This window comes from Pyrus communis, chromosome 15 (genome assembly GCF_041283825.1).
Source record: "Pyrus communis isolate YQ-2024b chromosome 15, ASM4128382v1, whole genome shotgun sequence".
NCBI lineage: Eukaryota > Viridiplantae > Streptophyta > Magnoliopsida > Rosales > Rosaceae > Pyrus > Pyrus communis.
In genome coordinates, this window is record NC_142579.1 from 10,872,990 (window position 1) to 10,945,078 (window position 72,089).

General features: G+C 37.2%; 4 protein-coding genes and 2 pseudogenes across 6 annotated transcripts; 5 read left to right on the forward strand and 1 right to left on the reverse strand.

Annotated features, from left to right (window-relative positions):
• Positions 1-17,268: 17,268 nt before the first annotated feature.
• On the forward strand, positions 17,269-17,805 carry LOC137725838 (uncharacterized). Its single transcript, XM_068464645.2, has one exon. It carries the CDS (start codon positions 17,269-17,271, stop codon positions 17,803-17,805), a length of 537 nt encoding a protein of 178 aa, XP_068320746.2.
• Positions 17,806-45,363: 27,558 nt separating this feature from the next.
• LOC137743715 (putative receptor-like protein kinase At1g11050) lies at positions 45,364-47,582 on the forward strand. The gene has a single exon (XM_068483664.2). The coding sequence runs from the start codon at positions 45,435-45,437 to the stop codon at positions 47,298-47,300; it is 1,866 nt and encodes a 621-aa protein (XP_068339765.2). The 5' UTR covers positions 45,364-45,434; the 3' UTR covers positions 47,301-47,582.
• Positions 47,583-47,853: 271 nt separating this feature from the next.
• LOC137725823 (amino acid permease 2-like) lies at positions 47,854-49,337 on the forward strand (annotated as a pseudogene). Its single transcript, XR_015956123.1, has 4 exons — positions 47,854-47,898; positions 48,453-48,694; positions 48,802-48,895; positions 48,989-49,337. The product of XR_015956123.1 is annotated as an amino acid permease 2-like (transcript).
• Positions 49,338-49,631: 294 nt separating this feature from the next.
• LOC148690517 (amino acid permease 3 pseudogene) lies at positions 49,632-50,512 on the forward strand (annotated as a pseudogene).
• An 845-nt stretch (positions 50,513-51,357) lies between these two features.
• On the reverse strand, positions 51,358-53,835 carry LOC137743726 (keratinocyte-associated-like protein). Its single transcript, XM_068483674.2, has 5 exons — positions 53,720-53,835; positions 53,203-53,368; positions 53,048-53,099; positions 51,895-51,961; positions 51,358-51,645 (listed from the first exon to the last, which is right to left on the reverse strand). The coding sequence occupies exons 2-5, from the start codon at positions 53,356-53,358 to the stop codon at positions 51,555-51,557; spliced, it is 366 nt and encodes a 121-aa protein (XP_068339775.1). The 5' UTR covers positions 53,359-53,368; positions 53,720-53,835; the 3' UTR covers positions 51,358-51,554.
• Positions 53,836-53,950: 115 nt separating this feature from the next.
• On the forward strand, positions 53,951-58,632 carry LOC148690518 (zinc ion binding protein). 2 transcript variants are annotated; one of them, XR_015957023.1, is made up of 7 exons: positions 53,951-55,643; positions 56,244-56,299; positions 56,752-57,011; positions 57,115-57,351; positions 57,694-57,813; positions 57,935-58,063; positions 58,205-58,632. XR_015957023.1 is itself a non-coding variant. In XM_068483642.2 (7 exons), exons 1-7 carry the CDS (start codon positions 53,951-53,953, stop codon positions 58,223-58,225), a joined length of 2,526 nt encoding a protein of 841 aa, XP_068339743.2. In that variant the 3' UTR covers positions 58,226-58,632. The 2 variants fall into 2 exon arrangements, 1 of the variants encoding a protein (XP_068339743.2); XM_068483642.2 differs by having other exon boundaries at positions 56,752-57,021.
• The last annotated feature ends 13,457 nt before the right edge of the window (positions 58,633-72,089 follow it).

Here is a 72,089-nt window from a genome sequence, read left to right on the forward strand (position 1 = left end):
AGAATTTCTTAAATTTTAACAAAGTGAATTTATGAAAATGCCCTAGAGGCAAGGGTATTGACTTTCGTTGACCAACGTATAGTGAGACGCTAGAAATATTCTTTTTAGCGTATTCTTGAAGTACTTAATGATACGAACGCGTAGGCGTAAGCGGAATCGAATTCGGAGCTACAGTTAAAATTTTACGGAACTACAAATTCGGAAAGTACTTTTGTAAAAATTACTATTTATTATTTTATATATCTCTCATAGTTTTTATTATTATTATTATTTTATTTTTTTGGTTAAGGGAAATGAAGGAAAGGGGAGTGGTGGACGGAGGAAAGAAGAAAAGAGAGGGCTGCTGCCCAATCAGAGAAGAGAAAGGAGAGAGGTGCTGCCAATTGGGGGAAAGGCATAGGAGAGACCAATCAATCGAAAAAGAAGAGAAAGAAGAGTGACCAACCAAAGAGGGAAGAAAGGAGATAAATGAGGAAGGTGAGAAACACCAAACCCAGATCGTTTCCCCTATGACTTGTACACCCTAACTCGACCCGTGCCAATGCCACCAATTTTGACGGGTTTTCCATCCATTTTCCAGTGAACCACATCATCTAACCCCCCGGAAAACATTCCCCAATGTTCCCTATTCCCTTTACACCTTATATTTGATGAAAATTAGCTTCGATTTCATGAAATCGCCTCGGTGGGTGCGAGGGAAGTTCCACCAACTCTGAAACAATTTCCCTTGATATTCACCACCTATAGCATCCTCATAAGCCCAGGAACAAAGCCCAAAATAGTTTAGGGGTGGCTGGAGTCGAATCAAGAACACCCAAATCTGGGTTTTTCGGCGGGTTCAAGACAAATTGGAGCTTTTCCAGCCAAATTGGACTTGGCCACAGGTATAAAACTTGCTCTACTCATTGAGATCTTCATTCTAGAAAACTTTGAGGATTTTTTGTAATAGTTGAATTTTCCGGTGAGTTAGGGCGGCCGGCCGCCGCGTGCGGCAGCACATGGCCTGAGACCCCACCTGAAATTCCTAGGCTAATTTGGATGCCTCGATTTCATATTAGACATCCGATTGACAAAATTCCGTTGTTTGGTTATATTTTCGTTAAGGGCTGCCACTTGGTTATTATATGGTTTGACGATTCGACCATTGGATCGTTACCAAATTTTAATACGTAATAGTACATAATATTTAAGGATATTAGGAACTGATGAATCAGGAATCTGACATACTGATCTTCCTGGATGGGTTTTCTAAGTTTGTAAATCTCAATGTCGACCGCTACTTAATTTTAGCGATTGGGGGAGATCCGACCGTTGGATCATTTCGAAACTTTAGGATCTTGTTCTATAAGTTTATTGAAACTCTTGGGAAGTTTCAGATTCAAAATCCAGGGTGTGGATCTTCCAAATCAAGTTACGTAGGGTTATGGACCCTACCATCGACCTTCGACCGACGGTTGACTTTGGTCAATGGGTTTCAAATCATTCTAGAATGTCGTTAGAGATATGTTTTATGTAAGTTACGTGTTCTATCAATAAGAATTCTGAGATGTGATTTGATATTTTTTCTAGGCGATGATCGTTCGTGACGCCTCGATATTCGTGCTAGGGAGTTGAAGCGCGGACTTCAGTGAGTGGGTTTTTTCCTTTTTATAGTTTATTTATACTTATGATAGTTTCCATTTATGCATTTGAAAAAGAATTTCTTACGTATGCCTGGTTTAGACTAAAGTTTATAAGAATTAGCGAAATGACGAAATTTATGAAGTATGCTACATCCTATAGGATGCACAGATATGCTATTAATCTTTGATGCCATAATTATAGCTATGGCTATGAATGTTAGTATGTTGATTAGAACTATCAAATCACTATGGCATGCTTATATTTATGTAGTATGCTCATCATTGCTGCACCCCAGTGTTAGTGCTTAGATAGGGCCATGGCCAGTCTTTTACGCGTATGTTCACCTCCGCACCGCATGCTCGCCTTGGATCTAAGTAGGTGTCAATCTTGTTGTACAGGTTGCATTAGGCAACTCCAACTCGTAGCTGACCGCGAATAGCGTCAGTCTTCACGTGATCGTAGCACTAGAGCGTATATTATGATTACACCCAGTCTTGTTTTATAGGTCGCATTAGGCAACTCCGACTCGTGTGTTAGCATAGATTGACGAGCATCAGTTCAGTCATACAGGTCGCATTAGGCGACTTCAATTTGTGTACTAGCATAGATTGATTAGCACCTGATTTTACTTATATTACTGTTGAGATTTTGTGATTTTGGATGTCCTACCCCTAGTTACGAGATATTGTGCCGTAATGAATTCTTGAGATTTTGCAGGTTACGGTAAGTATATTTTGGAAACTATACTTGTTTTACGGCGATGGGTTACAATGTTTTAGAAAGGTTTTTATAAAACTTTATTTTCAGGCCCACTCACCCTTATTTTTCGCCCCTCCATGTTTTAATAGCTGAGCTTTCTTATCGACGAGGATTCGCGACAAATCTTGGTATTGGAGATTACCTTCGATGGTATGATTCTCAATCCACTTTACCGTACTTTACTTATGCTTTGACATCACGTGTGAAATAGGTTCATTCCCGCTCATAGCGCACTCTTATATTTAGGCAGTTTTAGGTTTAAATTTATTCACATTTTCCACTACACTACACTTTATGGCTTCGTCACATTCTAGGTGTCAGCACAACTCGATTTGGAGTCTAAGTGGGCATTTCAGGTCGGGATGTGTGAATTAGTGTACATATTTTAAATTGAAGATCGACTTTGTTCATTGTGTTCTTATAGGATCAAGGGGTGTAGCCGTAAAAAAACATCAAAATCAGAGCTAAATTTATCGTTAAATAGTGATTTTTATTTTTTATAACTGTCGAAATTTTGGGTCCTATTACCAAATCTCCGAATGTTTTTATTTTTGCGATTTTTACGGATGCTATCTTGGAGTATATACAAACTTGTTTGACGGTTAGATCGTTGAAAATAGTTTCGTAGAATGCATATCCCATCAAATTGATAGATTTAACAAACACTTGAGAGTTTATTTTATACTTCCAGTAAGTACAACATAAGATATTGTGGTATCCACTAGTGCAATATTTTCAATTGAAGATCAAATTCATTCATTCTATTGTTACAGGGTCGAGGAGTATAGCTGTTAAAAATCATCAAAATTGGAGCTAAAATAACTGTTAAATTGTGATTTTTCGCTTATAACTGTCGAAATTTTTTGTTCCATTACCTAATCTCTGAATGTTTGTTTTTAGCGATTTTTTTACTTATGCAATCTCGGAGTGTGTACAAACATGTTTGATGGTTAAATCGTTGAACAAAGTTTCATAAAATGTGCATTGCGTCAAAACGGTAGATTAAACAAACACTTAGAAAATCATCAAAATTTGTTCATTGAAGATCGAATTTGTCCATTAAGTATCAAATAAGATTAGTGTAAATATTTTAAATTGAAGATCGAATTTTTTCATTGCATTTTTATGTGGTCGAGGAGTGTAGTTTTAAAAAATCATGAAAATCGGAGTTAAATTTTGTGATATCCACTAGTGTAAATATTTTAAATTGTAGATTGAATTTTTTCATTGCGTGTAGCTATATTTTCTATTTTATTTTTGGACAAAACTATGAATGAAATCTAAATCTTACAAATTATGATTTTCTAAGGATGGGTTTATGAGACTCCTTTTTTATTGTACAATTATCTTTTTGTTTCTTTATTGCATATATTTTATATAAGTTAAGTCTATTTATTAAAATACTAAAATGTTACGTAGGCTAAACAAAAAATAAATAAATAATAACTGATGATATTTTGTCCTTGGGTTTTTTTAAGCTTGTAAACTGTCGGTTTTAGCCGACGGAATAGCCGTTCGCGTCGGATAGGGTTTTAAATATTTTCCTAGGAATTTTTCCGCTTGTTTTGCATGGAATTAGTGGTGTCCTTTTCTTCTCATGTTCTTCTTCTTCCAGCAACCTTCACCGTGGATGAACAATTCGAAGAGCAATAATTCAAAGAGCAAGAGTCTGAAACTAGTGCGTTTTTAAATTATTTGTATTATCTTCCTTTTGTTTTTCATATTTTGATTATGTTGTGAAATAGAGTTTGTGTTTTGTATTTTGACTAATATTATGCATAAAATTTGATCTTTGTTTCTCGGATTCACGTATCCTTTGGTTTTAAATATGCATCACATATGTTTGTTCTTTATTAATAAGGAACATCTCAACAAAGAACTCGCGAACCAGCAATCCCAAAATGGGCAAGATAATAGCCTTGTTCATCTAAATACGTCCGGCAAATGCATTAGTTCAAATTTTGGTTATTTTTCAAAGTATATAGCGTCTGAGGTTAGAGATCCTAGAAATCTTCCTATGACGAGGGATAGGTGCTTGGTTAAGGAAAAAGACAAGCATGTATTGTGGGATAAAATAAAGGTGTGTATATATATATATATATATATATATATATTTTTATTTAAAAATGGTTGAGCTAGTAAATGACTTCAAACATAATTAATTAGCTTGTATTTTTTTTATGAATTTAGGGAGGTATTCTTTTTCGAGAAGAAGATTTAGAGAAAATGCCTCTTATCTGCAATATGACGCTTGCTATTTCAAAGCATTCGCACAAAGAATACATAAATAATATTATTCTAGTTATTAATTAATTATTATTAGTTAATTATTAGGGCAATGGATATTGATATATAATATTATTTTTAGTTATAAATTCATTATTGTTAAATTATATGTATATGGTGTATATTTTTTTTTTATAATGATTAATAGTGTTATGTCATCAGGGGCGACACGATGTTGATTTATCTGACATAATTTATTATTTTATTCAATCAAGAAACTGAAATATATTTTTTTATTATTCATGGTTAATGGCGTCGGTTATGGGCGACATAATATTTGTTTATTTTATTTATTCAAAATCTGAAATATTTTTCATTATTAATGGTTAGTGGTGTTGCTTAGGGGCGACACAAACCTTCTCTATCCGACAGGCTTTCTCAGTATTTAATGTCATCTGTATCCAAAACTACTATCCTTTTTTTTGTTTTAAAACTATCTTGGCGGTTTAAGGGAACTAACCGACATCAACAGTCTTTTCATGACACAAGCAATGCTGTCGGTTCTTTTATCCGTCATTACATGAATTTCTGTCAGATTTTTGCTAATATCAGACATAAATGGTTTTTCTTGTCCTTTTTTTAAATGACACTACTGGGTGCTTTTGTAGTAGTGTTTTTTTCTTTATCCCAATATCTCACCATCTCTGCTCACTGTGTATAATCCACATTAGGAGGAGGGTTGTAGTGCTCCTCCATTGCTCTTTCAGTATAATAATTTTTTTTTAAATTTATTTTTGTATTCTTTGAGTGAATGCTCTGCAATAGCAAGCTTCATGTTGTGGATAAGAGGCATTTTCAGTAAATCTTCTTCTCGAAAAAGAATACCTCCCTCAATTAAAATAAAAATAAAAAAAAATTTACAAGCTAGGTAATTATTATTGTAGTCATTTACTAATTCTACTATTTCCAAGTAAAAAAAAATTATAAACCTTTCTTCTATTCCACAACACATCCTTATCTTTTTCCTTAACCAAGTGCCAATCCCTCATCAAAGGAAGATTTCTAGGATCTCTAACCTCTGACGCTATATATTTCGAAAAATCACAGAATTAATGCATTTGCCGGACGAATTAAATGAACAAGGTTGTTTTCCTATCCATTTTGGGATTGCAAGTCCGCGAGTTCTCCATTGAGATGTTCCTTATTAATACATAACAAACATTTGTGATGCATATTTAAAAATCAAAGGATACGTAACTCCAAGAAACAAAAACCAATTTTTAATTTAAGCATAATATTCTTACAAAACACAAACTGAAGATAATAAAAATAATTTAAAAAGAACCAGTTTTGGACTCTTCCTTTTTGAATTGTTGCTCCTTAGATTGTTGTTCTTTGAATTGTTCATCCATGGTGAATGCTGCTAGAAGCAGAAGAAAATGGAGAAGGAGAAAGAAAGAACTGAAGAAAAATAAGCAGGGGAAGAAGAAAACGGGGAGGAAAAGGGGCGCACGGAGGAAATGGGGGGAAGAAAGGTGTTTTTATTAAGCGTGAAAACCTAGCGTCGGTTAAAACTGCTAGTAAAAGTAATTATGTCGGCAAAATCCAACACCAACTCTTAAAACTGACAAACCTGCATTAATGTATATCTGACACAAACTGCTATAGTGTCGGTTACAACCAACACCACCCTGACCCACTGACATCACTCTACCTAATTCATTATTCCGTCGGCTACAATTGACATCCCCCTGAGCAGACTGACATCACTCTGCCCAATTAATGATTCCGTCGATTAAAACCAACACCACCAATTCCGAGTGCAAAACAAACAGGAAAATTCCCGCCAAAATATTTCAAATTATCTGACACAAATGACCAATGTCTTCGGCAAAAAGCGACAGGAAACTAGCTTGAAAAAAAAATGTTTAACCCAAGGAAAAAAATCACCAATCGTTACTTTTTTTGTTTAGCCCATGTAACGTTTTAATATTTTAATAAATAAAATTTAACTTACATAAAATATGCAACAAAGAAACAAAATGATAATTGTACAATAAAAATGTCATCGCACAAATTAAAAATAGTCTAATTAATACTTAAAATTCATAAAATAAATTATAAAATTATTATGTGTCATCATCTGTTAGCTCATCGTCGGCATTGACATAATTGACGAACTTGGTAGGCAATGGTAATGATTCATGAAAATGAGTCTCTTCCACGCCAACCCTTCTATAGAAATTTTCATTGTCAAGTACCCGATCATCCAAATTAGGTATGGCATAATCATCAATTGCATCATTATCCTATAATACGTCAAACAAATCCCTCGGTAGCATTCGAACAACTACGTACCAATCTGTTTCAATTGTGTCCTCCATATAAAATACTTGTAGTGCTTGTGATGCTAACATGAAAGGATCCTCTTTAAATCCCAATCAATTGAAGTTCACCATAGTAAATCCATATTGATCGGTCTTCATTCCTCGTGGACTTTCACTATTAACCCATTCACACTTAAACAACATCACAACTCGACCTGTATTTTCTACCTCGGTAGGACCACAATATCTAACCTCGAAGATATCTACAACGCTGCCTTAACAATTCACTTGCCTAATTGCACTAGGGACACCAAAATTTTGATTCTTATGCTTATCATCCACAAATTTTATACGAAATATGAATGTCACATCCCGGCCCGGGCCCCCACCACATCCTGGACTCGACTCCACCATAGCACGATATTGTCTGCTTTGGGCCTCGACCACGCCCTCACAGTTTTGTTTTTGAGAACTCACATGAGAACTTCCCAGTGGGTCACCCATCCTGGGATTGCTCTCGTGCGAACTCGCTTAACTTCGGAGTTCCTACGGAACCCGAAGCCAGTGAGCTATCAAAAGGCCTCGTGCTAGGTAGAGATGGGAATATACATATAAGGCTTACAGGATCCACTCCCCTGGGCGATGTGGGATGTTACAATGAATCCATGAACAATGTGAATTTTATATCTACTCATAGCCCTACTAGGATAATTAGCTAGCCAATGCAAGTCTTTAGATATGAACATGTCATTAGCATGACATCTTGAATTAATATGTAATAAGTATGAAGATAAAAATTGACAGGACAACTATAAACATATCATAATTAAAATGTAAAAAAATAAAAAATAAATAATGTGATTGTTATATCAGCTCACATGTTGCTTGAACCATTCTAGAAATTCTTTTTTGCATAGCTCCTTAATTTGTCACATAGTCAACCTTTCTCGACGATGTTTAGTTTTCAAGAATTCCTCATGTTGCCTAGGCAATTAAGTCCAAATTTATTTAATTAATTTTTCAATGTTAAGAAAACCAATAAAACATTAAGACGTATGACTAAACGTTCTTACCTTCTAAATGGGTTGACTTCATCACAATTGTTTAAAATGTATCTATGGCACTGATCAAGAACATTTAAATCGAGCTGCACATTTTCTCCTGAACCCATATAACATCCTTTAGAGTTAAAAATTGATAACTCACCACATACTCCATGTCCAATACCATCTTCATTTCGACCTCTACGGGTGCGACGAGACTCGATATCTCTAAGATACATGTAGTAGAAGGATAAGCACTCATCCATCAAATATGCTTCAACAATAGAACCTTCAGGACGACCCTTATTTCGAACATAGAGCTTTAGTGTTTGCAAATGCCTACAATTATAGCACGGAACACAAATTATTATAATTATTAATTAAGTTATGACTATAACTATAAAAAAATTATAAAAAAAAATTGTTAATTACCATTCAATTGGATACATCCATCTACATTGAACATGCCCTGCAAGAGCTACTTCATCTGCCAAGTGAATTGGGAGGTGCACCATTATATCAAAAAATGCAGGAGGGACTATTTTCTCAAGTTGACATAATATCAAGGAAATTCTTGAATTAAATTTCTTGAATCCTTCCTCAGACTCTTTCTTGCTACCTAACTGTTTGAAAATTGCACTCAACTCTAATAATACCATAGTAACAAATTTAGGCAAAACCAGAAGTATTGCATGTGGGAGTAACTACTACATTAAAACATGACAATCGTGGCTTTTTAACCCAAGTATTTTTCATTCATTCAATTGGATACATCCATCTACATTGAACAAGCCCTGCAATAGCTACTTCATCTGCCAAGTGAATTGGGAGGTGCACCATTATATCAAAAAATGCAGGAGGGAATATTTTCTCAAGTTGACATAATGTCAAGGAAATTCTTGAATTCAATTGCTTGAATCCTTCCTCAGACTCTTTCTTGCTACCTAACTGTTTGAAAATTGCACTCAACTCTAATAATACCATAGTAACAAATTTAGGCAAAACCAGAAGTATTGCACGTGGGAGTAACTGCTACATTAAAACATGATAATCGTGGCTTTTTAACCCAAGTATTTTTCATTCATTTACGTGCACACATCACGGAAAATTTGATGAATATCCATTAGGGACCCAAATAGTAGACAACATTTGTAAAATGCAACTTTTTCTTCTCTTTTCAATGTGAACAATGTTAGAGGTCAAAAGGTTCTATTTCCTTCTCTACGTGGGTGTCGACTACGTCTTATGTTTAAGACTTCAAAATCTGCACATGCAGCCAATCCATCTTTAGACTTTTCTATATCTAGCAATGTTCCCACCACATTGTCATATATATTCTTCTCGATATGCATAATATCAAGATTGTGTCTAATCAACAGATGCCTCTGATATGGTTGTTCATAAAAAATAGATTTCCTTTTCCACTGACTGTTACTACTTCTACTGCTCGAAGTTCTTTTTCTGCGTTGCCTAACTGAAGCATCTTTGTTGGTTTTCCAAAAGTAAATCTCAAAGTATAAAGTTCTTGAAGACATTGTAAACCAGTCAATTGCCTTGGTGCACTATGATGCTCTCGCCAACCATTAAAAGTTGTGGTTTGCCTACGCAACCTATGATTATCTGCAAGAAAGTGTCGATGCCCCAAATAACAAATCTTACGACTCGCGAGTAAGTAAATAGATTTTGTATCATGCATGCAATGTGGACAAGCTTTATATCCATATGTACTCCATCCTGACAACTTTTCCATAAGCTGGAACATCACTTATGGTCCATAAGATGACATCCTTCGTCATAAAATTTTGGTTAGAATATGCATCATAAGTAGGAGTGCCCACCTCCCACAACTCCTTTAACTCGTTGATCAATGGACGCATGTACACATCAATCTCTTTACCAGGACAACGCGATCCTGGTATTAACAGAGATAGCAACAAATTCGATTGCTTCATACACATCCAGGGCGGCAAATTGTAAACTGAGAGCACCACAAACCATGTGCTATAGCCATGCCTCATTTTCCCAAAAGGATTAAATCCATCACTGGCTAACCCTAATCGAACATTTCGAATTTCTAACGAAAACTCTGGATATAAATTATCCAAATGCTTCCATGCTAGAGAATATGAAGGATGTCTCATAAACTCATCCTTAGGACATTCAGTTGCGTGCCACCTTATATGTTCAGCCGTATGCTTTGACATAAAAAACCACTGCAATCGTGATTTTAAAGGAAAATACCACATAACCTTAGCTGCAATTTTTTTCCTTGAGCTATCATCTTTGTTGGTTATTTTATATCTTGATTTACCACAAACTGAGCACGTAGTCAACTCCAAAGTGTCTTTCCAATAAATTATGCAATTATTGGGACACACATCAATCTTCACATATGTCGAACCCAAGTCATTTATAAGTTCTTTTACCTTATAACAAGATTCAGGCAAATAATCGCCCTTAGTCAACATTCTTTTAATTAACTCAACTAACGTGATGAAGATCCCGTTTGGCATTCCCACTAAACACTTGATCTGATAGAGTTTTACAACCACTTCCAATTTCTTAAACTCCTTACAATCGGGGCACAAATTTTGATTTGCCTCTTCAAGCAACCTAAAAAAAGTCTCCACCTCTTTTGGATGCCCTTCCCCAATAGGGGGTTCAGTAGACGGCCCAACACCTTCTTCCGTTAATGGTTGGACAAATACATCATTAAGAAAATCATGCATCTTGTTTCCTCTTCTCCAATTGCCACATTTTGCTTTCCAATGTTGGACTCACCATGATGTCGCCACTAAGCATTTTTATAATCTTTATCCATATCATACAATACAAAATGTTCAACAATAGTTTTCCTAATAAAAGTATATCAATTACAACATTTTTTGCAAGGACATCTAAACTTATCGAGGCCAACACCATTCGCAACTTCTTGATCCAAAAATAAATTAATTCCTACCTTCCGAATTTCGTGGTATCATCAACGAACTCTTGTCCATGTTTTACCACTTTACAAGGGAAACATATTACGTTGACACTAAGATCCCTACAATCTTTCAATCCCTATTATGTAGGCATAACTATTAGACTTTTCAATTCCTATCTTTCAACCCTCGAACTCTATCATGATTGCAATCTTTTAATTTCCAACACTTATTATAGTAAAAACAAATTAAAAAAAAAACAACAAAAGGTTATCAAAATTATGCTTATCTAATCTTGATTATTTGTTAAATTCAAGTTTTGTATATCCCCGTAACAATTAGAGTGCAAAAATAAATTAATTTAACATAATATATACCTACATTACAAAATGTTGATAGTTTATGTTATATTTAATATTGTTAATTTAACATAAATGCTTATAAATAGTACAAATTTATCTAATTAATTAAATTAAAATTTTTAAATAAATAAATTTGTGTATTATACAATTTAAAAATTAAGGAATTTAGTGATAGAAATGTGAATTATTGAAGAATTCCATCGTCGATCAATTCTGTATGTACTCAGCCAGCTCAAATAAAGTCCCTACAAAATTATATTGGAAACAAAAAACAAACATAAGAGGAGAAGATGAAAATAATAGAAGCAAGAAAAACTTATTGTGAAGAAGAAGGAATAAATGAAGATGAAGAAGAACAAATAAGAAAGGCACGAGAGAGGAAGAAGAAGATGCGGGGTAGGCTATATAAAGAGCACCAACCTGTCGGATACAACCGCCAGGTAGTTTGAAAATATTTAAAAATAAAAATATATTGTCGGGTAAAAGCGCTAGAAATGGTTCTTTAGCCGACAATAATTTTTGTCCGTTAAAAGCGACCCTATTCTCCGTTTCTTCGACACTCTTAAAAAAAATAGAAAACTATCCGACGGAAACATGCTAAAGGGCGGGAATTTTCCACTTCACTATTTCTGTCGGAAAACAAAGCCTTTGTGTCGGTTTTATCCGACATTTATATCTTATGTCCGTTATAAGCGACAGTAATGCTTTTTCATCCGACATAATATAAAAAGGTTGTTAGAAATGTCTTATCTAACAATATATTGTATAATACCCTCATAATAGATCATGTTAGTGCTTTTGAGTTTTGGCATTTATTTATAAAACAAAAATTCATGTATTTCTAGTTATATCTATTTTCTTATTGAATGAAACTATGATTTTCTTAATTTTTTCATGCATTATTGATGGTCCAAAAAATATCACTTGTTACAGGTTTTGGATAAAGACAACATGATGCCATTGGTGTATAATGTATACGATCATTCAACTAACTTTAAGTAAAAGTACAGTGTTGCTTTCATAGTTTTGTTGGTACTTATATATGATAATATAATGTATATTTACATAATATGTAGTTCATTATTAAAACAATTCACATCTAGTTTATTACATAATTTATAGATTATTCATTTTTAATAATAATATGTTTTTGGTTTATACAATTAAATAGAGTAATTGCATCTGGCGTCAAATATGACACCATAATTTTTTTACACCTAGCATTTATTATTAACGACGCTTTAGGTAGCATCGCAATGTTGTTGCAAATAGTACTTGCGATGGCCATACGGCGTCCTATATAGTTGCCAAAATATTTGTGACATAGGTTTGTTGTGGCGCGTGCATTACCATCGTAAGGCCGTAGTCAAAAAACTTTTTATGACGTTCTTAGCACATTTTGCGACCCATTTGTTCTGTCGCAAAAGACCCTTTTATTTTGTAGATCCGAGAAGGGACAAAAACCCATAGTTTAAGGAAAAGTACATGAGAAAGTGCAAAGCCAAATTAAACATCTACAGAATGTACATCAGGGATATGACCAGCCTAGGATGGGTGTCTTAATAAAACCTCGTTAAGTAGCAGAATGTACATCAGGGAAAAATGCTCTTAATCGTTGGGAAAAAGAGTATATTAAGATCAAGTAAGTATACTTCAGGATACTCCCCCTGAGTTTGATATAATTCCAAAGAGAACTAACACTGTTACAACTCATAAAGTTTACGCAAACCAATTCCTTGAACAAGCTTCTGAAATGTCTTATTCGGAAAATCAATTATGATCTCATTTCTATTCCAAACATCATCCAAGCCAGCATAATGGACTGAAATCTCTCTATTCTCAGGATGTGGATTCATCTCTTCCAGGACGCTTCCATATTCTAGAATTTTCTCATATGTAGAATAAAATTGAGTAAGCGATGGTCGGGTTTATGGTAGGCTCATTGGCCTGTTTCGTGGTTTTCCTTTTCTGGGGTTGTGAATCATTTAAACCAATATGTCTGCCATGCTTCTAGGTTGGAGCTGATGATTGGCTAACCACTAATGTATGAGAGTCTGCCATAGTGGCATTCTGACCTTCCGGGATGAAGGTCCGTCATACATTTAGTACATCCATCTTTGCAAGCACATTTGCATCTGGTATATGTGATCTCGTCACTCTCGCTAGATAGGTGAAAGCATCTCGCTTGCTCTAAGCAACATTCTGAGGATCTAGGATGCATTGCACTTCAATCTCAGACTAAGCAGTGCAGGGATCTAAGTGAGAGTGTCCACAATCGCATCATTCGTCTAGAACATTGACGTTCTTATCTCCCCTTAATGACAAGAAGACCGTCTTATAGAAGCAACAATCCGTAAAATGAGCGGTAAAGAGATTGCTTGTCAAAGGTTCTAAGTAACAAAGGATATAAGGAGAATCATAACCAACATAGATTCCATCCTTCTTTAAGGACCCATTTTAGTACGTAAGGATGGAGAAATCAGCACATAGATGACACAACCAAAGACGCGCATATTAGACCTAACAATTTCTTACATGACCTGTTAACATGACATGTAAATGACATGAAAATAACGGATTTTGGGTCAACACGTTAACTTATTGGGTCACACGAAGAGTACCTATTAAGAATGGGTCCTTAACAAGTTTATATGAGGGTGATACGTGGGGTAACCCATTTTAACACGTTAAGAAAAAAGTTTATTTTGATGATTTTAATTTTTTAAACTACTAAAAAAACTTACTATGAAATACAATAACCGTAATTTAATGTAAATATTGTAATATTAAATATGTAGAACTTCAGGTCTAATTAAATTAAATTAATTAACTATTTATTGTTTTATTGGACTTTAGACCAAATTAGGAAAATTGACAGAATAATATAAAAGGAAAACTAATGAAAAGTGCTTGAAAAATTTTACTTTTAACCAAAAACATGTTATAAGTTTGTTTAATGGTTAGTACAAGGGTCATATTAAAGCAGTCCAACTAAAAATGGCCCAGCTATAATAAATTATGATTTGTCAATTTTATCCATAACTTTTTAGGTTGAATTGTTTTAAATTTGTTCAGTTCGGTTTTCTTCAAGATTCAGCTTTTTTTTGCGAGAGCTGGTTGAAGGCTTTGAGAACCAGACTTCTGAATTCTTATCCATTTGAACATGATCGTCGTTTCAACTTTTGAAGTGCTAATCAAATTGAATGTGATCGTTGATTTTTAGATCATCTGTCATCATTCGTACTATATCTGAGACATTTTTTCTAGATTTTCGTCATTAATGGAGTTCATCGCTGTTTTGCAGTTCTTCTTTTTCTTTGAAAAAAAAAAGAAAAGATCCTCATGCTATTTAATTTATGTTTTGTATTATTTCGTTGAAACGTGATCGTCGTCATTATTCATAGTGTATTCGAGGTACTGTTTTTCAATTTTTCATCTTGAGTGGAAGTCATCATTTGTTTCTCCATAAAAAATAAAAAAAATAAAAAATAAAGAAAAAGAAAAAATAAAATAAAAATAAAAATAAAAAAAGATAAATTTGAAATTTGCATGGTGTTCAATTTGCGTTTCTTATTAAATTTTGAGATCTGCATGTTATTCAATTTCGTATTATTTCGTTGATAATTGTATATGAGTTGTAGAAGGTTTTTTCTCGTTTTGCAAATATAGTGTTAGCTTTTGGTTCACTTTTATAATGAAATAATGTTAGCTTTTGGTTCAGTTTTTCCAGATACAATGTTGTTTTTGTTCATTTTTTTATAGACAGTTTTAATTTTTGTTCAATTTTCGAGAAACACTGTTATCTTTTGGTTTACTTTTATAATGAAACAATGTTAGCTTTTGGTTTTAGTTTTTCAAAAACAGTTTGGTTTTTGTTCAATTTATCCATAAACAGTGCTAGTTTGTTGTTCAGTTTTTTAGAGATAGTGTTAGGTTTTTGTTCATTTTTCAGATATAGTGTTAGCTATTGGTTAAACAGTTTGGTTTTTGTTAAGTTTTCCAGAAATAGTTTGGTTTTAGTTTAGTTTTTCATAAACAATGTTAGTTTGTTGTTCATTTTTCAAAGACAGTATTAGCTTTTTGTTTATTTTTCAAAAAACAGTGTTAGCTGTTGGTTCAGTTTTCAAGAAATGGTGATATTTTTTTGTTCATTTTCAAAGACAGTGTTTGTTTTTTGTAGTCTTTACATTTTGTTGTAGGTTATTGTTATATATGTTCATTTAATATTTGTGTATTGGTTTTGTTTTTGTTTTGTTTTGTGTTCTATAGTTATGGAGAATGGTAAAATAGCTCAGTTTACTTGTGGTGGTTTATCCGTCATTAGTTCTATTTCATCAGCATATACATTCGATCAGATTTGTGTTGATCTTTGCTCTAGGTTTAAAGGTTTAAGACTAGGTGTTTTGAGTTAAAATATTCTTTGAGTGAAGGTTTTACGTGTCTATTGGATTGTGATGCCAATGTTAACAACATGTTGTTAGTTTGTGGTGTTGTTGGAAAACCTCTAGTAGAAATATTGGTTTTTGATAAATTTGCAGGTGCTCTAGTTGAGTTACCTACAGATAGTGTATCTTCTTCGTGCTATACATCAGATTTAGTGAAAATTATCATTTAGGGAAGTATGGTTCTCATGGTAATCATAGCTACATGTCTTTTGAATAGGAAAGCTATATTGAATCTGTGGGTCAAGTTTTTTGAGGAGGTTGTGCCGATTTTCGTGATATGTTGAAGAATTTCTCTGTTGAGTGTGGGTTTGAGTTGAAATATTTGAAGAATGATAAGAGTCGGATTAGCGCAGAGTGTTCTAGGAAAGAATCTAATGGTTGTCCTTGGCGAGTATGTGCATCCAGGTGTTCGATTAATGATTTATTTGTTATTCAAAAATTGAACAATGTGCATACATGTAAGGGAATGATTCGAACGAATAAAAACAATGTTGTTGGTTGGAAGTTTGTTTCTTCTCTCATTAAGGACAAGGTTCAGTCAAATCCACTTATCAAACCGAAGGAAATCATTTCAAACCTAAAACAGTTTTATGGACAAGATATTGATTATTCTACTGCATACTTTAGTAAAGAGAAGGCAATTTCTGAGCTAAACGATGACGATGTTGATTCTTACAAGTTGTTGCCTTGGTATATAGAATCTACCCTTGCAAGCAATCCTGGATATGTATTTAATAAGCTTTAAGTTGTACCAGAGTCCAATAGGTTTCTTTGATTGTTCATCGCTTACAATGCATGGATTAAAGGATTCATGTTTTGTCGCCCAATGTTATTCATTGATGGTACTTTTATCAAGAGCAAATACAAGGGCACACTTCTATCCTGGTGTGCAAAAAATGATAATGATGGTGGGTTAATAGTTTGACTTTATATTTGATGTTATATGTTTTATGTAAACAGAAGTACATAAAAGTTTCATAAACAGTTGTATCATATTTTAGGTTACAGAAACAGTTTACACCTGACAGTATTTTATTCCTTTTCGAGGTTGCTTATGCTATTGTTGATTTAGAAATAATAGCAAATTGGAGAGAATTTTTGTCAATATTATCTTTGTATATTAAGGTCTCAAGAAAGGATGATCACATTTATGTCGAATATACATGATGGTATTTTGAGGCGTATTCCTGAATTTTTCCTTGAATCTCCACATTCATATGTATTGTTTATTTAAAACAGAATGTTAGTAGTTTATTTTCAAAGGGTGCTGGTAAGGGACTAAAGAAGAAGATGAATTTTTTAGCAAACTGTGCTTATGCATGCACTACATCTAATTTTGATGATTGCATTATTGAATTTATGGATAACGGGAAAGGGCATGTGAAGAATTTTTAGTTGATTTGCCTAAAGAGAACTATGCTATTACTCACTTTCCTGGTAAGAGATGGGGATCAATGAGTAATGCACTTTCAGAGTCTTTTAATACCATAGTGTTGAATAGCCGTTGTATGCTACTTATGGATCTTCTTAAAGACATTAGAGTTTGGCTGATGGTTAGTATGACTAAGAAGAAATTATTTGATCAGAATATTCATACGATTTTGTGTCCAAAGAAAGAAAATGAGCTGAAGCTGCTATTGAAAGAGGGCATGCATTGGAGGATTAGTCGTTTTGACATGGATGTTTTTGAAGTTAGGACGGAGTGGAATCGTTTTGTTGTTTGTCTGGGTGATAGGACATGCTCTTGTGTTCAATGGCAGCACAATCCTTTTCCATGTTCTCATGCATTGTACGTGTTGCAGCATGATAATTGTGATGCATTTAAGTATGTTGAAGAGTACTGGAAGGCTACTTTTTATCCGGAAACATATCAGTTTGTCATGAATCCAATTTCAGATTTGGATAAACCTAATGTGAATAATTTTAAGAATGGTGTGAGGCCACCTAATACTGAGATTTCATCTAGAAGGCCAAAGAAGATTAGGATTAAATTTGCTGGTGAAATTAGTGGGACTAAGAAGATTGTGACTTGTAGCAGATGTCAAGGTTCAGGACATAATAAGGTTTCATGTAAAGTTGTTATCCAAGACGGTTGAAATTTTTTTTTTTTTTTTTTATTTTTTTATTTTTTTTGTAGATGGGAGCTATTCGTGTATGTAACAGATTTTAATCTTTGGAGATTGCTTTTTATATTTTCAATTGATGTTTCAGATTATATAATTTTTGGTTTATACAAATGTACTTCTTTCAGTGTTAGTTTGTGGTTTAGTTTTCTAGACACAATGTTAGTTGTTTTGTTAATTGTTTAAGAAACAGTGTTCAGTTTTGGTTCAATTGTTCAGATACAGTGTTCAATTTTGGTTTCTTTCTTTTTTCAGAAACGGTGTTGGTTTTTAGACAAATCAAACTGTTTGTGGATCCAAATTGTAATATATCACAGAATTTGTTGGATCTAGTGTTGGTTTTTTACTCTGTTTTTAGACACAGTGTTATGTTTTGGTTTTTTTTTTAGATACAGTGTAATGTCTTGGTTCTATTTTTCCAGCGACACTGTTGGTCTTTACACAATGTAAGTTCACAAATAAAAGTATTATCCTATTAGTTTGAGGCTTATTTGGAACTCGATTTTAATCTCACTTTATTTTTTGTAGCTCAAAAGTCGCCACTTTACTCCCTAAAACTCAATGTTCGGTCCACTTTGCCCCTGAAACTAGGGATGGGCAAAATACTCATGGTTATGGGTAACCACGGTTACCCGCCCATTTAAAATTTACGGTTACGATTATGGGTATAAACGTTTACCCTTGAAACTTAAATGGGTGGCTATGGATATTAACCACGGTTATAAACGGATAACCATTTACCCGTTTATTTTAATATATGTAAGATTAACATAAAATATGTTCCCTATCGGACAAAACTTAGATGAATGTTATTGACTATAGTGCATGGTTTATGTACCTAACTACATCAATGTTATTGACTATAGTGCATAATTTATGTAGCTAATTATAATATAGTTTTCCTTAACCACTGGTCCATTATATATATAAATATATATTATGTTAATGCTTTATATCCTGGGTAAAATAACCCAAGAATACTGTCTTGTTGCATGATGTTTTCATCATATTCTGTAATTCTAAACAGTTTTCCTTTTTTAGATAATTTCTTTGCTCTAAGTTATGGTAATTGAGTGTTGTTTTATATCTGGTTTGCATATGTTCCATCTGAGTTATGGTAACCAAGACACTTGGAAAATATACTATATTACTTTCATTGATAATAGTTAAAAATATCTTATGTAAACTATTATTTTAATCATTGGAATTGTATGAGGACTTAAAAGATTAAAATACAAAATGCATAATAAATATACCTATAACAAGATTAAAATACGAAATGCATAATAAATATACCTATAACGGTGTTTAATTGTCAGAAAAAGAAAATTATGACAAATTTTTCTTTTTGAATTTTCAAGTTGTTAAAAAAACATGTAGAGTGGTGAAAAAAGGGTAAATGGTGAAAAAATGGGATAAACTAGTAAATGATTACAATTAAATGGATACACGGTTATGGATATGGTTAACTATTTATAAGGGGTTATGGGTATGAGTAGGTAAATGATTATGCGGGTATGAGCATAAATGGTTATGGGTAAATAATCGCGGTTGCCCGCCCGCCATAATTGTTGCCCATCCATTCATGAACTCGATTTTGATCATATTTTTCCCTTGAAACTCGAACTCGTCTCTATAAAATTCAATATTTGCTCCACATTGGCTTAGATATGTTAATTTCCTATGTGGATTTGATTTGAGTGCGCCAAGCTAATCAATTTCTGTCTTATTTTTTTTATCTCTTCAATTTCTTTTAGACTTCTCTAAGTGTTGAATGTTAACCAATAATAGAGATTTATAACCAAAATTTATTGCACATATGACATAGTCTTATTGGGTGTTGGGTCCCAAGTATGTTTCAAGTTTATGTCAATGTTGTATTGTATCATATTTTGTGTGTGTCATGTAAACCTTTATATGTGGCTATGAGTTCAATCCACAAAATAATTGGACTACTGTAATATCCCTCGTTTAATCAAGAGTGAAGTATGTTATAATTGTTTTTATCTTGTTATAAACTTTCTAGTTTAAGTGTGATTGTGTAAATTCTAGATTAGATTTGATTATAGTTATTCTTTCCTATATGGACTTGTATTCCTTTGGGATGAAGGATTTCTTCTCTCCCTTATTACTATAAATAAAGGCACTACATAGGGGCGGAATAACACATTCTCTACACATTCTTCTACACAACCCTACTGATGTGATAAATAATAGCACTCAAATTAAACCCTCTTTTTGACAATTGTAGTATAGATATAAGTAGGGATCGTTCTAGGCCGGGGATTAGGAGGGATTGCTAATCTAATGAAAATCGACTCAAAGATGTAAAAATATGCTTTAAAACTCTTAAACACACTCAAAAGACTCTAACTAAACTTGTATGACTCAAAACAATCTTTAAAGACTCAAAACAACTCAAAACAATAAAAAAGACTCAATTTAGACTCTAAGACTCAATTTGGACGAAAATACAATTAGTTTTGACTCAAAAGACTTAAAAAGACACTTTTGGACAGATTTAGAACAAGTAAGAAAAGGGGGTTTGATTTTGGACGAATTGAAAAGAAAAACAAGTAACTTAAAACTTTAAAACAGATTTTGGACGAATTTAAGAAAAACCAATGGATGATGAACTAGCCAAGGGATACTTCTCCACACATGATACATTCAAACACAAGTTGATTTCCAGTTGCTTTTCCGATAAACCAGAACCTCAACACCCCAGATTAACTGTGACATCACTAATTAACCCTCAGATTTTCCCTTAAGTTATTGGATTGGATGACATCATACGACAACCCAAAGCAATCTTCAAAAGTCCCCTACATGACATCATAATAGAGATACAATCAAAGATCATTACGTTCAATGGAAATCATAAGTATTGACAAAGCACTTGTAACTATGACATCATGATACTCATGCTAGGAATTTACTTAACATGATTGTGAAAACAACCGTAACTACTTGTGAATATAAGTTTGTAACGATTATGTGAAACACCCTTATATTCTAGCACCAAATTCAAGCATGCAAATTAAGTAGGCCTCCCTAATCAACATACAAGAATAAGTTATCCATCAAACGGTTAAGTAAATTGCATTCACAATTTATGAAATCACAACTGGAATTTATCAACTCATATTATAAACGTAATCATGGTTTCAAAGCATCCCTAGGCTAAAACGAGTTTAGCCTCTCATATTCATAACAAAACAAAGGAGAATAGAATTAAACATTGAAAATGAAAGATAGATTACACCTAAAAACGTTCCAACACTCCAACTCGAATGCATAAACGTCCAAGGCTTCGTCTTCCTTCTCCTCCTCCTTGCTAAGTCACGGCACAAGAGTCTAGGGTAGTTTTGTGGATGATTTTCTGGGTTTTGAATGAATTTAGGAAGGTAGGGTGGTGCGGCAAGGGTTATGGGTGGTGTATGGAGGCTTGGATGAAGGTTTGGAAGTATGGGAATGGTGGAAAGTTGGATGGAAGGCTGCGGCAAAGGATAGGTTTCTGAGTGAATGAAGGCAGGTTGTATGGAAGGGTGATTAGGGTCTCTAAGGGTGCGGCATAGGGTATTTATATGGAAGAAAGAATCCTAAGGCTTTATTACTTAGTTTAGGGAAAGAAATAACTCCAAATTCTTCAAGAATAGGAAACACAAAGTCAGAAAATCCAAAGGAAAGGAAAAACTCACGGCAAAGGAGTGCAAGAAAGGGAATGCTCTTTATTTCTGAAATTAGGCAAGGATTTTGGAATAGAAAAGGGTATGTGAATTATGGCTGAGTTTGATATGAAAAAGGAATGTGTTTGAATGCTTTAAAACAGGAAAGAAGGCCCTCCCTTGCACGGCAAGGAAAGGAAATACTAAGGGGATACACGGCAAGGATTTTGGTTTGCAAGGGAACATTGTCTTGTGTCCTAGAATAGGTAGAAGTCCTTGATATTGCTGAAACATGGAGTCTTTAAGGATTAGGAAAGATTAAACCAAAATAGGAAACCTTGGCTTAACTTTCCTACTTCAAGTAGGAAACCTTCTTTGACTAGGATTCCTCATTTGATTAGGAATCCTCTTGTGATTAGGAATCCTCTTGTCATTAGGAATCCTAACTCTTTTAGGTCTTCAATTTCGTCCATTCCTTTTGCTCCAAACATAAGCTATCCATTCCAAGCCCAATTTTGCTCCAAAATGCACCTTTTTGCTTCCTTAGCCATATGAACCTAAAAACACATGAAAATGGCTTAAACTACTAAAACAACTATGAATTGACAACATAAATGCACGAAACAAGCTAAGTAAGTCGCCTAAATATGCTCCTATCACCTACAAACACATCTCTCTCTCCAATCTCTCTCTCGGCCGCCAGCCCCCTTCCCCTATCAGATAAAATAGGCTAAAACATGTTATCAGCACGATCCTACCATTATGCTTAGGAATCTGACGTGGAAGCTTTATGGATCAAACTAGTTCATCCAATATAATCACACAATCAGGTTCTTCCAAAACAACGGTTTTCATCTCGATATTTTTGCAGGCCTGATAGCATGAACATTCACTATAATGCATAACCCAACTTTACGTTTTTCGAATTGTAGATTCTACATAAATTTTGTATGCATTATATTCATAATTGTTGAATTATGTGAATTTGATATTGCCATGAATTGCATTAAATATATGTCCATCCATTAAATTATTGAATTGAATATGCATGCAATTGAATTTTATAATTTGGAAAAAAAATAAAAACAAAATCGCAAACTGCAACCCACGATCTGAGCCGCAAACCTGAGCCACTAGCCTAGGCCTGCAGCTTGTATGGCTGAGCCACGCCGAGTAACGAGACCACAAGCCGGAAACCCTGACATCTTGCATAGCGTCTTCACCATCATAGGTGGGCCTGCAACCCAACCTTGACCTTGGGTCACCGTCCTGATGGCCTGAAGCTCGTCTACCGACGTAGATTAACTGAGATTCCTTTGAATCTTGTCAAATTTTCTTTGAAATTCCTAATCGAATTTCTAGGGTTTTGGTTGAAACGTTGAGATTCCTCTATCTCCGTTTATATTCATGATTCCCGTTGCCTCACGAACTCGCCCTGAGAGTTTTTGTCCCAAAACACGGCCGCCAAATGTGGTAGCGCTTGTCTTCTTCCTTGACGAGCACACCCAACTACGACTGGGGTGTTTTTGGTCCCAACCCGAACCCAATTGGGCCTTGGTTTTCTCAGCCTAAAAGAATTTTTTTTTCTTGGGTTTGCCTGAAGTTGCCCAAACCTTTAGCTCGGCCCAAATTCGACACCAGCCCGTAAGGGTATGGTGTCCCCGTGCATGTCACCACACCCAGCTCGTAGCTGGCGAATCGGCGCACATGTACCGTGATGCATAGGATTACGTACCCTAAGAACACAGACACTGCGAAGTGGAGCACTCCTCCGCATAGGACTTGCAGTCTTAGCTTGCTCCTCGTTGCACCAGATCAGAGCCCATTTGGGCCTCTATCTTTGGGCTTGCACCTGCAGCTCGTTTTTTGTGATGCTGAGCCAACTTGCATACTAGGCATAAGCTCATTCAAGCCCAAATTTGGGCCTGGACCTCACGGTGCAAATTTACTTAGCCCACCTATGGGCTTTGGTCCAAGTTTTTGGGCCCTGAGTTTAATTGCCTAATTATTTTAGGCCCAATGGGTTTTATAATTTTTTTCACCCACACTTTAAATTTGGCACGAAGTCCAAATAATTAATTCGATTATAATTCTAGACCTGAAGTCCTATTTGCATATTTTATTGGTGCATATTTTTGTATATATATTTGCGTTTGTTTGCAGGAACATATGAACCTGAAGTTCATAATTATTTCGAAACTTGAAATTTCTAGAAACATGCCTTGTTTGACAACATGAAGTTTTCCTTAAAAACATCACCTATGAAAACTTGAAGCTTTATCATGCAAATTTAAACCAATATCTGTTTATTAGAACCTAAATGTTCTACTTCTATGTGAATGAATTGATATTTTTCTCCATTACACTAATCACATCTTGTCCTTTGTTTTATGATAGGAACATGTCGAATTTGAACAAACTTGACTTTACCGATTTAGAGGTCTCAGGAAGTAACTACCTCAAGTGGGTCGAAGATATGAAGCTCCACCTCACTGCAAAGAATTTACATTCCGCCATTGAAGATGAGACAGACAACCCGATTGGCAAAGCTGAGAAAGCTATTGCCATGATCTTCATCCGAAGACATATTCATGACGCATTGGAAACCGAGTACCTTGCTAAGAAGGATTCACAAGCACTATGGATCACTTTGGCTGATCGTTTTGATCAGCAAAATAACACCTTCTTGCCTGAAGCAAGACATAACTGGCTGCATTTGCGCTTCCAAGACTTTAAGTCTGTGAATGAATATAATTATGAAGTTTGTCAAATATGATCACTTCTCAAGTTTTGTAATGAAACTTTGACTAAAAAGGATCTTCTGAAGAATACCTATTCGACCTTCTCTGCTACTAATATTGTCATGCAACAACAATATAGAGCTCAGAAGTTCACTAGGCTCTCAAATTTGATCTATGTTTTACTTCTCGCTGAAAAACAGAATTAGTTGTTGATGAAAAATCATCAAGCTCGACCTACTAGGGTGACTGTTGTGCTTGAAGCATACTATAGCACAAACCAATGCTCAAAATGCCAAAAAAGGTGTGGTAGGGGTGGCCAGAAGCGACCCCGATAAGGTTAATAGAGCCAAGGCCCATCTAAGGGAGGAAACAAAGCCCAGAAACACCCTAACCTCACTCCCAAGGCCCTAAACTTCAAGAATAAAGGAAAAACACCTTAAACCATGGATGCGGACATGTGCAATCGTTGTGGTTCAAAGAACCATTAGTCTCGTGTTTGCCAAGCTCCCCAAAAGGTTGTAGCGGAACACCATTCTCATCGTAAGAAGTTTAAATCAAACTTTGTGCAAGTGGATGAACCGGAGAGTACCAAGATAGAGGTTTCTGACTTTCAAGAGGATACCACCCCTATGGAAGATTAGAATCTTAGACATAAACTATTTTTCTAGTTGAACTTTAGACATTGGGGCCGAATTCCACCAATTGGGCAAACCCCCCTTGTGTTTTTGGTTAATTTTGAACAATTTTCCTTTATGTTTGGATTATTTGTTGGTGATTTGCTTTTTGGATATTACGGCTTTAATTAATTTGCGTCCTTGAATACTTAAAATTATTTTGAATGGATATTTTTTGTTAGAACTTTTACGCATGTGACCAATTCAAATTAATTTTCTTTCTAGGTATGACTAGTGGGGAAGTTAGTTGTCTGGCAGATAGTGCAACCACGCACATAGTTTTGCATGAACCCATCCATTTCACTAACTTCATACCTAAAAATGTACCTCTGACAACCCTCTCAGGCTTATCCAACCTGATCGAAGGATACGGTAAAACACGTATAATGTTGTCCAATGGTACCATTGATGAGGCACTTTATTCTCCGCATTTGAGAAGAATGTTGCCGAGTTTTAAGGACACTACAGATAATAATTACCATGCTGAAACCTATATAGAAAATGAAGTTGAATTTATGTGCATAACTTCCTACTAATATGGCCAGAAACGTATTCTAGAGAAGATGGAGCGTATCCCGAGTAGTCTGTATACTACGATCATACGCCCCATAGAAAGCCACTATGTGGTCCGCTACCTTTGGGACCGTGCATGAAATTACACTTTGGCATGATCATTTGGACACCCTGGACGAACAGCGTTGTGCCGTATCCTTAAATCATCACACAAGCATCCACTAACCCGAAGTTTAGGTTCAATTCAAGGAATCCCATGTCAAACCTGCTCTATAGGAAAGCTTATCATTAAGCTTTCTTATGACAAGATTCGTTCGAGTCCTCCTATTTTTCTACAAAGGATTCAGGGGGACATTGTGGACCGATTTACCCTCCATGCGGACCATTTAGATATTCTATGGTCTTGGTTGACGCCTCCACACGTTGGTTACACATATGCTTGTTGTCCACAAGGAACACTGCATTCTCCAAACTATTGGCTCAGGTAATCAAGCTCAAGGTTCACCACCCTAATTATTCGATCAAATATATTCGATTGGATAATAGTGAAGAATTCACATCTAAAACTTTCAATGACTATTGCATGTCGGTTGAGGTTGAAGTTGAACATCCAGTACCCCATGTTCACACCCAGAGTGGCCTGGCAAAGGCATAATTTAAGCGCTTACAAATGATTGCTTGATTGTTGATCATACGTACCAAGCTCTCGATCGCTGCTTGGGGCCATGCAGTATTGCACGCAGCCATGTTGGTCCGCCTTAGGCTTGTTGTGACCTAACCATATAGCGTCATTTAGTTTGTTACCGGATACGAACCTGACATATCCCATCTACGCATTTTTGGTTGTGCGGTCTATGTGCCGATTTCGCCGCACTTACGTACAAAAACAGGGCCTCAGCGAAGGATGGGAATCTGTGTCGGAAATGATTCTCCTTCGATTATTTGTTACTTAGAACCTTTGACAGGTGATATGTTCACCGCTTATTTCGCAGATTGTCACTTTTATGAAATTGTCTTCTCGTCGTTAGGGGAAGATAAGAACGTCAACGTTCCTGAAGAACGACGCAAATTATCGTAGACAACTCCCACTTTATCTCATTTAGATCCTCGCACCGCTCAATCAGAAACTGAAGTGTAGCGCATATTAGATCTTCAGAGCATAGCTCAGAGCATGCCAAATGCTTTCACCGATCTAGTGCGAGTGAAAAGATCACATATTCCATCTATGAATGTGCCTGCAAAGATGGATGTACCTAGGGGTGGAAAAAATTCCCAAAAATCCTGAACCAATCCGATAAAATACCGTTCCCAAACTAAAAATGTCCCAAACCGATTTTCCCAAAATTTTCGGTATGCTATCCCGAGCCAATACAAAAATTTCGGTATGAGAATCGGGATTGTCTTCACAATATTTTGGTATTCCCATACCGAACCGAAAATATATATTTTTAATTATTATATATATATATTTACACAGATAATAATATTTATTATTTTTTTAAGAGAAGTGTTATTGGCACTCCAAAAATCTCATTCTACACTTCTCACAAGTGTATTTTTCTTTCCTAATATAGGAAGTTTGGAGTGTAGAATGAGATTTTTGGAGTGCTAATAATAATTCCCTTTTTTAATTATAGTTAGAGTTAATTTGAACCGTTGGATTGTTTCAAATTAATCTATGTCGTCCATTCCTTGTTAGGCTTTCTCCTGTCGTTTCGATTTCATTTATTTCTCATTCAGTCTCTCAGCTCAGCCATCGAGGGAACCCTCTCCGCCTCTCTGTCTCAACTCTCAAAATCCAACTCCGGCCAGTCACCGACCCACCACCACACAGATCCATCATCCACCGCTGTCTCTTTCCGACGGCGGAGCCTTCCTTCACGACACAGAGCCACAACCACTGGTCTTTCTCTCGCGAGACAATCTCTCACGATTCTCTCTCAGATTTAGATATAGGAAAATAAATATGGGAATTAATTTAGGGTTTGTGAAATTTAATTTACGAATTCTAGATTAGGGTTTGTAAATTTAGGGTTTGTTTGGTTTCACAAATTCTATTTAATTGATCTAATGGCTTTTGGGTTTTTGCAGATTGGTGAAGGAACTGGGCTCTTTTGCTTTGCTTCTGCAGCTTCTGTGCTGGAGTTTTATTTACCAACAGGTAAATTTCTCAGATGGGTTTTTACTTGATCTCATGGCTCTGGAGTTTTATCCCACTATGTTATGAATGTGACATTACATATTAGAACATCATGCAATATATGTTGAAGAATATAAAAATTACAAGATAGGCTGGAGTAACAAATGAGCTCTAGTGTTATGTTGATCAATGATCATTGTATCATGATTCATGCCTTTTCGAATGAAGAATGATCAACATTTTAAGTCTGTTGCCATAATCTAATTGACTGTAACTTATTAGGTCCTGTTAATTATATGATATTGAATGTCTTTGGTCCTCTTTACTTTAATTTTTGATGTTCCTACATGACTTTTACAGGTTGTCCAGCGCTTTCAAGAACTTTTTGCCCAAATGAAGTACAAAGAAGCTACTGAGCTTGCTGCGGATATTGTTGCTAAATTTTAGGTTTCCATTTTGCTTCTGTATTTGTACATGTTTCTTTCTTTAAGCAGTATTTCTCTCTTCAAATGCTTTTGTCCTGGATATGTTTCACATGTATGATGTATCTAATATTTTTTTTTTCAGTGCTATTTGTATCAAGCTTCTGGTATGCAATTTGATGTGTTGTGGTAGTTCTTGTTCTTTGGGTGTTGATACGTTTAACAGTTTAAGTGTTCTCTAATTGGCTAGATCTGATACATAGTACGTATAGCATTTTTCTAGTAGTAGAACATTTATGAGTAATGTTATTGATGCTTTGTAGAGGTTAGGAGAATTAAATGAATTCAAATGGCTGCATCTATGCCAAAATCGATAAGAAATGAATATATACCAAATGGTAATCTAGTGGACTAAACTAAGATACAACATACTTGGTCAAAAGACATATTGTACTTGATAGGTTTAGATTGTATGTTCATTTGTTTGAGAAGGTGAGAGTTACAATGCTTGTGCTCTGCTAATGATTTTTGTTTTCCTTGCGTTACAATTCTTGTTTGTTAGCATCAACGTTCAGAAAGAAAGTTTGGCAATACTTTTTGTGCTTACTTGCACATATTGAAGTCTAATAGCCCTAAAGCCCAAAACTATTTTAGGATTCCCGATTGTCCCGAAATCCTGAAACTATTTCGGGATTCCCGAAAATTTGGTTTAGGATCGGTATTGAATTTGGGATTCCCGAAAACTTCGGTTTGGGAATCAAGACTTGCATTTCGGTTCGGTATGGAATACCGAACCAGCCCTATATGTACCAAATGTATGACGAAGTTCCCTCCTGGAGGCCTGGGACGCCAATTTTTGTGATCCACGTACATTAGCAGCTAGCCAATCATTTTCCCCTACACATAAGCGTGGCAGACCACTTGGTTCAAAGGATTCACACTCTCGGAAGAGGAAACCCACGACACAGGTAGCAGAAGAGCCTACCGTGAATCCGAATGTCGCTTAATCATTCTATCCAACTCATGAGGAAACTCTAGATTACAGAAGCGTCATTGAAGAGACGAATCCACCTCACGAGAATCGTGAGATTTCGGTCTATTATGCTAGCTTAGATGATGTGTGGTGTAGAAATGAGATGATTGTTGACGATGCATTAGGATATATAGTAGCTACTGAGATTATGTTAAGCGATGATATTGAACCCCATTCCGTTTATGAATGTCGACTTATAACCGATTGGTCAAACTGAAAACAAGCAATCCAAGTCGAACTCGATTTGCTTGCAAAACGTAAAGTGTTTGGACTTGCAGCTCATACTCCTCCACATGTGAAGCCCGTTGGCTACAAGTGGGTTTTCGTTTGGAAGCGTAATGAGAAGAACGAAATGGTGTGTTACAAAGTTCGTCTTGTTGTGCAAGGCTTCTCACAACGCCCTAGGATTGACTATGATGAAACTTATTCACCTATTATGGATGTGATTACTTTTTGCTACCTTATCAGTTTGGTAGTTTCCAAAAAATTGGGTATGCAGCTGATGGACGTAGTAACTACGTATCTCTATAGGGATCTTGATACGGAAATTTATATGAAAGTTCCCAAAGGACTTACATTGAAAGGATCAAATATTTCCAAACCCCGGAACACACTCTCAATTCGGTTGAGGCGTTCACTCTACGGTTTGAAGCAATCTCGAAGAATGTGGTATAACCGTCAAAGTGAGTATTTGACTAGTTAGGGATATGTAAACAACGAACTATGCCATTGTGTGTTCATTAAGAAGTCACATTCCGATTTTGCGATTGTTGTAGTATATGTCGATGACATGAACCTTATCAGAACTCCTGAAGAGCTCACGAGAATTGCTGCACACCTGAAGTCAGAATTTGAGATGAAAGATCTAGGAAATACTCGATATTGTCTCGGTCTCGAGATAGAGCATCGTTCGAATGGAATCTTAATACATCAAACGAACTACACCCATAAGGTGTTTCGCTACTTTAATGAGGATAAAGCGTAGCCTTCGAGTACTCATATGGTCGTTCGATCGCTAGATACAAAATGAGATCCCTTCCGTCTGAAGGAGGATGATGAAGAGATTTTGGAGCCTGAAGTTCCTTATCTAAGTGTTATTGGCGCTTTATTGTACTTAGCTCAATGCACTAGATCCGACATCTCCTTCATTGTTAATCTTTTGGCAAGATACAGTAATGCACCAACACACAGACACTGGACTGGTGTTAAACACATCTTCCATTACCTTAAGGGTACTACGAATTTGGGCTTGTTCTATCCTTATGGATCCTCGAGTGATGTCGCACCCCCTTATCTCAAGTTGATTCTCACCTTGTTGGATATATCGATGTAGGATACTTTTCTGATCCGCATAAGGAGTGCTCTCACACAGGTTATGTCTTTACCATTGGAGGCACCATAATCTCTTGGAGGTCAACTAAACAGACCTTAGTTGCCACTTCGTCTAACCATGCTGAAATTCTTTCCTTACATAAAGCAACTCAAGAATGCTTTTGGTTGAGAGCAGTTGTGGGCCATATTCGAAGCTCCTGCGATCTTTACCCCGTTGTTGATGTCTCGACGGCGATCTCTGAAGACAACGCAGCATGCATCGAACAGCTCAATAAGGGTTATATCAAAGGAGACAACACCAAGCACATTGCGCCAAAGTTCTTCTTCTCACATCAACAACAAGAGCATCAGAAGATTGAAGTCATGCAAATCTGTTCACAAGACAATCTGGCCGACCTCTTCACCAAATCACTATCAAAGGCGACGTTTTGCAAGCTTGTTCATGAAATTGGTATGCGTAAACTTTCTGAATTGTAACATTGCTAGTTCTCTTTGTGTCAAACTTAGGAGGAGTATCCTGAAGTATACTTGCTTGATCTTAATGTACTATTTTCCCCTACGATTAGGAGCATTTTTTTTCCACTGGGTTTTTGCTACCTAACTAGGTTTTAACGAGGCACCCACCTTGGGTTGATCATATTCCTGATGACGTCCCATAGATGTTTCATTTTACTTTGCGTTACTCACGCATTTCCTTAGACTATGGGTTTTGTCCCTACTTAGGTTTTTATCATAGCCCTAGGGTTTTTTTTAGTGAGACTTACTTCATTATGCAAGTTCCTACCTTATTGAGAATAACGTCTTCCCATAATCAGTGCCGACCAGTCGACTTCCTCAACCTCTACATGATGCCGAATCTACTTGAGTATTTACACACTTAAGGGGGAGTGTTGTATACTTTCTAGTTTAAGTGTGATTGTGTAAATCCTAGATTAGATTTGATTCTAGTTTTTATTTCCTATATGGGCATGTATTCCTTGGGGATGAAGGATTTATATCTCCCTTATTACTATAAATAAAGGCACTACGTAGGGGGGATAACACATCATCTACACATTCATCTACATAACCCTACAAACACATATCTCTCTCTAATCTCTCTCTGTCGCCGGCTCCCTTCCCCTATCAGATAAAATAGGCTACAACATATTCAAAATTTTAGTCTGCCTAGTTTTTATTTGTTTAGTAGCTTTTAATACTATACTTTTTATTTATTAGATTTCTTAATATTGTTATAATTATTATTGTTTTGGGGTACAAATAAGGATTTTTTTTTTCTTTTTGGGTATAACAATGAAGTAGTATTTTTTTTTTAAAAAAAAAAACATATATATATCTTACAAAAGAAAGGAACATTCTTTCACGTTCTTCCTTTCTCTGCGATGGAAACAGAGAAACTAGTAGGAGGTGGCTGTTCCATAGCTAGGAAGAAAATTCCTCTTTCTTTAGACTCAAATCGGAGAGAGGTGAGGAAATATTGTGATAGGTCAAGCTGTGGTTGATCAAAGGAGTGTGTTATAGAGAATTATTCATCTCCTATTGCACCAAGGAGTGTGTTTGGCAAAGGATGTACTAAGAAGAGCAACTTAGGTCTATAAGCAGGAGTTGGATGGTCTAGGAAGCCAGGTTTTCATCATGGCTTTGATAGGATTGAGTAGGATTAGAGTAACTATAAAAAGGGGTTGAAGGGGCAAAGAAGTGAGAAAACATCAGAAATAGAAAATGGGGCAGCAAAATTGAGAGTTAGAAAACGTGATTGTGAGGGAAGGATTCAGAGATTTGGAGGGTAAATTCCTTGTTCCTTGATTATTTTGATTTTCGAATTTAATTTCCTTAAGTTGAATCCCATGATATTTGGAGTTCTTAGTTTTATTTAGGGTTTTCTATCATTCAATGAACCAGTTTGATTATGAATTAGAGTTGGGTAATTCGGATTGGGTGTGTAGATCAAATTTCTTGATCAAGGGTTTGGTTTAAAAGGTCAATTTCTTGTTAATTTTGAGTCATGTTAGATTTGGATGTTGTATACATACATGACTTCTGGACTACCTGGAAGTATTTTGGGATTTGTTAAACAAATTGGAAGTGGGCTATTATGTAAGTTGCAGAAAATCGATTTCTTTGTAGAGAAAACTCAAGTTTCAAGTAGCCTTGTTTTGCTCTAAAGTTCTAGGTCTTTATGTGCTCCTTTGGAGAAAATTTTTAGTGTGTTGAAAGTACATATGTTCATGATCGTAACCCAATTGTTTTCACTCAGTTCTGTTGAGTTTTGGTTGATCAAAACCTTATTTAAACTTGGGTCGCGAGCTGCCAAACAGCAGCAGAAAACTGGGTTTCCAGTTTCGAGACTCCATTTTTCTTTTTGGCATAACTTCCAATTTAGAGCTCTGTTTTCTACAAACTTTATATGCTTTTAAAGTAAAGAACATAAGCTTCAAAACCCATATAATATTACACAATTTGGTTTAGTTTTGAATGTTCAAAAAGGAGCCTAAACTTGGTTCAGTAGTGCTGTTTTTCTGCAGATTTTGTCAAGATGCAAAGTACTGTTTTTACTACACCTAATTTCTTTTCCAGATTTCTTTCTAATCTTCTTTACTACTATTTGAGTGACATTATTTTAGTTATAAGATTCCAGAATTAGTGTACTTTCTTTAGATAATACTAATTTTGTGATTAAACACTTAGTTTGGTTACTAATGTGTGTTACTTGTATTTATACTTCTGGTTTCCGATTAGGTTCTTCGGAGGAACAAAATTAATCAAATTCAAGGGGGGTTCTGGGAATATATATATATATATATATATATATATATATATATATATATATCTAATTACTGCTTACTTAAGTACACATACAAGTTTCATATATATTGAATGCAATTTTGAAGCAATTTTGAATACGAAAATTGTTTTTGAAGGTTACTTGAGTATAAATGTTCGAAATGTAATTTAGCCAGAGCATGGATTTATGATTATCTTGGTTGTATGGGAAAAAGAAATGAAACTTAGATAATTATCCATGATGTGGGGAGTAAAGTTGGATTGTCGGAAAGAAATTGGGGAATCTACGGTAGTGACTATTAACTTTTGTGTAGTTGAGCCAAACTCTTAGTAGGTACCAGGTCTCAAGCTAGCCCACAGTGCATAGTTCTTTTAGGGTAATTCGGGACTAGAGAAAAAGAGTTTAGGCAAGATGACTAACAAAAGGGGAGTTCTGGGATGTTTAGGGATGGGGGTTAGTTCATATACTTAAAACACTCGGGATCAAGTTGTATAAGTACGGAATGGGACGTACAAGGTCTAGGTGTTTAGTTATGTGGATTAACGGGTATAGTTAAGGAGTTTGCATTGCATCCTTACACATCATTCTTATTATGGTTTTAATTTTGCTATGTTAATTATACTCTATTATTTTAGTAATGAAGGTATAGGTCCCTATTGAGCTTTTTAAGCTCACCCTAACTAAATTTTGCAAGTACAATACCATAAACCTAGAAGTCTACTTGACTTGTTGTCTGTTGTGTAACTATGTATAAAGAAATAAAAAGATGAGCTTGTTGGCTTTTGCTCTCTTGTTTGAATAAAGAACTACTCTTGTGTGAACTCTAAGTAGTTCATAAGTTGTAATTTTGGTTGAAACTTTCAATATATGTTGTTCAGTTGAATTTTATTCCTATCAAGTTCTACATGCTTTTATTTTCTATTTCATGTCAAATTCTTAATTATATTAGCTAAGCTTTATAATTAAGATGTTATTCACATTCGAAACCAAGGTTTACATTAATCCTTGGGTTGGGGCGTGACAACTACAAACCACTGATATAAAAATGCATGATTATATAGATATAAGCCATTAAGAAACATGATACTTGCTAAGTTTGCAATAGTGAGCCAGAAGCAAGCAATCAAAAAGTTATCAATACAAGGGTTCGCAGTAATGAGTTTACTGCAGAAAAATGGTAAGGATGAAGCGTTGTGTTCTTCTCTTCCCTAGGACTCGTGAGGTCCTACAATTGATGGGGATTGTATATAATGAACTAGTATGAGAAGAGAGACCATGCAGTAGTTTTGATTGCATAACATAACTGCTCCACCCATCGTGGTCGCAATTATGTCACGATGAGGAGAGTTTGTAACCAACTCATCCTCTTGATTTTGTGCAGTAGTGACTTCCCTTTTAGTAGAATGCATCCGGCGAGTTGTGTGACCGTTTGTGCCACTGAAGTTCAAGGAAAAAATTTATGGGATGGCAATAAGGCCAACAATGCTTTATGGCATGAAATATTGGCTGGTGAAGCATCAATACATACATAAAACGGGTGTAGCGAAGATGAGAATGCTTCGTTAGATGTGTGGTCACACGAGAAAGGATAAGATTAGGAATAAGGATATCCGAGGTAAAGTAGGAGTAGCCACAATTGAATGAAAGATCAGAGAAAATCCGTTACAGTTGTTTGGACATGTGAAACAAGGGCCTATTAATGCTCAGGTTAGAAGATGCGATTACGGGATAGAGGTTTAGGGCTGAAGGGGTAGTGGAAGACCTAGGAATACTTTGGAAGAGACTCTAAGAAAAGACTTAGAGTACTTGGATCTAATAGAAGACGTGGCACAAAACCGAGCACAATGGTGTTCTAGGATACATATAGCCGACCCTACTTAGTAGAAAAGGCTTTGTTGTTGTTGTTGTAGTGACTTCCCTTTTAGTGTTTTGTCATGACTAAAACACATTTTCTAAACCCATTAATAATACAAGTCCATTAAGTTTTCATAACATATACTATAATATGGTTTTTGTTACAACTAACATTATTGGAAAAACCTTACATTCTCCCACATGAGTGTAACTAAAACCATATGCACATTATGGTAAGAAAAACAAGGTGATCACTAACTTGTATATACAAATTTCATAATGATGTTTACATCCAATTACCAACTTATCAGTTGAACTCAAGAAAATAATATATAAACATTGTATAAGTACTCTAGAATTGCAAACTAATTGAAGTTAGCACTGATGTTGTGAGTCAGGGAACTTTAGTAGGGAGCTTCAATGGTACCAGCTATCTTCCCACATATGGTTGGTCTCCTTCTCCTTTAATACATTTCTTTATCCTTTAGTGTTTTTGCATTACCAAATATCTCATAAGTATTATGAAATAACAAAATATGCATACTATAAGAAATGTTTGCAACTATACCAAGCACCATTACTTTATCATTATGAATCATCATGAGTAAAAATACCATACCTTACACCTACATTATACATAATCTAAGCATGTTTGTAAACCTATGCTAATTACATGTCTTTGAAAAGCTGTAACATGTAGAGCCTTGGTTAGAGGATATGGAATCATGTTGTAAGTACCAAGATGTTCTATTTCAATAATTTTCTCCCTTACTTTATCTTGGACCTTCAAATATTTGAAATCCATTAACCTTGAAGCTTCTGATCTTCTGTTGTTCTTGGCAAAGAAGACTATTGATGCATTGTTAGAATATATTTTCAAGGGTTTTTCAAAGCTTTTAACCACTTGCATTTCATGGATTAAGTTTCTCAACCAATTGCTTTGTTTCATTGCTTCAAAACAGTCAATATATTCTAATTCCATTGTTAAGACAGCTCGTGTAGTTTGCTTTTTTACTTCTACATGATTTGCCCATCCGCATATGATGAAAACTGATAGGAGCATATTTAGGCGACTTACTTAGCTTGTTTTCGTGCATTTATATTGTTAATTCATAGTTGTTTTAGTAGTTTAAGCCATTTTCGTGTGTTTTTAGGTTCATATGGCTAAGGAAGCAAAAAGGTGCATTTTGGAGCAAAATTGGACTTGGAATGGATAGCTTATGTTTGGAGCAAAAGGAATGGACGAAATTGAAGACCTAATTGAGTTAGGATTCCTAATCACAAGAGGATTCCTAATCCAATGAGGAATCCTAGTCAAAGAAGGTTTCCTACTTGAAGTAGGAAAGTTAAGCCAAGGTTTCCTATTTTGGTTTAATCTTTCCTAATCCTTAAGGACTCCATATTTCAGCAATATCAAAGGCTCCTACCTATTCTAGGTCACAAAACAATGTCCCTTGCAACCTAAAGTCATTGCCGTGTGTCCCCTTTGTGTTTCCCTTCCTTGCCGTGCAAGGAAGGGCCTTGTTTCCTGTTTTAAACCATTTAAACACATTCCTTTTTCATACCAAGCTCAGCCATAACTCACATACCCTTTTCTATTCCAAAATTCTTGCCTAATTTCAGAAATAAAGAGCATTCCTTTTCTTACAAACCCTTGCCGCAAATCACTTCCCATTTCCTTCAATTTCTGAGTTTGTGTTCCCTATTCTTGAAGGATTTAGAGTTAATTTCTTTCCTAAACTAAGTAATAAAGACTTAGGATTTTTTTCTCCCTTATATAAGCCCCTATGCCGCACCTTTAGAGAGGCTAATCCTTCTTCCATACAACCTGCCTTCATTCACAAACACATCCATCCTTTGCCGCAGCTTCCCATCCAAATTTCCACCATTCCCCTACTTCCAAACCTTCATTCCAACCTCCATACACCCCCATTAACCCTTGCCGCACCACCATACCTTCCTAAATCTATCCAAAACCCAGAAAATCATCCATAAAACCACCCTAGACCTTGTGTCATGACTTAGCAAGGAGAAGGAGAAGGAAAACGAAGCCTTGGACGTTTATGCATTCAAGTTGGAGTGTTGGAACGTTTTAGGTGTAATCTATCTTTTGTTTTCAATGTTTAATTCTAATTTCCTTTGTTTTGTTATGAACATGAGAGGCTAAACTTGTTTTAGCCTAGGGATGCTTTAAAGCCATGATTACGTTTATAATATGAGTTGATAAATTCCAGTTGTGATTTCATAAATTGTGAATGCAATTTACTTAACCGTTTGATGGATAACTTATTCTTGTATGTTGATTAGGGAGGCCTACTTAATTTGTATGCTTGAATTTGGTGCTAGAATATAAGGGTGTTTCACATAATCGTTACAAACTTATATTCACAAGTAGTTACGGTTGTTTTCACAATCATGTTAAGTAAATTCCTAGCATGAGTATCATGATGTCATAGTTACAAGTGCTTTGTCAATACTTATGATTTCCATTGAACGTAATGATCTTTGATTGTATCTCTATTATGATGTCATGTAGGGGACTTTTGAAGAATGCTTTGGGTTGTCGTATGATGTCATCCAATCCAATAACTTAAGGGAAATCTGAGGGTTAATTAGTGATGTCACGGTTAATCTGGGGTATTGAGGTTCATGGTTTATCGGAAAAGCAACTAGAAATCAACTTATGTTTGAATGTATCATGTGTGGAGAAGTATCCCTTGGCTAGTTCATCATCCATTGGTTTTTCTTAAATTCGTCCAAAATCTGTTTTCAAGTTTTAAGTTACTTGTTTTCTTTTAAATTCGTCCAAACTCAAACCCCCCTTTCTTACTTGTTCTAAATCTGTCCAAAAGTGTCTTTTTAAGTCTTTTGAGTCAAAACTAAGTGTATTTTCGTCCAAATTGAGTCTTAGAGTCTAAATTGAGTCTTTTTGATTGTTTTGAGTTGTTTTGAGTCTTTAAAGATTGTTTTGAGTCATACAAGTTTAGTTAGAGTCTTTTGAGTGTGTTTAAGTGTTCTAAAGCATATTTTTACATCTTTGAGTCGATTTTCATTAGATTAGCAATCCCTCCTAATCCCCGGCCTAGAACGATCCCTACTTATATCTATACTACAATTGTCTAAAAAGAGGGTTTAATTTGAGTGCTATCTTTTATCACATCAAAAACATACCCACTGGTTGACATTTTGTCATCTACACAACCTCCCAAATCAGCATTAGTGTAACTCTTCACATGATGAACCCTAGCACATATGCTTGAGTTTTCTTCAAGCATCTCAACACTTTTTTTCCTACATTCCAATGTGCTACACCAAGATTCGATTGAAACCTTCAAAGTACATAATGCAAAAACCAAGTCTGGCCTATTGCATACATGTGCATATATTATACTACTTACAAGTGAAGCATAAGGTTTGTTCTTCATGGCTTCCACTTCGAAGTCCGTCACTGGACACTGAGCTAAAGAAAGTTTGTCTCGCTTAGCTATAGGGACATCTCCACTACCACAATTGGGCATGTTAAACCTTTTGAGTATCTTGTCAATGTAGTCCTTTGAAGGAACAATAGTGCCTCTGGATCGATCTCTCATGATTTCAGTCCCTAAAACGAAGTCTACCTCACCTAAATCCTTCATGTCAAAACTATTTGAAAGCATGCTCTTGGTTTCAGCAAAAAGTTGAACACTGTAACTTGCTAAGAGTATGTCATCAACGTACAATACCATAAAAATAAACCCTGATCTTGCTGACTTCAGATAAATACAATTGTCAATTTTGTTTTCACTAAAACCAAATGAAGTTACCACTTGATCAAACTTATTGTACCATTGCTAAAAGCTTGTTTAAGCCCATATATAGACTTGTTAATCTTGCATACAAAACCTTCATTCCCTCTTTCAATGAATCCTTGTGGTTGTTTCATGTAAATTGTTTCATCAAGACTACAATTCAAGAAGGCAGCCTTAACATCCATCTGATGCAGCTCAAGGTTAAAATAAGCTGTAAGGGCAATGATTATCTTAAAAGAATCCTTGGTTGAGACTAGTGAAAAGGTTTTTCTGTGTAATCTAAGTCTTCCTTCTGTGTAAATCCCTTGGCTACTAATCGAGCTTTGTGCCTTTCATTATTGCCCTTGGAATCTTTTTTGGTCTTAAAAACCCATTTATTCCCAATTGGTTTCATGTCACTGGCTCCTTCAATCAAACTCCAAACTGCATTTTGTGCCATTGAATTCAATTCTTCTTCCATTACAACATACCATAATGAGGCATGTGAACTATTCATAGCTTTAGTAAAGGTTGTGTGGTCATCATCATCACCAAAATCTTACTCCACTTCATTAAGATAAGTCACATAATCACTTGATAGTGCAGGTTTTCTTGTTTTCTATGATTTTCCTTAATTCGATGGTGGAAGGTACATGGATGAGCCTACAACTTTTTGGTTTGGAGTATGCTGTTGTGATGTAGAAGCTTCAATAATTAGGATAAGTGTAGTGTTCTGTGATGGCATTGGTTGATCAATGTTCTAAGCACTTCTTGAGATTGCTAAATAAATGAAATTTTAGAGAGAATGGTTGTTGACAAGGACAAATTTGTTGTGCCATTGTTACCAGATCGCTTCATTTCTTCAAATGCATAGCTTTTCTTTGAGTGAGAATGAAATAAACTATAATCCTCCACAAATTTTGCATTATTGGTCTTAGGAGTGGACACTAAAATCTAAAACCCTTGGATTTTTCAAGATAGCCTACAAATAACAACTTGTAGTTCTAAGATCCAACTTTCTATCCATTGAATTATATAACCATGCTTCACATATGCATCCCCAGCTGTGTAAATGTGCAAGACTTGGCCTTCTTCCTATCCATATTTCAAAGGGTATGGAAGTGACTGCTTTGCTTGGCATCTTATTGAGAATATATTTTGCAGTTTGCTTCACCCCACAAGAATTCTGGAGTTGTGATTGTGAAAGCATGCTTCTAACCATGTCTTTAAAGGTGCGGTTTCTTTTTTTAACAACACCATTTTGAGATGGTGTTCCTGGTGTTGTAAATTGTGCTATGTTCCCTTCTTGCTACAACAAAGCAAAGGGTCCCCTTTTGCTGTCCCATTTTTGGATACCTTCCAAAATATTCACCTCCCTTATCTGATCTTACTACTTTAATTTGTTTCCCAAGTTGTTTTTCCACTTCTAATTTATAAATTTTAAAATAATTTAGCACTTGAGATTTTTCAGAGATTAAATACAAATAAGTTTACCTAGAGTAGTCATCTATGAAGAGAACAAAGGTACAGTTCCCACAAATTATCCTTGTTGGAAATGGATCACAAGCATCTGTGTAAATGACTTCTAATAGACCTTGACTTCTAGTGGAACTAGTCTTTTTAATAGATGTAGTGGTTTTCCCTTCAAAATTTAAGTGCTGCAATAGTCCCATTTTCATTAATCTTAGCATTGTTTTCTTTGAGATGTGTCCTAATCTTTGATGTCATAACATGGAAGAATCATTATTAGTGACCAATCTCTTAGGAGCTAAGGTTTCCACATTGAGACATTCATGAAAATAAGAACATTGTAACTGCCAGAGATCTCCATTGAATGATGCATAACCAAGCAAATTTTCATACTTATTTTAAAGGAAAAAACGAATACAATTGTCATCACCAATGAAAGAAAAACCATCCCTTACAAACGTTGAAGCTAAAAGTAAGTACCTTCTTATGGAAGGTACATAAAGGATATTATTTAACACTAAAACATAACTAGAAGAGAGTTTTAACATGACTTGACCAACTGACTCAACATTGACTTTTTTTTCCATTTCCAACTTAGACATTGTAATGCTCCTTACTTTGGTCCTTCAGGTTTTGAAATCCCTTTCTTAATAAGCCAAGCTTTAAAAGCAGCACACTTCTTTCTCAAATGCTCAGTGGAACCACAATGAACACTTTTAATATCAACTTTGTCAATTCTAAGACCAGTGCTAGTGGAGGCAAGATTAGTTTTGACAGCTATGGTAGTAATGGAGCATGTTTCTTGGTGCCAAGATAAGAAGAACCTGACTTGGTTAATGCAGCTTTGATTATTTTGAAAGTGGTAGTTTTGGTTGGTTCAAAAGCTTTAGCCTTTCCTTTTCCATACTGCACTAGATTCACAACTTCATTATTGCTTTTCTTCATTCTCTCTTCCTCTTGATAGCAAATGGAAATCAACTCATTGATATCCCATGTCTCTTTTTGAGTATTGTAACTCACTTTGATTTGTTCATATTCATTTGGCAGAGAGTACAAAGCCAAATGAACAAGGAAGTCGTCTACAATAGCTACATCCATTGCATTAAGCTTGTTAGACAGATTGACAAGCTTAAGCAGATCCTTTGGACACTCCCTACACTACCAAACTTGCCATCGATCAAGTCTGTCAGTCTCAACGTTATCAGATCTTTTATATTTTTCTTCAATCTTGGCCATGTACTGCTTTGCTAAGTCACACTTTTGAATGCCACCCCTGATGTGTTCTTCCATTGAATTTTGCATGATCAGCAATAACATCTGATTAGCCCTTTCGCACATAGCAAAAATGTCTCTCTCAGAAGTTGGACTTGTGTCTGTTAATTCAGGTGGCTGAATTTGAGAGAATGCGATGATGAATTCCAACATGCCAAGATGCATCTCAATTTGCTGCTTCCATGTCATAAAATTACTTGCAGAGTTTGCCATAATGAACCAAAAGCAAGCAATCAAAAAGCTATCAATACTAAGGTTTGCAGTAATGAGTTTACTGCAGAAAAATGGTTAGGATGAAGGATGTGTTCTTCTCTTCTGTAGGGCTTGTGAGGCTCTACAATTGATAGGGATTGTATTTAATGAACTAGTGTTCGAGAAGAGTGACCATGCAGCAGTTTTGATCGCATAAAACCATAACTGCTCCACCCATCGTGGTTGCAATTATGTCACGATGAGGAGAGTTTGTAACCAACTCATCCTCTTGATTTTGTGCAGCTAGTGACTTCCCTTTTAGTGTTTTATCATGACTAAAACTTATTCTTGTATGTTTATTAAGAATGCATACTTAGTTTGCATGCAAGGATTTGATGCTAGAATATAAGGGAATTTCACCTAATCGTTATGAACTTATATTTGTAAGTAGTAAAAGTCACTAGCCATGATTGAGTTAAGTAAATTCTTGGCAGGAGTATCATGCTTTGCATAGTTACGAATGCTTTGTCAAAGCTTATGATTTTCACATAACTTAATGATCTTTGAGATGTATCTCTATCATGCTTTTCATAGTTAGGGAACTTGAGAAGAATAATTTGGTTGCGTCGTTGAGTCCAATTCAATGAACTTAGGAAAATCTGAGAGTTAATTAGTATTGTTCACAGTTAATTTGGGGCATTGTCATTCATGGTTTATAGGAAGAATAACTAGAAATCGATTTGTATGCATATGATTCATGTGTGGAGAAGAATCCTTGAACTATCCTTTCATCCATATTTCATTCACAACTTAATTTACTTGCTGCCTTTTACTTTTGTTTAAATTAAATTCGTCCGAAATCCCCTCAGTCACTGTTTTGTTGTTAGTTTGACTTAGTTTTCAATTTTATAAGTTTAATTTGTGTTGGTTAGCAGCCGCCCTTCTAATCCTCGGAATAAAACGATCCCTACTTACTCATACTATGATTGCATAATTTATAGGGTTTAATTTGTGTGTTAGTTTATACCACATCAATGATTGGTATTTTAAATATATAGAAATAGAGAATCATTGTAAATGGAACACCTAAGATATTTAACATTGTTTTCTTTTCCATGTAATTTTTCTCATGTTTAACATCTTCTTTTGTTTATACAATTTGTGTTGGTTAGCAGCCCTTCTAATCTCCGGAATAGAACGATCCCTACTTACTCATACTATGATTGCATAATTTATAGGGTTTAATTTGTGTGTTGGTTTCTACCAAATCAATTATTGGTATTTTAAATATACAGAAATAGAGAATAATTGTAAATGGAACACCTAAGATATTTAACATTGTTTTCTTTTCCATGTAATTTTTCTCATGTTTTAACATCTTCTTTTGTTTATGCATTTGATTCATGCTTTTTTTATTAGTGTTAACTTTGGGTTGCATTTGTAAAAATTTAGTTTTGTTGTTGATGTTGTACATTTAACAATTAATACTTCGTTTGGAATTTGGTTGTTTCTTTAATTTCATGATCACTCATTCTCACAACTTAATCTAAAATGTTCTGCATGTATAAGATTTGTGTTCATCGAGGTGATTTCAGACGGATTTCAAGCAGGGCTGCAGAGATTTGATTCAAATTGGTGGATTTGGGTAAGAAATCTTGATATTTCTTTTTAGTTTTAAGAGCTGAAGTGGTCATGCATATCCTCTTTTTTTTTGTGAGATATAAGAGATTAATAAAAATTTTGTTTATCACTCTGTGTTTGCAGATTTAATTTGGTTTTGCGTGTTTGTGGTTTTTGAAATTATAGTTTGTTTTTGGGATTGGAATTTCAGATTTTACGGTTTAAGTTGATTTCGTATTGGTATGTTGTCGGAAATTCCGATATTTCTGTGTTGGAATTAAAAGAACTATGCATGCTAAAGTTTTACATGGGTGTCAGAAAATTTTATATAATTTTTTTTTACGGGAATTAACTTGACTTAAGTATGGGTGGTTTTGGATTTGAAATTTTAAAGGGAAAATAGAAATTACAAGAACACAACCAGTACAATATAGCTCTATGAATATATACACACACACATTGAGTTATCTAACAAAATATGAAAATAATTATATCATTATAGTCAACCCTGTAAAAACACAATCAGTTCGAATAATCAACGAATAACTAACTATGGAATTCTCCTTTTGTGTTTGTTTGATTTTCTTTGTTTCACTGTGTTTTGCAGCTCATGAAATTCTCTTCCAAAGTTAGATTCTTAATCAATAAGCAAGTGGAGGACAAACTTTCTAAATTACAAGTTAGTTATCTATTTTTGAAATTTCTGTGCAAAGTAATTCATAAATATATGATGCTATTTGACAGTTCTTATTGTTAAGATTGTATTGTGCTCACTGTTTATTTGCTTAGCTTAATTATAAATTAGGGGCAGTTAGAAATTGAAAATTTTATTCATGCACGTTTTTTCCTTTCTTCCTAGCTATCAATTTGTTGTCTGGGGTTTCAATTTCGTTCATCTTAGCGTCCTTCTCTTTATTTAATTTGGTTTCATTTTTTAAATAGGCTACCATTTTTGCCATTGTACTGTTTGTGCAGAATAGGTATCTCATTACAAGGAACTCAAATCCAACAGAACATTTACTACTCTCAAAACCATTTTGTTAACTCCAAGCTCAAGTCGATCCTTAATTTTGATCTACTTTTTATTTCTTTATACCTAGGTGGTTTATATGATTTTTTTATTTTATTTTTTATCTTGGTATAGATTCTGTTATTTCATAGTTTTGGATGATGTTGGATTGAAAAGCTTTTCTATAAAACTTATAGTTATTTAAAGTGTTTTATCCGCTCTTACATTTACTCTCATAAATTATACCTGATTTGTTAATCTCTTACCAAAATAAGCAAATTATTTTGTAAATTTGTTCTTATTCTAGCAGTGTATTCTTATTTTTTCAGCAGTGTAAATCCATTCATGTACAAAACTTATTCCATATCTCTTAACATTCCCTTTTTTTTTTTTTTTTTTCTTCCAATGACACAAACTTGTCTACAGCTGCTGCTCCGAGAATAAACATTTGGTACTGTACTGAACAATATTCTCATCCATTGTACAAACAAGAACAATGTTCCTTCATATTTTATGCGTCTAAATAGCCCATCATAACATCAATTCCCCATTTTTTTGTGTCTATAAACAATCTCATCTTTTGAAATGTTTTATCTGCAAGTGGCAGTGCCAATGAAAAACTAGGATATTTATCAATGGGAAATAGCAGGCTGACCATTTTTGTATGTAAATAGCAAGACATTTGACAATGTTCTTTGTATAAATTGTATAAATTTAGACATTACTCTCGCTCTGCAGTCTCCATTTTAATTTCTTTATTTTTGAATATGTGTGTGTTTGTGTTTACAAAATAATTTAATGTTGAATTTTCGATCCGCAACAACTTGCTAGGAAAATTTTCTAGTAGCCTTCTACATATGAAAAACATGTCGAGTTATCGACTAATACTAGTCCACATAAAATGAGGAGTTTGGTCTGCACATTGACCCATCGCCTACCATTCTTGACCACGCGTTACGCAAACCCCCAAAAACTCTATTCGTTTCACCGACGACACGTTAATCTGTTCTAAATTACTCGGAATAACATTCGAACTCGGGTGTAAATTGACTTAATCCGTTATTAAACATCCAACTGTCCCAACACCACAAGTATCGGAAATCACAGGAAATGAAGATGAGTAACGCCTTCCCATATTCCCTAGTCTTCCTCCTATTCATAATCTCCACCACCTCCACCTCCACCTCCACCTCCTCCTCCTCCTCCTCCTCCTCTTCATGTCCCATAGATTTCAGCTACGTTGACACTCTACCGTGGGACCATTCAGTGTGCATAGACCCCCTCGGAAAATCCTGCTGCCAAACCCTCCTAAGCTTCCTAGGCATAGGCCTTGCCCAACACCTCAGAGAAACCTCACTCTTCCAACTCCCCAACTCAAACTCCTTATCCTCCTGCCTCTTGCATCTGCAGACCAAACTTGAATCCCTCGCGCTTGCATCTCGAGTCCCCATGTGCTTTAACTCAACACAGTTTGTGGGCAGCCCTTCTCATTGTGCCGGGATAATAACAGTCCAGGACTGGATAGCGAGGGTCGGGCTACTGACCCCCCTGAACACCGCCTGCAAAGGAGACTTAGAGGGACTGACAGAATGTCAATCTTGTGTTGAGGCCGGCAAGTTGGTGAATGAGCAGTTGCATGGTCTCGACCCAAATGGCAAGAAATGCTTTGCCTTCACTGTGTTGTATGCTGCTGGGATTGTTAACCAGTTGGGGCCGAGTGATCGCGGAACGGCTACTTGCATTCTCGGGTTGCCTCTTTATGGCTCCGCACGCGAAAAGGAGATGAATGAGATGAGCGGGAAGAGTTTGATGATATGGGGTTTTGGGGTGTCGGGTGCTGTCATTGGTGTTTTGGTTTCCGTTGGGATTATAGTTCTGTACAAGAGATGGGATAAGAAGGAGAAGCAAAATGCACTTCATGAGGATTATGTGACTACTTTCAGAGCAAACTATCTGCCCAATTTAGGAGCAAAATGGTTTGCCGTATCCGAGCTTGAAAGAGCCACTGGTGGATTTGCTCAAAAGAACATGATTGGGCAAGGTGGATATGGGGTTGTGTACAAGGGAACACTTTCTGATGGGAGTTTTGTTGCGGTGAAGCATGTTGTTGATTTGGACTCGAAAGGAGATGAAGATTTTTTGAATGAGGTTGAAATCATAAGTAAAATAAGGCACCGGCATCTTCTTTCACTTCGAGGCTGTTGTGTAACAAGTGATGATTTGAAAGGCAAAAGAAGGTTCTTGGTTTATGATCTTATGCCGAATGGGAATCTCAGTGATCAATTGAGCAGCAAGGAGAGATTAAATTGGCCTCAACGAAAGAACATAATCCTAGATGTGGCAAAAGGCCTTGCTTACTTGCATTATGGGATCAAGCCTGCCATTTATCACAGAGACATAAAAGCCGCAAACATACTCTTGGATTCGGAAATGAAGGCGAAAGTTGCGGACTTTGGATTGGCAAAACAAAGTTCGGAGGGACAATCTCAGGTCACCACAAGGGTTGCTGGCACGCGTGGCTATTTGGCACCAGAATATGCCCTATATGGACAGCTGACGGAGAAGAGTGATGTCTATAGCTTCGGCATTGTGATTCTTGAAATCATGAGTGGAAGGAAAGTACTGGACTCACCAAATTCTGATCCAAGTTCTTCGTTCATTTTGATCTCAGATTGGGCATGGATGGTTCTGAAATCAGGGAATGTGGATGAAATTTTTGATGAGGCAATAAGGGAGGGTGGACCAAAGGGTGTGATGGAGAGGTTTGTTCTTGTTGGACTTCTTTGTGCTCATGTTATGGTCGCTTTTCGGCCTACAATTTCTGAGGCCCTCAAGATGTTGGAGGGTGATATTGATATTCCCAAATTACCAGACAGACCAATGCCACTTGGTAATGAGTCACGTAAAACTTCTTTTGGGTTTTCTAGGTTCTTGCCAAGTGAAAGATCAAGATGGGAACTTCTAACAAATGAGTAGAGGACTAGGAGTTTGACTCTAACAAATTCCTCAAGTACTCACTGCTCATGGCCGGTGAAAACTATTTTGCATCTCTAGAGGGTCTGTAGTAGCTAGGGCTCAGATGGTTTTGGCCAGCTATGTCGGTTCCCAATCAGGTTTAGCTCTCCTTTATCTTGTGTTACTGTGTTTTGTATTTCTCAGAATGGTTGAATGCTTCAGCCTCTGTAAATAACTGAGGAATGTTCATATTCTTTCTCACTCGTACACAATGAATATATACAAATACAAACATTAACATCTTGATCTGAATCCTTTGTTGATTGCTAATTTGGTGTTTAAAGGGACTTGGAATGACCGATATGATCAGTGTCATGTTTGCGCTTTAATTTTGAGGTCATATTGGAAATAAAGGAAATATGCAGATTTTTCATGATAATCTCCGGTTGCCTTTAGTTCCTAGGAAGACTATTTAGGGTTGCCTTTAATTTTGTGGCACATAGGCATGAAGCTTATGGAGCCTATAAGCTGAAACCGTTAGAGAGTTCAAACTCGTCTTTGTTGTATAAGCGAAATGTTGATGGTTCGAGAAGAAGTGTTTCAAGTAGAATGGGGGATGGTAATTCCAGGTTCAAATGTGAGAGCTGCTTGAAAAGTAACAGATTAGTCTATATCCAAAAAGTGGGGGATCTGGAGGCGAAGTGAACTTTCAGTCCGATTGGTCAGGACGAGCTGAGGAAGTGAAATTCATGAATTTTAGCCGTTGCAGCAGTGCGGTCAGATGTTGCAGGCAGTACATGTCCTCCACACCTGAGCGCCAACCTCTTACAACATAAGCAGCTACTGCATAACAGTGCAACTTCTCATGCTTCTACTCGTGCAACGTGTATTTTTAAGAAGCAAAAGTACGTTGCATCTTTCGGTTTTAAAGCGATTGCGTTGGATTAGTTAAAAAGGCATCATTTACTGAACTGCCATTGGTCATTGCTACATGGTTTTGGCATTTAACTGAATGCGTACTGCGATGTGACGAAGTTGTTTGGTTTTGTACGACAGTACAGAGTACTGTTAGATTACTAGTAGTATACTAGTATTGCTTATATGGTTATACATATATGGATCTACAAATGTAATTAATCTAATCAAAATAAGAAAATGTTTAATTACTAGTAGTATACTCGTATTGTTAGTCATTTTAATTTTGCGTTGTTTGTGGTACAAGGAACTATTTGGACTGCATGTTCATACATAATCACTGCTGTGGTTGGATCTTGGGCCATGGCTCAGCTAGGATGGATTGCTGGTCCTGTTGTGATGGTCATGCTCTCCATCGCCACTTCTCGTTTCCTGCTATCGGGATCCCGTCACTGGGAAGAGAAACTGCACCTACTCGGATGCTGTTCGATCCCACCTTGGTGAATTTTGCGTAATACTTTGATTGTTTTGGACATATGAAACATTTTCCTCCTTTTCTCCAAAGGTCTTTATCCCCATTTTGTTTGTGTTAATTTGAATTTCTCAGGTAAACTTGGGGTCAAAATGTGTGGCTTTATTCAGCAATTGACCCTTTTTGGAGCTACTATTGGCTATACTGTAACAGCCTCTATAAGCCTGGTGTAATACTCGAGTGTCTAAACTCAATTAAGAAATTGATAATTTTTTATCACATAATATTTTCTGGGTTAATGAGTTTCGTGTTGATTAAACAGGGCAATAAAGAGGTCTAATTGCTTCCACAATAGTGGTGGAAAAGATCCATGTCATACCAGCTACTATCCCTATCTGCTAGCATTTGGAATCTCAGAAATTATATTGTCTCAAATTCCAAACTTCGATAAGTTGTCTTGGCTCTCCATTGTTGCTGCAGTCATGTCCTTCACTTACTCAGGAATTGGACTAGCCCCCGGAGTTGCTAAAGTCGCTGGTACACATAGTTTTCTCTATTACTGCTATGTTGAATGGAGAAATGTTCTCGCCGTCACCAGGTGACCAAGAAATGCATGGTCACTCATTTTTAAATTTGATATCAATAGTTGAGATTAATACATTAAAATCGCCTCCATTTATTCTCCCTGCTTGATATCAAATTCAAAGGTGAGTTACCGTAAATTCTAGGTCGACACGAGACTCAAATGTCAAACAATGCCTTAAAATTTGAACTTGGTTTTGAGGATTTAAATGGTTCTTGTAAATTTAGTTCAGTCTTGTTTTTTGTGGATATACCAGAAAATCGAAAAATCAAGGGAAGTATGACTGGAATGAGTATTGGGGTTGTGACTCCTGCCCAGAAGATGTGGAGGACCTTCCATGCACTTTTGTAACACAGCTTTTGCGTACTCTTACTCAATCATCCTCATTGAAATTCAGGTTTATATCTTCTTCAAATTAAATTATCAATGTTTAAACTTTTCGTGATGATTTCGTGTAATTAATCCAACCATATAAATGTAACGGGACACAGTTAAATCCCCACCACTTGAAATGAAGACAATGAAGGCCACTCGATTTAGTTTGGCAGTGACATCCATTTTCTACATTCTATGTGGCTGCACGGGCCACGCTGCTTTCGGAGGCATGGCTCCCGGAAACCTCCTCACTGACAAAGGCTTATCTAACCCATTTTGGCTCATCGACATAGCCAATGCCGCCATTGTGATCCACCTTGTTGGTGCATACCAAGTTTTCGCCCAACCCATTTTCGCATTAGTCGAAAAAACAGCAGCAAAAAGTTTCCCAAACAGCCAGTTCATCACAAAAGACATCAAAATACCAATCCCGGGTTTTGGTTCCTACAACCTTAGCCTCTCCAAATTGGTGTGGATGACCTTTTTTGTGATTCTAACCACAGTGATCTCCATGATTCTCCCGTTCTTTAACGATGTGGTTGGATTTCTCGGGGCTCTAGGGTATTGGCCACTCACAGTTTACTTCCCTGTGGAGATGTACATTGCTCAAAAGAAGATAGCAGGGTGGAGCATGAGATGGATTTGCCTCCAAATCCTGAGTCTTTTCGTCCTTGCAGTTGCTCTATCTGCTGCAGCTGGTTCAGTTATTGGTGTGGTTCATGATCTCAAGGTCTACAGACCCTTGAAAACCAACAAATAATATATTTTCCAATTCAAAACACAACTTGTAGAACCCTAATTGTGTTCACTGCAATGGATGTTGAAAGTTTGAAAAAAAATTTGAGTGAGATTATCATCTTTCTGGAAAATTGATGGAAAAAGAAAACAATTCCGTTTCGGATTGCTTCCATATATAGTAGAGAAGGAGCAAGGATTTTTCTGTTAAAGTGACTACCGAAACTGCTGTGTGTATTCCAGGACGGCACAACTCCGCTGGATCTGGGTTTATGTTATGGCAAAAGCTTCAAGTCCTATGACCTCACCAAGCTACTGAAGACGGTGGGAATGGACAGAGAGTTTTAGAATATACGGTTGATTGCCTGTTTTCAATATGTGGAGCTACTACGTTCCGACCCTCCTTCACATGGATGAAATATTTGTGGACGGAGATGGAGATGTTGGATGCAGAGTACTCATGGGCATATATGCATTTCAGTATATTGATTGACGGATGGGGGAGGGATCCGAACTCGCCTAAGGCGAGGGAGGTGTTTAGAGAAATGATTGATGTGGGTTGTAATCCTGATATAGTAACTTATGGTATCGTGGTTGATGTTCTTTGCAAGGCAGGGAGGGTGAAGATGGTGTTGATGCATTCTTGAAGATGGAAGGAATGGAATCAGGGCTAATGTGGTTGTGTACAATGCGTTGATCGACGCTTTTTGTAAGGCTAACAAGTTAAAGAACGTCAAGTCTGGAAGTGCATGAAGTTGAAGCAGTTTGTACTGAGCATGCACACGTCAAAGTATTGGTGAACTTTCATGCAGCTTTTGCTGTCTGTTGTTGAGAAACTAGATGGTCTTAGGGTTTCACACAATTGCACAATTGCACAACTGTGAGATGATTAAACCATCCCTACTGAAAAGTGAAAAACACATGCTTGTCTGAAATTTTTTTGTTGACAACATGCAGACAGAAGAGGCATAAAGCAGATAAGTAACTAAGCAAGGAAGTGATGGTAGGTGGATGATCCTGTAACAAGCAGCCAAGCAACAGATAACATCTTTCGGGTTTGTAAGGTTGAAAAATATCTGAAACATATTAAAATGATACTCCTTTTTGCTCTCTCTCTAAATTATACCTCATTAGGAAAGTAAACAACAAAATTCCAGAACAGCAGACCATCATATCCTAAACCGTAGAATTCCGCTCAGTACCTTTTCGTTTTAGATTCACTTTTGGTTAGCATTATCCCTGAAAGCTTGTTGACCTCATAGAGTAAGCAGGCGGAAAACAAGAAACTGCATGGTCAAATTGGATCGTTAGCATTGTCGTCAATATACATCTCCAAGACAACTTAACGGCATGTCCAAGAGTCTAGACACTCAAAAAAGCTGTGCAGTCAATCATATGGCATGTTGGCTTCTGTGTCAAATATTTTGAATTCAAATCCCCCCTCTTCCTATTTTCTTTTTTTGAAAATGCACTCAGGATCAGGAGTACAAGACGCACGAATATTTTTCACAGAATACTTGATTACATGCACTTACCATGTTGTGATGCAAACTCGATGCACAGTGCCAGCAGCAATAAGAGCAATTACTTCCGCTATAATGACTGCAAACAGGAAAAATAAATAATTTTGGTGAATACATTCTGATTAGAAACTCGAGCACTGAGATTCACGCACAGATACACTTCTCAGAAGCTACTACAAATAAATTAAATAGAAATAACGCAAAGATTGAGTTTGAAAACTTTTATACTCATACGTGCTACGCTTGCACAACCAACTGAAGCGAGGTCAGATTATTTATGAGCCTTACAACGAAAATCATTTACAAAACTTCAACATGAAACATTTTGAGTCTTGCAAGAAACTTTCATGCAGCTTTATGTTTCATCCATCTCCTTTTTCCTTCCTCACAACGAAAGCCAAACACTAGAAAATTGGTATAATAGGTTACTAGAATAAAAGAGTTGCATTATCGCTGTAATTTTGTTTCCAATTTTCCCAAACACTAGAAAATCCTTTTTCTTTTTCCTTCGTCCTACAAACTTCAAAGAAATACGTATTAAGTGTTGGGTTTTCCAGCCTATGATGAGTTGTCCTAAGTGTATTAGGATTTATAGTGTTAGAAAATTAACTTGTTTTTCCAATTGGAGTGGTTTTCCTAATTGGTCTTGGTTTCTCAATTGGAGAAGGATTCATAACTAAATTCCAATTAGGATGAGTATTCCTTATTGAAGATGACCTTAATTATGTCTGCATAAAGGGACTACTGCACTAGTTTTGAATTGAAGCAAAACAATAAGTTGTATGCCACTCAAGTAGTCGCGAGAGAAAAGAAAAGAGATAAGAGCGTATTTCTTGTTCTTGTTCTTGTTCTTTCAGGTTTTATATTGTCAAGTACTAATCCTAGAGGCTTGGAAACCTAGAGATGTTATGGAGCAAGCCATTATGAGAGTTGACAAATAGGTTACCAAGATGCAGAAACCTAGGTTGTGTACAAAGTTCTGTGTGTCCCCGGTGGCTCATTTACGTTAAAAATTCAATGTGTTTCAACAACTTTAGATATGTTGTCAAATCCAACAAACTGCAAGCATGAATCTTCCTTGACATGTATAGAATTTCAGAAGATTCCAGTTCACACCGACTCTCAAAGAATTAAATAAATAAAAAAGAAATTAACAGACACTCACCCGCACCCCAGCCAGTCCTTACACCACTTGTTTCTTGGAAATTGCCAATGAACTGCAATAGCAGAAACCAACGCCGATAAGTATAACTGTATAAACTTGACATATAAGAGAACAAATCATACAATCTCTTTGAAACGATGAGGTTTAGAACTTACGGTGAGCAGCGCAAGAAATAGGAGAGAACTAATGAAACCCCCAAGAATGGTAAACAACTCCGTTGATGCTAACTTCCCTCTGTACATTTGTTGAAGTGATAGAATCACAGTAAACAGAAGGATGGAATACAGCATCGAACTGCCCGGCCCCGCCATGGCCTCCTAGCTGACCACATGAAACAATATCAACAACAAAAACCCCAGAAATGCTCAATTGCAGAAATATAAGTAAATAAATGAAAAAAAAAATTCACATAATTCAAAAAAAAGGGAAAAAGGGTTTGCAACCCACCAGATCTCTTTGCTTTGTATACTTAAAGATCAAATCTTTACCGTTAAAATCGAACAAAATTACTGAATTTTCGATCCCAAAACAATAATTTGAGTACAGATTTCTAAAGTATGTCAGAATTTCCGATGTGATCCACCAGAAGTTTGAAAAAAAATAAATAAATAAATAATCAATGCTCATTTGGGCGCGAATTAAATTTTCTCGGCAACCAAACAGAAAACGTACCTCGCACCTCCTTACAAAGCGTAGCTACTGCTGAGCTCTTTAGATCCCCCTTCCGTCACGACGCGAACAGCAAACTCGAGTTTCAGCGAGTGCGGAGAGAGAGATTATATATGTGTGAAGGGTAGTTTCGATAATATGACAAAACTAAGAGGAATAAAAGGTCCAACAAAAAGAAAAATCCAAACGTGTTATAAAATCTCGAAACGATGTCGTTTGGCTTGTGAAGGAGACATGGAGTCGATGGAGTCGCCGGAGTTGCCGGAGTGTCCGGTGTGTTTGCAGAACTACGACAGCGAGTCCACAATTCCGCGCGTACTCGCGTGCGGCCACTCGGCGTGCGAGGCCTGCTTGGTCAGGCTGCCCGAGCGGTACCCCGAGACGATTCGCTGCCCGGCGTGCACCCAACTCGTCAAGTACCCTCCGCAGGGACCCACAGCTCTGCCCAAGAACATCGACCTCCTCTCTTTCTCCCTCTCACTAAACCCTAACCCTAATTCTGGTATTTCCCAAACACCCCATAAACAATCGGCCGATGGAGTTGGTAGTTTCTTGCCGTGCATTTGGTCCGACGAGTTTTACGTCACGTGGAAGGACTGGGTGCTTCCAAGCGACGCCGTTTCGGTGGAAACCGAGGTTGATGATGGAACGAGAGATGAGCCTTGTACTGTGTTGAAAGGAAGAACTGGTTCTGGTTTCGGGTCGGGTCGGGTTTGGTTTAGAGAGGACGAGAGTGTCAGCCTTTTTCGGGTCGGTTCGTTACCGGGTTCGGATAGTTCTGGGTTTGAATTCAGTTACACTGCAAGGGTTTTGAAGTGTTTGAGTGGAATGAGAGAGGAAGAGAGGAACGAAATGGGATTGCTGCTGAGAGTTTCTGTGAGGCATTGTAGGAGAGTGTGTAAAGTTTATGGCTTTTGGGGAAATTTGGAAGATGGGTTTCTGTATTTGGGGTGTGAGAGGCGAAATCGGAGTTTTTCGGGGAAGTTGGGAGCTGGGGAGGATGGTTTTACTAAAGATGGGTTGCCTGCATTTGCAATGATTGCTATGGAGGTGTGTGAGGTGGTGTCTGGTTTGAATTCAGAGGGGTTTGTTGCTGGATGTTTTGGTTTTTCGTGCTTTAGTTTCGATGATTTTGGTCACGTTGAGGTGGATTTGAATGAGGTGTTAGTGACAGGAAGGAAGGTATGGAGAAGTGTTGTAGATTCTGTTTCTGGTCGAATAGGAACTGAATCAACTGATGCTGAAGTATTGAAATTGGCATTTTGGAATTTGTTTAAAGATGGTGATTTTGTTAGCCCGGAGGTGTTGATTGAGCTGTTGCAGAAACAGGGCGTTGCAGTAGAATGTGATAGCTCGAGATATCCGGTTGGATGTGGCTCGGATGTTTGGTCATTAGCCTGTGTGTTTCTAAGATTGCTACTTGGAAAAGAGTTTGATGAAGAGCTTGTGAAGAATTGTGGAATCTCTTTTTTTGACCATGTAACTTATGTAAGCTGGATTGAAAGAGTCCGTGCTTTGATCGAAGGGAGATTGGGTCAGGAATATGCATCCCTAAGGGAAAACCTCTGCCAATGTTTGAATTATGATCCAGCAAGTCGCCCACTTGTGATGGACCTGATGAAATGCATCAGGGAACTGATTATTAAGCCTCAATGTGATATCATGGCCAGTTTGGAGGGGGTGATTAAGGAAGATAGTGGAAGCTTTTGCTTGATTCTGGGGCAACTCTGTGGGACACGCAAGGAAATATTAGAAACACCAAAAGAAAATGGACTGCAAGGAAGTGAAATCAGTGGAGGATCAGATTTTGATCAAGTTGGGGATGAGAGGGCTGACAGTGATTTTTTTAATGGCCTAGCAGGGGGAAAGGTCAAGTTTAAAGTTCTGCAGGGTCATCGTGATGCTATTACAGGGTTAGCTGTTGGAGGTATAATCATTACACAATACTTTTTAGGTAGCACATCTCATGCTGTTTCGGTTAAGCAGTGTTTATGCTGCAGTAGTCTGCCCATTTTGTTTATTAGGTTCTAAGAATTCCAACAGACGGCTGAAACTAATAGAAGCGTTCCTTTTTTGGGCGACACAAGGTGAGGGAAATATCAACCAGTTAGGTGGAGGGGGCGTTGTTCGATTAGGGAAGAAAGAATTTGTGGATATGACTTGTAAAACGAAGAATGATGGAAGGGCAGGTTTGAGACTAAAATGTTCAATAAACTGATCAAACAATTAAATTTTAACGAAAGCAAACAAAATGTGTGTGTGCGTGTATATATCTTTTTATCTGAAAAACATCTTAAGATGATTAAACAAGCCTAAAGCATCTTAGAACTTACGTTAAGATGTGTTGAGTGATTTGTGTGAAACAACAAACATCCCCTCAGTTTGGCATCTTCCTTTTCCAATGGTGCTTAACTCTCGGACAGCCAAGGGAAGAATATGTAAACTGAACATTTGTCATACTCAGTGCATACTTTTTTCTATACATCAAGTATGTGAAATTTAATATGGATTTTACTTCTTTTTGTAGGGGACTTTCTATTTAGCTCCTCATTCGATAAAACTATCCATGTATGGTCGTTGCAGGTACAGACTGAAATGGTTGTCTTTTTTGGAGTTAGTTTTTTCATGTAATTAATTGTGTGTGTGTGCGCGTGCGCTTGAGAGCGCATGGATGAGTGTGTTAGCATTTTACCTTCACTGTTGCTAATAATAATTTTGTTTGAAATGCACAAACATGAGTGCCTGCTACCACATCTTCCATATAATTTCTTCTTATGTCGTAACTTATAAATGCAGCTTTGTTTCTATTAATCTGTTTATTGCATGCTTGATATCATAAATGATTTGACGAGCGGGCACTGTTGATTATGTTGTCTGTGTGCTTCCTAATATTCACACAAGAAGCCAACCTTTTGGAGTTTGGCCTCTTAGAGTATAAGTTGGACTTCATATAGTTTGAATTTGGTGATTTATATCAATTTAATTTTCTCCATGTTTCCCTTTCGCTAAGTTTTGTCGGTGCAACTTTCATGTAGGACTTCTCTCATGTACATACATTTAAGGGCCATGAACATACCATCAAGGCTCTAATTTATGTAGATGAAGAGCAACCCTTGTGCATTAGTGGTGACAGTGGAGGTGGTATATTTGTCTGGGGCACATGTACCCCTCTCCAGCAAGAGCCTTTAAAGACATTCCACGAGGATAAAGATTGGCGCTTTAGTGGCATTCATGCCTTGGCCTGCCGAAATGGATATGTCTATACTGGCAGTGGAGATAGAACAGTAAAGGCATGGTCAGTGCGGGTGAGGGGTTTGCATTATTTATGTTGTCTGTTATTTTCTACTGGCATGCATCTCTTTTTTATGTGGAAGAAACTCTCTTTTGAAAAAATTCAGGATGGCACCTTGTCATGCACTATGTCTGGTCATAGATCAGTAGTTTCAACGCTTGCAGTTTGTGATGGTGTTCTTTATAGCGGTAGTTGGGATGGAACCATCAGATTATGGAGTCTTAGCGATCACAGTCCTTTGACAGTACTAGGCGAAGACACATCAGGAACCGTGGCATCTGTCTTATCTCTTGCTGTTGACAGGCACATGCTTATTGCAACTCATGACAATGGATGTGTAAAGGTGTTCTTTTTACCCCTATTCTTACTTGATCCGGTCTACAATTATGTGTTCATTTGGGCATTTATAGATCGCATCTCAAGTTAGTCTTTTGATATCCTGCCACGTATAGTTAAGATGACTCCTGCTGTATGGGGTAAATTCCATGCTGAGGATGAACATACATGAATCCATTCAGGACCCTAAAACTAGTTAAGGTTATATACTAAGTTTTGTCCCTAAGGTTTTGATCGCCGTAGCATTCAAGTTTTCAAGTTGGCATTGTAGAATGGACTATCAACCCGACCATTGTCATTCTGATCAACTTTTCTTTTAAATTGCCTTTTCTTTTTCGGATCTCTTCAGGTCTGGAGGAATGATGTGTTCATGAAATCCATTAAAATGCACAACGGTGCAGTATTTGCTTCTGGCATGGAGGGAAAATGGCTTTTCACGGGAGGGTTGGATAAAACTGTCAATGTACAGGTACATGTGCAAAATATGGTTTCGTCCTATTTTATTTTATTTCCAGTATTTTTATGTGATGAAGCTGGTTTGCTATGTTATCAAACTTTTGAACTCATGCAAATTCATTTGCGTGTTACAGGAATTGTCTGGCGACGAGTTTCAAATAGATTCGAGACTTATTGGATCCATCCCCTGTGATTCTGTCATAACAACTTTGTTAGGTTGGCAAGGAAAGCTTTTTGTTGGATGTGCTAATAGGAATATCGTGGTATGTTTCATATTTTTCCATTGCGGTAACCAGTTACACAATATGCTCTCTTCTTTTCACTTCTTTTTCAACGATGATTTTGTTCCATTCCCTTTTTATTTATGACACGGTAAATTGGATATCTTAATTTGGTTGCTACAGGTATCTTACTATGGTAAATGACCAACCATGGGTATGCTGTTGTGCTGGGTTTGTTTTCGTCTGTGGAAAGCTTAGCCATAGCCAATGCCAAGTGCTTGTTGAGCCAGGAAATCTAACACCAGATTTGTGTATCCTCGATGGTACGAAGTTTAAAGTCCCACTCAGAGAGTGGCATGGAGTCATAGACAAGCATCGTGCTACTGGGAATGTTTGCTGCTTTGCACCCTAGCAGTCCAGCAGATACACAATTTCGTGTAGAGCGTGACACAAGATATTTGTCAAAATGTTGGTCATATAAATACGATACAAGAGTTCACGACAGAGAAACATTTGATACAAATATGATTATTTATGTATAGTTTTCTGATAAGAAGAAATGATGATTGTATATACTAATACAAGTCGTAACGATGCGTGTTTTGCCTGAAGTATTGCACCTTGCTTACATACATGATTAAACGATGGACATGTAAGAAATTCCTAACGTCCCGTTAAGAGTTAGGGCTGGGTCGACATCCAAAAGAACCGTGCAAACCGGTCAAACTGAACCAGTTTGGTGGTTTTGTATATCAGTTCAATTTGAGACTGAATTGATATTCTATACTATACTGAACTAATTTAAATCGTAGTGAGGAGATTCGAATATAATTATATAAGGCAGCATGTGCGCTGATAGGAGCATATTTAGGCGACTTACTTAGCTTGTTTTCGTGCATTTATATTGTTAATTCCTAGTTGTTTTAGTAGTTTAAGCTATTTTCGTGTGTTTTTAGGTTCATATGGCTAAGGAAGCAAAAAGATGCATTTTGGAGCAAAATTGGGCTTGGAATGGATAGCATATGCTTGGAGCCAAATTGTTGGACGAATTTGAAGGCCTTGTATGCACTTTGGACATAAAACAAAGGGCCTAGCCCAATCAAACAATCCTTTGAGCCATGCAAAACCTCTAGCCCAATCAAACAATCCATCAAAGCCATGCAAAACCACCATCCACACACACTTCACACAAACCACAACCCTTAACCGTACCTTCCCATTGCATTTCCAGCATTCCACTTCATCATTACACCACATTCTCCCTCTTTAATCCACATGCATTCATCATCATTCACTCTAGTTTTAATTCACATGCAAACACATTCATTCTCCAACATTGCACATGCACTTTGCCTTTCATCATTGCACCACAAATCAACCACATTCACACATCACCCATTCACCCTTTGCCGTGCATCACTCCCATTCTTTAATCCAATTCAGCCATTTAATCATTCAACCATGCTTTCCCATTTCATTACTCATTGCACATGCATTCACACCCCTTTAATCCACATGCTTTCACAACCTAATTCACATGCACATTCAATCAAACACAATCAATGCCGTGAGTTCCCCCCCTAACATTTCTAGCTTTTCTTCATCTTTGCAGCCACACTTCCACATGCATTCCCTATTTTCCTAGCTGTTTTTCCATCATTATTTCATCCACATGCAATCTCAATCATAACAGCCACATTCACTCTTAAACAATCATCCACATATTCTCCCATTCCCCCTATAAAAACCCATGCATTCATACACAAAAACACACTCTTCCATTTCAGAAAATCATCCATTCACACACACAAACTCCCTTTTGTGCCGTGCCTTCCCCATCAATCCATTCTTCCATCTCCAACCACTCCCCACTCCATTCCACATACACCTAAAGCCCTAAACATCTCCTTAGACCTTGTGCCACAACGAAGAGGAAGAGAAGAGTGCCTAAACGTTCATACAATTTAAGTTTGAGTTGTTGGAATGTTTAGGTGTTTCTTTGATTTCAAAGTTATGAGGAACTAAACCCCCTTTAGCTAGGGGGTGATTCGAAACTATGTTTATATTTGCAATATGAATTGATTAACTTTCGTTGGAATTTCATAAGTTGTGGATTCAATTTGTTTAACCGTTTGATTGATAACTTATTTATGAATGTTTATTAAGAATGCGCGCTTAATTTTCATGCATAAATATGACGCTAGAATATAAGTGAATTTCACCTAATCGTTATGAACTTATATTCACAAGTAGTGGAGGTTGCTTATAAACAATCGCGTTAAATGAATTCTTGGCACTAGTTTCATGCTCATCATAGTAACGAATGCCTCGTCAACACTTATAGTTTTCATAATGCTTAATGATCTTTGATTGTATCTTTATTGTGCTTTTCACGTAAAGGACTTTTGGAGAATGTGGTGAATTGCGTTGCGCTAACCCATCCAATTCATTAACTTAAGGAGAACTTGACGGTTAATTTAAGCGGACCTAATTAACCCGGGGTGTGGAGTTTCATAACTTATCGAAAGACCAACTGAAAATCAATCTTGTATGCAAGTGTAACATGTGTGGAGAAGAACCCCTTGGCTATTCCATCATCCATATTTTCATCACATTCATATTTACATTTTGCCCTTAATTATATTCTGTCCATTTAATTTAATATCGTCCAAACACATTTCCCCCATATTTCGTTGAGTCTTAATCATTCGTATTTGTTTTATTTTTGTGTCTTTAAGCATTTGGAGTCATAAACACTTCCAAATTCGTCTAAATCAAGTTCTAGTTTCTGTTTAAGTCAATTTGATTGTTTTAGGCAGTTGAATATTTCAAAGTTATTCTGAGTCATAGTAGTCTTGTTAAGAGTCTTTACATTTAGTTTTTGTGTTTTCAAGTCAATTCAAAATAGATTAGCACCCCTAGTTAATCCCCGGTTAGAACGATCCCTACTTACATCATTACTACAATTGTCACAAATAGGGTTTAATTTGTGTGCGTATAAATCACGCATCAAATTTTGGCGCCGTTGCCGGGGATTGGCAAAGTTGCTAATCCCTTGTCTTGAGTCTTGTTTAAATTGTTTAGTTTCTGTTTTGTTTTAATTTTTTTTTTTTTTTTGCACCGTGTGTATGTGTTTTTGTGCCGTGTGTGGCAACTTGTTTTCTTACTTGTGCCAAGTCTGTTAACACAAATAGGGTTTAATATGTGTTACTTATCTTGTTTACTTTTGTGTGTAGGTACTAGTTTATGACCCGTAGCTCACAACCTGTTCGTGAGCATATCTCCGACTTTGACGGTGATTTCGAGAGGACTTTGAGAAGGAACAAGAAATTGCAAGAGTCTAATCCTCCTAGTCCCGAACCTGAAGTAGAAGAGGAAGCCACGGATTGGGTTAAAGAGGAAGTACCAACCATGGCCGTGGACAATCGAACCATTAAAGAGCTTTCTGCCTCAGGTTTGGCCAATGCAGCCCCTCTTTGCATTCAATACCCCGCGGCTGCCCAAGGCAAGACCAATGAATTCGAATTGAAGTCAAGCTTGTTGCACCACATTTCGAAGTACCATGGGCTTTCCATGGAAGATCCCAACAAGCATTTCAAGGAGTTCGAGGTTGTTTGTTCGAGCATGACACCCATAAATGTCGATGGGAACATTCTGATAATGAAGGCTTTTCCATTCTCTCTTGTGGAAAAGGCTAAGGATTGGCTTTATGAATTGGCACCCGGGACCGTTACTTCTTGGGAGAGCATGAAGAGAGCCTTCTTGGAGAAGTTCTTCCCTACTTCAAAAGTCATTCTCTTGAGGAAGAAAATTAGCGGAATCCAACAAAGTCAAAGAGAATCTTTTCCGGCATACTACGAGCGTTTTAAAGCCCTTGTTGCGTCATGTCCTCAACATCAAATGAAGGAGGAGCTTCTCCTTCAATACTTCTATGAGGGCCTTCTTCCCATTGAAAGGAAAATGCTCGATGCTTCGGCGGGAGGTGCATTGGTGGACAAAACACCTATGGCAGCCAAGACCCTAATTGCAAACCGTGCTCTAAATGCACAACAATATGAAGGACTTGGGCAAAGGGACCCCCCACGGCAACACTTGAATGAGGTAAGTTCTCAATCCGATATTCAATCTCAGTTAGCTAATCTTACTTCTATTATGTCTCAGATGGCCGAAGGAATGAAGATACAAGGACTGATTGTATGTGGCGTATGTTCTATTCAAGGTCATCATTCGGAAAAGTGCCCTCAATTGATTGAGAATGGTGGGTGGGAGAGTGCAAACGCCATTGGATTTCCAAGCCAAAATCAACCAAGGAATGATCCATATTCCAATACATACAATCCGGGTTGGAGAGACCATCCAAACTTCAAGTGGAGGGAGCCTCAACAACCTCACCAACAAGGAGGTTTTAGACAACAACCCCCGGGGTTCTACACCAAGCCATTCGGCCCCAATCCAAACCAAGCACAACCTGCCCAAAACAATCAAGGTACGTCGTTGGAAAATGAAACACTTCTTAAATTACTTACCAATTTGTCTCAGGGGCAAGAGAATCAAACCAAAGCCATGCAAAACCAAGACAAAAGGGTGGATCACTTGGAGAAACAAATTGGGCAGATTGCGGAGTTTGTAGGACAATTCCGAGACAAAGGCAAGCTCCCTAGCTCAACCATTGTCAATCCAAAGGGAGGGTTCGAATCTGCCAAGGCAATCATGTTGAGAAGTGGTAAGGAGGTCGGAACCACCTCAAGGCCATCCAAAACAAGTCAAGAAGAGGACATGTTGCTGCAAGAAGAGGAGGAACAAGCAAAGAAGGCCACGGCAAGGATGAAAGAAACTTTGCCGCAACCCCCTATTGTGCCAAAACCGTCCAACACGCCTAAGGTAAGTCCAAATTCGACTTTGTCAAGTTCTATTCCACTAAACGTGCCCTTTCCTGGCAGGTTTAGGCAAACAAAGAAGGAGGAGCATGAGAAGGACATTCTTGAGACGTTTAGGAAAGTTCAAGTCAATATCCCGCTCCTAGATGCCATAAAGCAAGTGCCCAAATACGCTAAGTTCTTGAAGGAATTGTGCACTACAAGGAAGAGGGCGTCACATAAAGAGGTAGTAAGGGTAAGTGAGAACGTTTCCGCTGTTTTACAAAGAAAGTTACCACCAAAGTGCAAAGATCCAGGTAGCTTTACAATCCCTTGTATTATTGGTCAAACTAAGTTCGAACATGCTATGTTAGACTTAGGAGCTTCAATTAACGTCATGCCATACTCTATTTATGCTTCAATGAACCTTGGTGAATTGAAAAATGATGGTGTGATTATTCAGTTGGCCGATAGATCTAATGCCTATCCAAAGGGCGTATTGGAAGATGTCTTAGTGCAGGTGAATAATTTGATCTTCCCGGCGGATTTCTATGTCCTTGAAATGGAGGAAACCACCCATGCTCCATCCTTGCCGATTCTTCTTGGGAGGCCATTCATGAAGACGGCCCGAACTAAGATAGACGTGTTTAAAGGCTCTTTAACAATGGAATTTGATGGGGAAGTCATTGATTTCAATCTTTCTGAAAGTATTAAATTTCCTAAGGACGATCATTCTTGTTTTTCTATTGATATAATTGATGATTTGGCGCAGGAATTTCTCGATTCTTTGGAGAGGGATACACTTGAAACAACAATTGCACAAGGAATTGGGCAAAAATCTGGTTTTTCCGTGCCTAGAAGTGAAGATGAGGCCGAGATGGTCGCTGCACTTGAGTCATTGCCACAACACTTTGGTAAGCCTTCTAACCCAATTTCAATTTCAGTTTCCACTAATAAGTTGTTACCCTCAGTGATTCAGGCACCCGTACTTGAGCTTAAACCGTTGCCCGATCATTTAAAGTACGTCTTCTTGGGAGACAACGAGACATTGCCCGTCATTGTCTCCTCATCACTCACGGCCATAGAGGAGGAGAAGTTGATCCGAGTGTTGAAAGAGCACAAGACGGCCATTGGATGGACTTTGGCCGATATTAGGGGAATTAGCCCGACTACGTGCATGCATCGCATACTTCTAGAGGAGGGGGCTAAACCAACTCGAGAGGCTCAGCGCCGTCTCAACCCTCCAATGATGGAAGTTGTGAAAAAGGAGATTATCAAACTTCTTGATTGTGGAGTGATTTATCCGATCTCTGATAGTCGTTGGGTGTCACCAGTGCAATGTGTTCCAAAGAAGTCCGGAGTGACAGTGGTGAATGATAGGAGCATATTCATGCGACTTAAATGGCTTGTTCTCGTACATTTACGTTATGTTTCTTTAGTTAGTTTAGTCCTTTATGCTTCTTTTGTGTGTTTTCAGGATAATAAGACGTGTTTGACGAAAGGATGCATTGTGGAGTGTTTTGGAGCACTATTGGGCTAAGGATGGATAGCTTATGCTTGGAGCCCAAGTGTTGGATGAAATTGAAGGCCTTGTAATCACTTGAGGACATAAAACAATGGCCCTAACCCAATTACATTCACCTTGCCTTGGGCTTAACACAAACACCATTCCTTGCCATGCAAGGGGGAGCAATTTGGGTCCATTTCATGTACTTAAACCCTAGCCCAATCCACAATCACTTCAAAGCCATGCAAAACCTTTCAACACCCTTTAATCATTCCCCTTTAAGTTATGATTTTATTTCCTAACCCTACATGCATTATTTATTAGCATCTTCACATGCATTCACACCTCTTTAATCCACATGCATTCATCATCATTCACTCTAGTTTTAATTCACTCCCCACTCCATCTCATTTCATACACAACACACCACAAACACATCCCTTTCTCTCTTAGCCGTGAGTCTCCCTTAGAATCCAAAAACCATCTTTCCATTTCCATCACTCCTCACTCCATTCCACACTTCCATTCCCCCAAACCAACTATCCTTAGACCTTATGCAACAACAACGAGGAAGATAAGAGGGCCTAAACGTTCATACAATTCAAGTTTGAGTTGTTGGAATGTTTAGGTGTTTCTTTGATTTCAAAGTTTAAATTCAATTCTCTTTGTTTTGTACGTATGAGGAATGGAAGAGAAGAGTGCCTAAACGTTCATACAATTCAAGTTTGAGTTGTTGGAATGTTTAGGTGTTTCTTTGATTTCAAAGTTATGAGGAACTAATCCCCCTTTAGCTAGGGGATGATTCGAAACTATGTTTATATTTGCATTATGAATTGATTAACTTTCGTTGGAATTTCATAAGTTGTTGATTCAATTTGTTTAACCGTTTGATTGATAACTTATTTATGTATGTTTATTAAGAATGCGCGCTTAATTTTCATGCATAAATATGACGCTAGAATATAAGTGAATTTCACCTAATCGTTATGAACTTATATTCACAAGTAGTGCAGGTTGCTTATAAACAATCGCATTAAATGAATTCTTGGCACGAGTTTCATGCTCATCATAGTAACGAATGCCTCGTCAACACTTATAGTTTTCATGATGCTTAATGATCTTTGATTGTATCTTTATTGTGCTGTTCACGTAAAGGACTTTTGGAGAATGTTGTGAATTGCGTTGCGCTAACCCATCCAATTCATTAACTTAAGGAAAACTTGACGGTTAATTTAAGCGGACCTAATTAACCCGGAGTGTTGAGTTTCATAATTTATCGAAAGACCAACTGAGAATCAATCTTGTATGCAAGTGTAACATGTGTGGAGATGAACCCCGTAGCTAACTTTCCATCCATTCAATTCCATCAATTTGTTCTTTCTTTTCTTGTTTCTGTTTTCATGTTTAATTTAACTTGTTATTCAATTATGTTAAACATGTGGAACTAATTTCTTTTTAGTTAGAGGCGAATTTGAAGCCATGGACATATGTTGGTTATGATTTGATTTACTCCAGTTATGAATTCATGAACTTTAGATGTGGGTTACTTTTCTGTTTTGATTAAGAACTTGTTTATGTATGTGGGTTGAGGGTCGACACTTAATTTGCATGCTTAAACTTGATGCTAGGATATAAGGGAATTTCACCTAATCGTTATGAACTTATATTCATGAGTAGTAAAGATCGCTAGTCACGATTGTGTTTAGTAAACCCTAGGCTGGATTAACATGCGTATTCCATAGTTATGAATGCCTAGTCGATGTTATGATTTCCGTTGAACTTAATGATCTTTGTTGAATGTCTCTATCATGCGTATTCCATGGTTAGGGACTTTGATTAGGAATAATTTGGTTGTAATGCGTATCCCATTCAATCCAATGAATCTAGGGAAATCTGAAGGTTAATTTAAGCGGACCTAATTAACTTGGAGCATTGTCATTCATCGTTTGTTGAAGTCATAACTGGAAGTCAAATTATATGCTTATGTTCATGTGTGGATAAGGAACCCTCTAACTAGTTTTTCATCATTTTATTTCATTAATTTCGTTTTTAGAATCTGTTTTAATTCCAAGTTTCTGTTTTAGTTTTAAATTCGTCAAAACCAATCCCCCATTTATTTTAAAGTGTTAGATTAGTTAGAATTACATTTAGTTTGTGTTTATAAGTGTTTTGATTCATTTTGTTTCCCAACTTCGTCCAAAGTACTCAAGGTGCTCAAAACTGCCCAGAAAGTGTTTTTAAGGCAGTTTCGAGTGCTTTGGGTACTGTTTGAGTCTTTTGGTTTGTTTTAGAGTTTTAAAGTTTAGTTTTACATTCTTTGAGTCTAGTTTAGTGTTTTATATTGCGTTTTTACGTTTTTGAGTCAAATCCAAGTGATTAACAATCCCTCCTAATCCCCGGTCCAGAACGATCCCTACTTACATCATTACTACAATTGTCAAAAAGAGGGTTTAATTTGTGTGCGTATAAATCTCGCATCAGTGAAGAATGCTGAGAATGAGCTTGTGCCAACCCGTATCCAAACAGGTTGGCGAGTGTGCATTGATTATAGGAAGCTCAACGCCACCACAAGGAATGACCACTTCCCTTTGCCGTTCATTGATCAAATGCTTAAAAGGTTAGCCGGTCATTCTTTTTATTGTTTCCTTGATGGTTATTCTGGATATAATCAGATTGTCATAGCGCCGGATGACCAAGAAAAGACAACTTTCACATGCCCCTTTGGTACTTTTGCTTATCGTCGCATGCCTTTTGGTTTATGCAATGCTCCGGCCACGTTTCAAAGGTGTATGGTAAGTATCTTTTCAGATTTTGTGGAAAAGATTATTGAGGTATTTATGGATGATTTCAGTGTGTTTGGTGATTCATTTGATGGTTGTTTGGAAAATCTCACAATGATTTTGAAACGATGTGTAGAAACTAACCTTGTGCTTAATTGGGAAAAATGTCACTTTATGGTTAGACAAGGCATAGTTCTAGGGCATATTGTTTCAGAAAGAGGAATTGAAGTGGATAAATCGAAAATAGATCTTATACGCTACTTACCCTCTCCTACTTCGGTTCGAGAGGTTCGTTCGTTTCTTGGTCATGCAGGATTTTATAGGCGATTTATCAAGGACTTCTCCAAGATCTCAAACCCTCTTTGCCGTCTCCTCCAGAAAGATGTGGCGTTTGACTTCAACGAGGAGTGTGAGAAGGCGTTCAATCACCTCAAAGAAACACTAACTTCGGCCCCTATCATAGTTCCACCGGATTGGAGCCTTCCTTTTGAGCTTATGTGCGATGCTTCCGATTATGCATTAGGAGCTGTTTTGGGGCAAAGGAAGGAAAAGAGGCCGCATGTTATCTATTATGCCTCTCGGACTTTAAATGATGCACAATTGAATTATTCTACCACTGAAAAAGAACTTCTTGCTGTTGTATTTGCTTTAGATAAATTTCGTTCTTATTTGCTTGGTACTAAAGTTATTATTTATACTGACCATGCAGCATTGAAGTATTTGTTCACCAAGAAGGAGGCCAAACCACGACTCATTCGTTGGATGCTTCTTCTCCAAGAGTTCGATATCGAAATCCGGGACAAGAAGGGAAGTGAAAACGTGGTGGCTGACCACTTGAGCCGTATGGTGCATGAGGAGGATGCCGTGCCTATCATAGAGACATTCCCAGATGAGCAACTGATGTCCATCAAGGTAAGTGAACCGTGGTATGCTGATTTGGTGAATTATTTGGTGTCTAAACATGTTCCTAGTGAATTACTTAAACACCAATGTGATAAATTGAAGAAAGAGGCACGGTTTTATGTGTGGGATGACCCGTATTTATGGAAATATTGCCCTGACCAAGTTATACGTAGGTGTGTGCACGATTCTGAGTTTAATGCTATTCTAACCTTTTGTCACACTTATGCTTGTGGGGGACACTTTGGCACTCAAAGAACAGCACTTAAGGTGTTAGAATGTGGTTTCTATTGGCCTACCATCTTTAGGGATGCTAGAACATTTTGCATGTCTTGTGATAGATGCCAAAGAACGGGCAATATTGGTCCTAAACAGCAAATGCCGCAAACCCCCATTCTTAGTGTTGAAATCTTTGATGTTTGGGGTATTGATTTTATGGGTCCCTTTCCTTCGTCACATGGGTTTCTTTATATATTGCTTGCTGTGGACTATGTGTCGAAATGGGTGGAAGCAAAAGCCACCCGAACTAATGATTCTCGAGTGGTTGCAGATTTTGTGAAAACTAACATTTTTTCAAGGTTTGGAATGCCACGAGTGCTAATCAGTGATGGAGGTTCCCATTTTTGTAATCGAACCATCGAGGCGTTGCTCAAGAAATACAATGTCACACATAAGGTGGCCACACCTTATCATCCTCAAACGAGCGGGCAAGCCGAGGTTTCGAATAGGGAAATCAAGCAGATTCTTGAGAAGACCGTGGGGCCTACAAGGAAGGATTGGAGTTTGCGCTTAAACGATGCATTGTGGGCGTATCGCACTGCCTACAAAACCCCCATTGGGATGTCACCTTTTCGGCTCATCTATGGGAAGCCATGCCATCTTCCCGTCGAACTAGAGCATCGTGCACATTGGGCCGTCAAAACGTTCAATATGGACCTTGATGCCGCAGGTTTACATAGGAAGCTTCAATTGTGTGAGCTTGATGAAATCCGAAATGAAGCATATGAGAATGCCCGGATTTACAAGGAGAAAACAAAGGCATTTCATGACAAGATGATTCGTGCCAAGACGTTCTCTATTGGGCAGAAAGTGTTGTTGTTCAATTCTCGCCTTCGGTTGTTTCCGGGTAAGTTGCGTTCCAAATGGGTTGGTCCTTTTATTGTCACTAATGTTTTCCCTCATGGTGCAGTGCAAATCAAAAGTTCAAGGACGCAGCAAGAATTCAAAGTGAATGGGCATCGATTGAAGCCCTATTACGAGATGTTTGAGGAGCATGTCGTGGAGGAGGTACCCCTCCATGCCGTGGAACCTAGTCAAGCTTAAACGGAGGTACCGTCCGGCTGGAAGACGTTAAAGCAAGCGCTACTTGGGAGGCAACCCAATACACTGAATAAAATAAAGTTGTCCATTGATCTCCGATTTGATTACAAAAAAAAAAAAAAAAAAAAAGAAAAAAAAAAGAAAAAAGAAAAAGAAAGATACTAAACATGGAGAAAGATGGAGCCTTCACAAAGGATGTTTACGTGAAGCCCCATTACGAGGCGTCGAAGCAGAAGGCATAGAAGCGGGAGGCATAGGGGCGGAAGGCATCGGAGCAGAAGGCATCGGAGCTAGAGCATTCCAGGCCTCAATACTTGGCCAAACGCTGGATGACCCAGGAAAAAGGTGCCTCTGGAGATAAGCCGCAAGCCTTTGACGGTCACTTTGAATTCGACCCTCAGATTCTTGCAGCTCATCAAGCTTCCTCTTCATGCCCGACGAATAGTTATTTGCAAGCACATGCAAACTTCTATTCTCATACTTAAGCTGCTGGACCTCTTGCTTAAGACTTTCCACCTCTGCCATCAATGATTCCACCTGACGGGAGCGGGCAAGCAGGCGTTGGCCCATGTTGGACATAGAGCTTGCACACTGAACACTAAGTGCGAGGGACTCTTGAACGGCCAACTCATCGGACCGTCCTGACAGCAGCCTACTATCTTTTGGAGTGAGGAGGTTCCTAGCTACTATTGTAGCTGTTGTGGCGTCCTGCATCACGGAGTCTTCACCTGTAAGAAGACCGTTAGAAGATAAAAAAGAAGGGCGCCATACATTACCTTGACGGGGCGCAACCGGATCGCTGCTGAGACTCAAATCTAAGCTAAGGTTCGATGAGTTTGCCATTTTTTCAAAAGTGTTCAAAGAGAAGGGGTGGATGGAGTAAATTTTCAAAGGGCCGGAGACGATTTTCAAGAATGGGAGATCTTCAGAGTGTGTATGTTGGCGGTGATCGATACCTCTATAAGAAGCCAAGGCGACGCGTCCACCGATTCAAAAAACCGGAATTTCCGGCGTAATTTAGGCGACGTTTTCTCGGCTTTTCAGAGGACGTGTTCAACTTTGTCAAAAGATTTCTTCTTTTCAGAAAACACGTGGAGGCCATCATCACAACTACACATCTTTAGCCGACAAGCGCAAAGTTCGGCGACGCTTTCTCTGCTTTTCAGAAAATGCGTGCAGCTTTGTCAAAATGAGCCGCATCCGCACTACTACGTGTCGTTCAGAAATCGGAGGGGCGTCTGCTCAGAAATCGAAGAGGCGTTTTCAAAGATCGAAGAGGCGCCACTATTTCAAAAAGCCGGATTTGCGGGATCAAAACGTTTGTTGACGAGGGTAAAAGAACAGTACCACCACTTGATATTATCTCTATATATGTCGACCTTCATCTTTTATGGCAAGGCAAATCTGAAGAAAATGCCCAACTCTTCCTGACCTCTGAGGGCGCACTCCCAGCAAAGCCTTTCGAAATACTCATTTTTTTCTTCTTCCCCAAAGATGATACCAGATGCCTGGAGTACAGATGACCCAGGAGGAAACAGCACAACAAATACATGTGCTGATTCATTCACCGCTTCTTCAAAAGCAAAGGTATCTCATATCATCAAGGTCAAAAGCAAAAGTATCTCATATCATGCTCTTTCCCTGTCTTTTTCTTTGTCCTTGTTCTTACTTGCATGGCAAAGTGAAAGAAGCAATCAGCCGGCACTTGGAGTCAGTCTTTCGATCTGGAGCCGACTGCCTGGAATCTATTCCTGGTTGCTTACCTAGCGTTGCTCTCGAGTAGTCATCTTCAACGGAGCAAGTAAGGCAAGTGAAAATGATACATTGAAGCATGTGGAGACAAGCAACAACTGCATATGCTGAGCTATCCTCTAACCCTCTTCAATACGAATTGGAAAGATTGAACAAAGAAACAGATAAAAGGAGGAAGCTCAGACCTTCGGGGAAGACCAAAAGAATCCTGCTGCCCAGTTCAAGAAGTAGCACAAAGGAAAATCAACGATGGGCAGAAACCAGTTCAAGAGTAAGCCTGTGGAATCACAAAGATCAAAGCCTCAATGCAATCACCAAGGAGAAGAGGGAATTTACACTCCATAACCAGATTTGCGTCCCTAAACTCTTCTCTTTGTTAAGTTACATTCTGCCATGTTTAGTATGTTTAGTTGCTTTTTGTGTGTTTACTTATGTTTTGTGTGAATCTATGCTTAAAACATTGAGGACAATGTTTGATTTAAGTGGGGGGGGGGGTAACTAAGTATATTTAATGCAAATTCGTGGGATTTTATCACCCATAACTTCAAATGTTGTTCCTTGCTGTTTTAAGGTGTTTTTAAGTTGTTTTAAGAATGTTTTAGTATGTTTTGTTTTTATAACTCCGAAAATCACATAAAAATTTGAAAAACATGTTTTGAAAAAGCCTAAAGAGAGTGTTTTGAGTCGTTTTTGTGTGTTTGTGTCTTAGGGTACCTTCCAACACAATGATAAGGATTTGGTTTGTAATTGCATGACTGTTAAAAAAGAGTTATAAACATAGAGAAAAGTTTGATTTACTCTTGGTATATGCTTGGTTATGGTTATAATGTATGACTTCACATGCAATCATAAAAGAAAAATTCGTTTTTGTAACATGCTTGAAGGAAGGAACTCAAACAAACGCTACAACCCTGTGAGACTCGAGCCATTACTTTCTTTGGAGAGTTATTTTT

Bases quoted from the DNA above. Each gene is read 5' to 3' on its own strand.
- LOC137725838 (XM_068464645.2), top strand. From the start codon at position 17,269: ATGACTAAGAAGAAATTATTTGATCAGAATATTCATACGATTTTGTGT.
- LOC137743715 (XM_068483664.2), top strand. From the start codon at position 45,435: ATGAAGATGAGTAACGCCTTCCCATATTCCCTAGTCTTCCTCCTATTC.
- LOC148690518 (XM_068483642.2), top strand. From the start codon at position 53,951: ATGGAGTCGATGGAGTCGCCGGAGTTGCCGGAGTGTCCGGTGTGTTTG. The intron at 55,644-56,243 runs GTATAATCATTA...TTCTTTTTGTAG, and splicing joins TACAGGGTTAGCTGTTGGAG to GGGACTTTCTATTTAGCTCC. The intron at 57,352-57,693 runs GTGTTCTTTTTA...GGATCTCTTCAG, and splicing joins ATGACAATGGATGTGTAAAG to GTCTGGAGGAATGATGTGTT.
- LOC137743726 (XM_068483674.2), bottom strand. From the start codon at position 53,358: ATGGCGGGGCCGGGCAGTTCGATGCTGTATTCCATCCTTCTGTTTACT. The intron at 53,100-53,202 runs GTAAGTTCTAAA...CTGCTATTGCAG, and splicing joins TATTTCTTGCGCTGCTCACC to TTCATTGGCAATTTCCAAGA. The intron at 51,962-53,047 runs GTGAGTGTCTGT...TCCTGTTTGCAG, and splicing joins AAGGACTGGCTGGGGTGCGG to TCATTATAGCGGAAGTAATT.